The 72,089-nt window shown below is 35.1% G+C and overlaps 1 protein-coding gene across 4 annotated transcripts; it reads right to left on the minus strand.

The window, feature by feature from the left end:
- Nucleotides 1-26,100: 26,100 nt before the first annotated feature.
- GABRA6 (gamma-aminobutyric acid type A receptor subunit alpha6) lies at nucleotides 26,101-43,364 on the minus strand. 4 transcript variants are annotated; one of them, XR_006718476.1, is made up of 11 exons: nucleotides 42,887-43,364; nucleotides 42,574-42,692; nucleotides 41,905-41,972; nucleotides 39,737-39,957; nucleotides 39,570-39,652; nucleotides 39,125-39,268; nucleotides 38,562-38,714; nucleotides 36,558-36,817; nucleotides 30,117-30,178; nucleotides 28,121-28,156; nucleotides 27,424-27,540 (listed from the first exon to the last, which is right to left on the minus strand). XR_006718476.1 is itself a non-coding variant. In XM_045502715.1 (10 exons), the coding sequence occupies exons 1-10, from the start codon at nucleotides 42,922-42,924 to the stop codon at nucleotides 27,265-27,267; spliced, it is 1,398 nt and encodes a 465-aa protein (XP_045358671.1). In that variant the 5' UTR covers nucleotides 42,925-43,361; the 3' UTR covers nucleotides 26,101-27,264. The 4 variants fall into 4 exon arrangements, 3 of the variants coding, with proteins under 3 accessions (XP_045358671.1, XP_045358678.1, XP_045358687.1); XM_045502715.1 differs by lacking the exon at nucleotides 30,117-30,178 and having other exon boundaries at nucleotides 26,101-27,540; nucleotides 42,887-43,361; XM_045502722.1 differs by lacking the exons at nucleotides 28,121-28,156; nucleotides 30,117-30,178 and having other exon boundaries at nucleotides 26,101-27,540; nucleotides 42,887-43,350.
- Nucleotides 43,365-72,089: the final 28,725 nt, after the last annotated feature.

Raw genomic sequence — 72,089 nt, forward strand, 5'->3', positions numbered from 1 at the left:
CTGTGGAATTCTGAATAGGGAAAATGATTCAGTGATTAGGAAAATTTAGGGGACTATTTTTATTCATTTTTTAATTTTGCATTTTAAAGGATCCTCGTATTATTTGCAAATTTACCACAAGAAGTGTTTAGTATATAAGACTTTTCACAACACATCATTTTCTACGCTGAATTAGAAGTGCATACAATTGATCTATCATTAGAACTCTGTAGGATCTTGGGCAGTAAATTCCTTCCTTTCAAAAGGCTTCTGTTTGGCCATCTATAAAATAAGTGAGCTGATTTAGACAATAAATGGCAAACACCTGAGAAACATTGCAATTTCCACCTTCTACACTCATGGTAGGTACCACTAATCAACCATAGCACTGTTCCCTACTGAAGCCAAGGAAGGCTTCAGAATCATTCTTGCACAATGCTTCTGGCAACTGTGAACCAATTAAAGCTAGAACAGAAAAATGTATTTACCATGGTTTGTTTGGTTAGATCTCTTAGGCTTCTTATGCCACCAACAATCCCCAAATAGGATAATTCTGTGGAGTGTTTTTAGTTTTAGTTCTTAATGCAACTTTTATGTGAAGTATAGATGTATATTACAAAAGCAAACTCAGGTAAGCAAAATAATGAAAGAAAAATAAAAGAATAATCCCTCCAGATCACATACACAGAGATACCTCTTATTAATATCTTGAGAATTTTTATTTTTTAGTACTATCCCTAGCGCTAAATTTCTTTAAAAAATATTTTTAATGTGTATTTATTTTTGAGAGAGAGGGACAGAGCAAGCAGTTGAGAGGCAGAGAGAGAGGGAGACAGAGGATCCGAAGTGGGTTCTGTGCTGATAGCAGATGACCTGATATGGGACTCGAACTCACAAACTGTGTGAAATGTTTAACTGAAGTCAGATGCTTAACCAACTGAGCTATCCAGGTGCTCCTAATGCTAAATTTCTCAAAATGGCCCCCAGATGAACGTTTCTTTATTTTGAACACCTACAAATTAACATGATTCATTCAAAAAGCATTTTGATGATTTTTTTTTATGTGAGATCTCATCTTTACAGGCCAACTCTTGTCTTTTCTCTAGGAAACCAAATTCTCATGTGACCACTTAAGGTCTTTAAACTGGAGGCCAACTGGCTCCTTATGCAGAGAACCCTTATTTCATGGCCTTAAAAGCCTTCACATCCCAGTAGGTCCTGCCAGCCTGCTGGAACCAAACTGTTTTACTCATTCTTGGCTGGCACCTTCTTTTTTATTCTCCTTATAACAGAAAAGTAGTCTGTCTAAAATTTGTGAGGAATACAAGCCTGTGTGTTAGGTCAGAGGGAATGTAGTGAAAGGGAAGATAGAGGAGAAATAACATCTTATCAACATTGTGTTTAAGACATGAAGACACTAGTGGCTATTGTAGTTTTTTAAACATAATACTTTATAATATGCAAATTTCCAGGAAATAATGTATTCTATTACAATGTTTCCCTAGTAACCTTGTGATTTACGCACAGCTAAATTTCTAGACTTCTCATATTTCAGTATATATACACACCTTCAGTATATATATTATATACAATATACATATACTAGACAGTGTATATATATTTTCAGTGTATATATATACATACATGTATATTCAATAAAATATATAAACTTAATATATAACACTTAAATATATTTATTTATATATTTATATAAAATACAATTAAAATATATACTTACTATGTATACTTCAATACATATATTTATGTATATTATATATATACTTTACAGTATATATACACATATACTTAAAAACACTATTCAGTTTTCATATATTGAAAAATTCAATAATTATATAATTAAGAAATTTGAGCACTACACTGAGTCTTTCTCACATCCTAAAGGTATTCTCCAGCAATTCTCCTCTCTCCTACATTATTTTTCACCCTTTAGTGGATCATCTCCATCAGCATATAAAAAGATGTTATTATGCTCATTAAAAAAAATCATTAAACTCAATAATAGGAGTTTAATCAATAAATAAAAGAATTGGGCAAAAGACCTGAACAGACACTTCACCAGAGAAGATATACAAATGCTTAATTTAAGCACATGAAAAGATGCTTCACATCATATGTTATTTAGGAAATGCAAAAAAAATAAAAATGAGAAACCATGATTAATATCTATGAGAATGGCCAAAATCTAGAATATTGACAACACTCACAAATGTTGATGAGGATGTGGAGCAATGGGAACTCTCTTATTCATTAGTGGGTGGAATGCAAAATGGTGCAACCACTTTGGGAGACATTTTGGTGGTTTCTTAACAAAACTGAACATAATTTTACCATAAAATTCAGCTATTACACTCCTTGGTATTTATGTAAATAAGTTTGCAATGGACTGCGTGTTTGTGTCCCCACAAAATTGTATGTTGAAACCATAATGCCAATGTGATGGTATTTGGAAGTCTGGCCTTTGAGAAGTAATTGGATCTTGAAGGTGGAACTTTCATGAATGGGATTAGTGCCCTTATGAAAAGAGGCCAGAGAGCTAGCTAGCTTTCTTTCCATCAAGTGAAGATACAAGAAGTCAGCAGCCTGCCCTAAAAATTTTCTGTACTTCACCTATTCAACGTCCCTCCCTCCACCCTATGCCCTGGCAACAACTGATCTTTTAACTGTTTCCAGAGTTTTGCCTTCTCCAGAATGTCACACAGTTGGAATCATGTAGTATATAGGTTTTTCAGGTTGAATGCTTTCACTTAGTCATATGCATTTAAGTTTCCTCCATGTCTTTTTATAGCTTGATAGCTCATTTCCTTTTAGCCCTGAATAATATTCCATTGTCTGGATGTACCACATTATTCATTCACTACTGAAGGACATCTTGATTGCTTCCAAGTTTTGGCAATTATGAATAAAGCTGCTATAAACATCTGTGTGTAGATTTTTGTGTGAATATAAGTTTTCAACTACTTTGGGTAAATACCAAAAAGCACGATTGCTGGATCATATGGCAAGAGTGTGTTTAGTTTTATAATAAAACACCAAACTGTCTTCTAAAGTGGCTGTACCACTTTGCATTTCTAGGAGGAATGAATGACAATTTCTATTGTGTCACATCCTTGTCAGCATTTGGTGCTGTCAGTGTTCTGGATTTTGGTCATTCTAACAGGTATACAGTGGTACCTCATTTTTTCTTTTAATTTTCATTTCTCTGATGACACATAATACAGAACGTCTTTTTATAAGCTTATTTTCCATCTGCATGACTTATTTGGTGAGGTGTCTGTTAAAAAAGCATTTTTAAGTCAGGTTGTTTTCTTATTTTTGAGTTTTAAGAGGTCTTTGTATATTTTAGATGACAATCCTTTATCAGATCTGTCTTTTCTCCAGTCTGTGGCTTGTATTTTTATTCCCTTGCCAGTGTATTCACAGAGAAAAAAAATTAATTTTAATTCATGGCTTATCAACTCTTTCTTTCATGATTGAGTCTTTGGTATTGTATCTAAAGAATCATGGCCAAACTCTAGGTCATCTAGAATTTCTTTCCTTTTTTTATTTTTAATGTTTATTTATTTTTGAGAGAGAGTGAGAGAGCAGAGGAGAGGCAGAGAGAGGGAGACACAAAATCCGAAGTAGGCTCCAGTCTCTGAGCTGTCAGAACTAAGCCTAACGTGGGCCTCAAACTCAGAACCGCAAGATCATGACCTGAGCCAAGTTGGAGGCTTAACTGACTAGCAACCCAGGTGCCCAAGATTATTTTGCTTCTAGTAGCTGTATAGTTTGAATAGCTTCTAAGATATTTTGAAGGAGTTTTATATCTTTACAATCATATTATGTATTTTTGTACCCTATACTTAATATCTTCTCTTTACTTGATTGCATTGGCTGATGTTTCCAAGACAATATTGTGCAATAATGTTGACAGTGGGTCCTTTATTTTCTTTGTGTCTTTAGTAGAAATGCCCTTTGTGTTTTCACAGTGGTGATGCTGATTTAGTGTTTTTATTACATAAGGGCTAGTATCCAAACTCTATAAAGAACTCACCAAACTCCACACCCAAAAAACAAATAATCCAGTGAAGAAATGGGCAAAAGACATGAATAGACACTTTTCCAAAGAAGACATCCAGATGGCCAACAGACACATGAAACAATGCTCCACATCACTCATAATCAGGGAAATACAAATCAAACCACACTGAGATACTAACTCATGCCGGTCAGAGTAGCTAAAATGAACAAATCAGGAGACTATACATGCTGGCGAGGTTGTGGAGAAACAGGAACCTTCTTGCACTGTTGGTGGGAATGCAAACTGGTGCAGCCACTCTGGAAAACAGTGTGGAGGTTCCTCAAAAAATTAAAAATAGATCTATCCTATGACCTAGCAATAGCACTGCTAGGAATTTACCCACGGGATACAGGAGTACTGATACATAGGGGCACACGTACCCCAATGTTTATAGCAGCACTGTTAACAATAGCCAAATTATGGAAAGAGCCTAAATGTCCATCAACTGATGAATGAATAAAGAAGATGTGGTTTATACATACAATGGAATACTACTTGGCAATGAGAAAGAATGAAATCATGCCATTTGCAGCAATATGGATGGAACTGGAGGGTATTATGCTAAGTGAAAGAAGTCAGTCAGAGAAAGACAGATACCATATATTTTGACTCATATGCGGATCTTCAGAAGACCATGGGGGAGGAGAAGAGGAAAAAAGTTATAAACCGAGGGGGAGGGAGGCAAATCATAAGAGACTTTTAAATACAGAGGACAAACTGAGGGTTGATGGGGGGTGGAGGAGACGGGAAAGTGGGTGATGGGCATTGAGGAGGGCACTTGTTAGCCTGAGCACTGGTTGTTATATGGAAGCCAATTTGACAATAAATTATATTAAAAAATAGAGTTATATTTTAAATTTTCTCCTTGGCTTACGAATAGTTGAGTAGAAAGGAACTTTCTCTACTCACATATACTTTTTATGCTTTTTAACAAATTTTTTGCTAGATTATACTTTGATCGGTGAATAATTTCTATGAAATGTCTACTTTATAGCATCTACAAATGTTTATTTTGGGGCCTAACATGTGGTCAATTTTTTAAAAATTTTTTAATGTTTATTGTTGTGAGAGAGACAGAGCGTCTCTCTGGGGAGGGGAGAGAGAGAGGGAGACACAGAATCTGAAGCAGGCTCCAGGCTCCAAGCTGTCAGCACAGAGCCCAACGCGGGGCTCAAACTTAGGAGCCATGAGATCATGACCTGAGCCAAAGTCAGACGCTTAATATGGCTAGGCTCCCTTAATATGTGGTCAGTTTTTGTAAATGGTCCATATTTCCTTGAAAATATATTCTCTATTATCATATCTATTCTGTTCACCTAACAAGCTTATTATTTACTTTTTTTCACTTATTTTTGTGTCAATTTGAAATATAATGGACTGAAAGAAATGTTAGTCACACTACTATTTCAATTCCATAAATGTTTCCTTGCTTTTCCTATTGATTTTATACCCCGACTTTATAATAGGGACCTTCTATATGTAGTCTTCTATTATATTTTCAGAATAAAGATCCTGCATTCTCTTACTCCATTTATGTTAACGTATTTTGGAGGAGTCGGGAAGGAACTGCCCTCGTTTGTAGGTAAAAAATTGATTTTTTTGTACAAAGATGTTATTTGTACCATAATTATGCATAATGATATTGATCTCAGAACACGAATTGCCATTGATTTTTTAATATAGTATTAGGAATAATTTTGCCTTAAAAAGAGCCATCGTTTTTCAACCAAGCTCTTCTTTGTAAACACGAATAAAAAATTGTAAGATAGACATCACAGGTTAGAAGTTTAATCTGAAGTCCATGGAACAAGATGGATTAACCCAGAAAGGACTGATCTTTATACCCTCCTTACAGAAACTGATGTGGCAATTTAAAATAATTTTTGTGGGGCGCCTGGGTGGCTCAGTCGGTTAAGCATCCGACTTTGGCTCAGGTCATGATCTCACATTTCGTGAGTTCGAGCCCCGCATTGGGATCTTTGCTGACAGCTCAGAGCCTGGAGCCTGCTTCACATTCTGTGTCTCCCTCTCTCTCTGCCCCTTCCCTGCTCATGCTGTGTCTGTCTCTGTCTCAAAAATAAATAAACATTAAAAAAATAAAAAATAAAATAATTTTTGTGTCTTATTCCATAAATATTTTAATATTTTTTGATAGTCTGTATTAAAAATGTTAAAGGAAGAGAAACAACATTGTGGTAAGTACTTGATAATCTTTGCTCCTAATTCTTAAGATTCTTAAGATACAATATAAAGTTTTCTTTCCTAATTTATATACAAAACAACCCAGTAAGAGTCCATACAGTAGAACAAGTATTACTTATTCCACTGAAAAGAGCAAATAAGATCCTTTACAGATGAAGATGATGGTATTGAGGTTTTCTTACCAGTGCAAAACTTTATAACTATATTTATGATAAAATTTGACTTCCTGATAAAGTAAGTAGACTTGTTAATTTATGTTTTATAGTGCCTGCACATAATTTCTTATGTTAAAGATTTCACAAATAAATCCAGAATGCATAATGCAGCTCAGCAAGTGATAAAATGTATCAGGAACATTATTGTCTTAATCAAGGCATTATCGTCTTCTATGACAGTAAAACAGAACTGTATTTGCTGGACTGTGTTTGAACTCCAGCACTTGCCATAAGTATCATTCACATAGTCACACACACACACACCACACACACACACACACACACTCATTAGATAAGTGAATATATCAAAGAAAATAACACTTCAGTGATTATGAATGCTGGTAACTATAGCAGTGATATAGATCATGCAGATTTCTCTGCACTATCAGTGCAGAGCCTGACTCAGGGCTAGAACTCACCTACCGTGAGATCATAGCCTGAGCTGAAATCAAGAGCTGGACACTTAATCAACTGAGCCACCTAGGCGTCCAGGTAATCATATTTTTAAATTAATGAGTAAAAGGAAGAGCTATACAAAATTTCTCATGTAAAGTGTTGTATGAACAAAGAAAAATCTGAGACCAATTGACGAGGACCTATAGAAAGACAAATTTCAATTCAGTAAGTACAGTCTATCAAGGTATCAAAAAAGAATTGATAGTAAGTTCTATGTTGCAGAGTTGTTTATGTTCAAGCAATGACAAAATCATCACTGAACAAAGGATAAATAGATGACATTCAAGCATTGGCTCTTCAAGCTTCTGACATGCTACAAGGTGGTAATATGCACAAGCTTTGGACTGAGACCTATCCAGGCTTGGCTTCAGTTCTGACACCCTGCATATTCACTATGAACCCCTGGGAATGTCTCTGAGCATTACATTGCATTTTTACGTAAAATAAAGATAGTAATAATATACTCTGCCAAAGATCGATTAGAGGAGTAAATGAGATATTCTGTATGAAGTGCCTCACACATAAGCAAATGCATATATTTTTTAATAAAAATAATTATTAAAAAATATTAGGGGCACCTGGGTGACTCAGTCAGTTGGGCATCTTACTCTCGATTTCAGCTCAGGTCATGGTCTCATGGTCCAGAGATGGAGCCCCATGCTGACAATGTGTAGGTTACTTGGGATTTTCTCTCTCCTCTCTCTCTCTGCCCCCCCCCCACTCACATGCACGTGCTCTCTCACTCTCAAAATAAATAAATAAGCATTTAAAATAATAATAATAATAATAATAATAATAATAATACTGATTTCTGTTAATTTTTTCCAGAGTATATAACTTTGTCTCTTTCATTTTAAGTATTTCAGGTTTGTTTTCTCTACCTTAACACCCACCATATTTTCCCCAGAATCTTGCTAAGGTCAGAAGCTAAATCAATCCTCAGAGTCAGTATAGAATTATTACATTACTCTTCTGTCAGCCAAGGTCCTCTTTCAAAGTATTTAGGATAAGTTCTTGGTCTCAATGATGGCATGTCTATTACATTTTAAATGTTTAGAAATTTTATCTTCATAATAAAAGTGAGAATTTTATTTGAAGAAATTTTCCTTTAGCTCTTCTTAACCTCTGTGCTGTGAATCTACCAAAGGGCACTGCTATATTTTGATCACTATGTAACACATTTTGGTGTAAGTGGTAAAGACAGTTATAGAGCAGGATAAAGAGGGTCAAAATCTTAATACAAGTGAAAAGTTAGAGTTGTTATCTGAAGTTAATGCCAAAGACAAGATTGTATATGAAATGCAGTGTTTGAAAATCTGCTCCTGAAAAAAAATTTGGCTGCTGAGTATATAAGAAAATGACATGATGGGGGGCCCCTGGGTGGCTCAGTCAGTTGAGTGTCCCACTTCAGCTCAGGTCATGATCTCGCAGCTCGTGTGTTCAAGCCCCGCATCGGGATCTGTGCTGACAGCTCAGAGCCTGGAGCCTGCTTTGGATTCTGTGTCTTCATCTCTTTCTGTCCCTCCCCTGCTCATGCTCTCTCTCTAGACTCTCTCTCTCTCAAAAATAAATAAACATTTAAAAAATGGTATCATGGAAGAAAACAATTCTACTAATTGATAAAGTGACCAATACTAGAGGTTATAATCTTATATATGATATATTGTACAACAGGATGGTTGTGTAGTGATTCTTGGTGACACATTAACGTTATTTTGGTGGTTAATTTTATGTCAACTTGACTGGGCTAAGATTACTTAGATAGCTGGTAAAACATTATTTCTTGTGGTGTTTGTGAGGCTGTTTCCAGAAGAAATTAGTATTTGAATCAGTAGACTGAGTAAAGAATATTTACCTGCCAGTGCAGGTGGGTGTCATCCAATCCTTTGTGAAGCTTGAATAAAACAAAAAGGTAAGGAAGAATGAATTTGCTCTCCACCTGAGCTGGGACGTCCATACTTGCCTGCCCTTGGACGTCAGTACTCCTGATTTGGGGACTTTGAGACTCAGACCAGAACATATCCCATCAGTTCCCCTGGTTCTCAGGCCTTTGGGCTTGGACTGAATTACACCACTGGCTGTGCAGACAGCACATAGTGGGACTTACTGGCTTCCAAAATCATGAGAGTCAATTCTTGTAATAAATCTCTTATGTATACCTATGTGTCCTCTTCTGCCTTTCTGGTGAACGAACCCTAATACACAGGTGTATGCTAGCTCAGGTTGCCATAACAAAACACCACAAGCTGGGTGGCTTAAACAACAGAAATTTACCTCCTTACAGTTCCAGAGGCTAGAACACTCAGATCAATCAGCAAGATTGGTTTCTGTGAGAGCTCTCTTACTGGCTTATAGATGATCACTGTCTTTCTGTGTCCTCACATGGCCTTTCCTAGGTGTACATGCAGAGAGTGATCTTCCTCATTTTATGTCCATATTTTATGATCCATTAGGATTAGAGACCTACACTTATGACCTCATTTAACCTTAATTACCTCCCAAAGGCCCTGTTCCCAAATACAGTCACATTGAGAGTTAGAGTTCTAACACGTCAATTTGGGGAGACACAATTGAGTTCATAGCAATCCCTTCAGGTGTTCCCCCCAAAATATAGTGTTTAAAAGTGTGCCATCCACAGGCTCAAAATGTTTGAGAATTAGGAACTAAGTATCTCAGGATCCTTAACATGTTAATAATTACAATGCATTCTGTCACCTCTCCAATAATTCCATTAGATTTAATGCCTCAATTGTGTGTTTCAACAAATTCTGTGATCTTGTCAATTCATCTAGTAATTAACAGATTTGAGTATTTAGCCTAAAAAATACACTCCTGATTTTTATTCCATAGATCAACTTCTTCTAGTGTCCACTTTCCATAATTGTTGTAATGTACCTGGTAAAAACTTAATAAATACTTAACCACTTGTAGCTCAAAGTATCCTTACTGATGAGTGTAAGCTAGATGATTTAAAGCACAGTAGCTGTGCTGAAAATCTTTTATTGTCTAAATTCCTATCACTGTACCTTCAGGATGTTCTGATGACTGCATTTTAGTCATATGAATCCAACTTTTTTTCCAGCTGATGGAGGAAAAGAGAATGAGACAAGGAGACAGGGAGAGAAAAGAGAAGAGAGAGAGAGAGATGAAGGAGAAGGTAGGAGAGAGGGAGAGAGAGAGGGAGGGTAGAGGGAGAGAAATACAGAACAATTTAAATTTTTTTAATGTTTATTTATTATTGAGAGATAGAGAGAGACAGAGAATGAGCAGAGGAGGGGCAGAGAGAGGGAGAGACACAAAATTTGAAGCAGGCTCCAGGCTCTGAACTGTCAGCACAGAGCCCAATGTGGGGCTTGAATTCATAAACGGGGAGATCATGGCCTGAGCCTAAGCCAGACGCTTAACCGACTGAGCCACCCAGGTGCCCCTAATTTAAAAGACAAGGTGATTTCATTTTCTACTTTTCACCATGAGTATATGGGCTGGAGTGATCTTGAAATGATGGAAATGAATTTCCTATTTTCTCATTCATTTTCAACTACTCTGAGTATATCTGCAACATGTGATTCTAGTATTTCAGTTATATAATTTTCATCACATGACCCTTTAGTATGACCATAACTGGACATATTGTATATTTTATTTTCCATGGACATTTTAAAGAAATACAACCTACTTCTGATGGAATATAATACTTACCTTACATATTGGTTTTGAGAGCAAATCTCATATACTATGTTTCTATGTCATACATCCTAATTTCAGACAAGTTAAATATGTAACATTTTGTATCATCGATATAGGACAATTTTTAAAAAATGAAGTATCTGCACAGTGACAAAAGTATTATTATTAAGAATTGGTACTTCTCAGAAGAAAAGTAGCTAACTTATCTGTAGTCTCTTTTAGGGCAAAATAAATGTTGATTTTTAAAAATAACAGCTCTCTATAATTTAGTACTTCCCACATTATGTCTTGTAAAACATTCTTTTCAAATGTTTGTCTTTCCTTTGGCTTAAAGAGCCTTTGCAAAGGTACTATGTCTTACTAGAATTACAGCAAAATGATAAGCAATAGTTGCTGGGGTTGAAACAATGAGGTATATGCACAAGTGAAATTAGAAAGTCAAATCTTCCTGTATTCAATTACATTATTAAGATAGAGGCATTAACTGAGTTTCACAATTTTTTAAATTCAAGCATTACATATGCATGCTATATAGATCATATATCTGCAAGTATTGTCAAATAGTATTTTTGAAGATACCTGAACTGTTGGAACCGATCACTGTGATCTAATGGGTTTTTTTTGTTTGTTTGTTCTTGTGTTTTCCTTTTTCACTTAAATTAATCTTTGGCTGAGAAAGGCGGTTCTTAAGAGTTATGACTGTAGTCATGTTTATTCAAATAATGAAAAATAAGGTTATCAGCAGGAAAGAACAACTTTGGGCCCTGAATTGCAATTTTCTTACACCTTTACAGAGGAATTTAAAATTTTACATTGTGTCCACGTGGAGATATCTTGTGGTAGGAATAGATACTGCAATTTTTCTGTGGTACAAACATTTCCACACTGATCACACTCACTCAGGAAATGTGCAGAATCCAAATTACAATAAAACTATTTCAGCCAAGAGGGATTCAAAACCAAAACTGTTTAAACCATCATAGTGCTTAGAATATATCTCAACTGGGGACTTAGAATATATACCTTAATATCTTAGGAGATAAATATATTACATATGTCACCATTTGCTTTGGTAATAAGGAGGAAAAGAAGACGTGATTGAGAAAAGCAGAAGAAATGTGATGAAGATAAAATTACCCTTTCATATATAAATGAAATGCAGCTATTTCCAGCTTACCATCTTGGCTATTCTAAAACTTTCATTTTGATTTGTTTTCAAAGCTATCTAGAAAAATATGCTCATGTGTTATACTTACTGAATGGCATTACCTGCATATTAACAGTTGAGCTGCCTTTAAGAGATATACAATGATAGAAATCCTCAGTGTTCTTTCTTCACTACCCTAATGTATCCACTTGTAGATTTTTGTGAAAACAATGTTGAATCAATTATTAAGATTAACTTAAATATGAAATGCATTTTTTTTCCTTTAGCTCTTTTATGAGCAATTCTAGACCACTGTGAAAACTTCACCCCAGGAATGGCAGTATCTATTTGACTAAAGAGTAGCTTAAGTTATTATTTTGAAAAAGAAGACAGCAATTGCTTAGGCAACATTAGCAATACTGCATGATGAGAATAATTCTATAAAGCCCCTGTGTATGTAAGCCATAGCCACATAATACCTCCCAGGAAAAGAAAATATGAATGTTATATGCTTGTAGATAAATACAAAAGGAAGACTGGAGCATCATATCTATTAATAACCCAACAATTTTTTCCTCAAATGCCCTTGTTTTCAACTTTCCTTTAAATTACTTTAGCATTTCTCTCAGTACTTGCGGCAATTTTAAGATTTTCTCCAACTTCACAGCATATAAGCTGAAAAATATATAAATAAGTCAACAACATTATCAACTATTTTAGAGAGTTTTTATATATATATAATTTTCTACAGTGGCTCAAGAAACAGATCAAAAAAGCTTTGAGCAACAGCTTTAAGTCTGGATCATAGGGTCATAAGTGGAATTTGATATAAAATTATTGCCTCTCTGAAAGTTTACAGAAGATATAAAGAAACCATCTACATTATAAATTTAACTTTGAGGAAAGACTCCAAAAGAGTTTTAAAAATGCAAAAAATGTGGGAAAATAATGTGTCCTCTTGACCTTCCTCAAAGCATGAATAATTTTGTGGTATTTGTGAGCTAAGAAAAACATTTGTATGGAAATCTCTGAAGTCTTTGCCTTTCCAGCATGGTTCATGTTATTGGCACTGAAACAGAGATATGAGTAGAGATTTTCTTCCTATTCAGACACAACCAATTTCCAGGCCAGATCTTCATCTTGACCTTAAAAAACAATAACCCCTTCCATGTATGTCTAAAAGAAAGAGCTGTGGAATACTGCCTTACACTATTATAGTTTGCCTGAACCATATTATCATATTTTATGTATTTGATTTTTATGTGAATTTTGTCCAGATTTGGTATCAATTATCATGTCATGAGGTGGAATGCTATAAAATTAACTAAATGCTGAGACACACAGAGTTCAGTTCTATACCATGCACGGCAACTGACTCGCTATGGAAACCAAAAAACCATCTGCCTACTTGTGCCTTCTATTTTCTTATCCATAAAATGAAAATAATGGTACTTGATCGGGTGGATTTTACTGAGATTCCAAGAGACTCAGCTCAGAAAACACATTTCAAGTGCTTTGAAATGTATAAAACATGAAGATAGCAATAAAATATTATCAATAAAATGTTGAGAATAAGTGAAATTTCAAAGAATGAATAAGCTTACAAACAGAGATCTATATTATTTTGTTTCTATGGTTAAATTTAGAAAACTTTATCATTTTTTCTTACACTTTAACAATTGGTACATGCACCTTGAGATATATATCAAAAAGAAGTCCTTTACATCTTTTAAATATGTAAATTTTAACAATAAATTTTCTAATCCATGAACATGCATGTATTTCCATTTATTTTTCATTTATTTATTTATTCCATTATTTATTTTATTTTACATTTTATTTCTTCTTTAATTTCTTTTATCAATGTATTGTAATTTTTAGTATACAGGTCTTTCATTTTCTTGGCCAAGTCTATTCTTAAGTATTTTGTTCCTTTTGACACTACTGTTAATAGGATTTTCTTAATTTACTTTTCACATATTTTGTTGTTAGTGTACAGAATTGCAACTTAATTTTGTATGTTGATTTTGTATCTTTCAACTTTACAACCCAAATATCAATCAACAGATGAATGGATAAAGACAAAGTGATAGCCACAAGCACACACACACACACACACACACACACACACACTGTAATATTATTCAGCCTTCACAAAAGAAGGAAATCCTACCATTTGCAACAACACGGATGAACTTGGAAGACATTGTGCTAAGTAAAATAAATAAGTCAATCAAAGAAGGGCAAACTACATGATTTCACTTTTATGTGACATCTGAAATAGTCAAACTTGGCAGAAGCAGAACCTAGAATAGTGGTTTCCAGGGTACAGGAGGAGGGGGAAATAGGGAGTTGTTCAGTGGGCATAAAGCTGGAGTTATAAAAGATGAATCAGTTCCAGAGATCTGCTGTACAACATAATGCCTATAGTTAGCAATACAGTATTGTGTACTTAAAAACTGTTGAGGGTAGGTTTCATGTTAAGTGTTCTTATAACAACATGGAAGAAAAGAAGGGAGGGAGAGAGGGAGGGAGGAGAGAAGGAAAAAGAAAAGAGACACAGGAAATGTTTAGAGGTGATGGATATATTTATAATCTTGATTGTGGTTATGGATTCATGAATATATGTAGTTTTCAAACTCATAAAATTGTATATATTAAACGTGCACAATTTTTTGTATATATACCTCAAAATAGTTGCAAAAAGATTTTAAATAAAACTAGAGTACACACACAGACATACAGACATAGAAGCGCACTGATATACTAAAGGACATACAGTGAATATGTTGAACTATGCAAAATAAATAAATAACCCATATTACAAATTATTGATGTTGTATTCCAAAACCTCATTTAAATAATTTGAGAATTGAAATTGATTTTCAAACAGAAAGAAGAGGGGCACCTGGGTGACTCAGTCAGTTAAGCATCCGACTTTGGCTCAGGTCATGATCTCATAGCCTGTGAGTTTGAGCTCTGCATCGGGATCTATGCTGACAGTTCGGAGCCTGGAGCCTGCTTTGGATTCTGTGTCTCCCTCTCTTTCTGACCTTCTCCTGCTCATGATCTGTCTCTCAAAAATAAACACTAAAAAATTAACTTAAAAAATAAAACAGAAAGAAGAGTAAAATAAATTGAAAAATAACTTTTAAACAAAGCCTGCAACAAAGTTGTTTTATTATTCACCCATTTTCCTGTGGAGGTAAATAAGTTGAATTAGGTAAATAAGTTATAGACATGACTGCTTGAAAGAAATGTCCTGTATAACATTATTTAGGTATGTTTGCTCTGTTCATTAATTCAAAATGTTAATCTTTAAAATAATTCTTTTAAAACTATTTGAACTCCCTGAGGTTATCATCTGAGTAATTGACCCCATAGGTAAATAAATACTGAGTTGATGTAAAAGGGAAAACGGGCAGACACAGCTATAGTTTCACAAGAGTCTGGTACTTATGCTAAAACAAAGAAGGAAATAATTTTGGTACTAAACAAGTGGAGGAACATTTTCATCTATTGATTTATACTCTTAAAAACAGTTCATTTATTTTTCTAGAGGTGGCATCATAGTAAATGTGAAATATGGACTTTAGTTTCTTACATCATCTGGAGAAGAAATAATTGATGTCACTGATTTGTTGAGCTCCAGGCAGTTGATTAGCTACATTAATTATAACCTGAAGGCTTTTTACTTGTGCCATAAGTATAGTCTCTGCTTTCCTACCAAAGCTCAGAGTGGTTTTTACATTACTGTGTGTAAATTCATGATTAACAATCTCTTGTAATTCTCATTAGGGACATCATCCTGGTCAGGAGTGATCACCTGAGCAATCTGCATGCCGAAAATAAACACTTGGGTTAGCATAGAATCTCACCACTAATATAAATGACTTTGGTGTTGTGTTTTTTTTTTTTTTTTTCCAGATGCCAGGAACATTGTCTGTTTCAGGATCCATATCTCTTCTACATTGAAAGGAAGATATACTCTGACACTTCTCTGAGTGCCCAGACCCCAAAATGCCCAGAGACTGAAGAAAGAACCATTGAGCAGTAGAATAGAAAATGAAAGAATTCAAGTCGAGTGTACACCAAGCAATAGTGTTGTGTGGGTGAATCACTTTACTATTCTGGCTTTCTGTTTTCTCACATAAACTACATGTTAGATTAATTGCTCTCTCTGATTCCCTTCTGCCTTGTCATTCTATAATATGTGTCTGAAACTGTGTTGAATCCTTTTAGATGCGGCTGCCAAACAGTGGAAATTCGATTCTTCAAGGGTGGTTCTGAGGACTAAAGTTGCACAATGTTTTCAACTAAAATTTGCCTCTTTTTATCCTTTCTGTAACCTCTTAAAAGAGTGTGCCTCAAGCATTGAGTGACTTTTCTGTTCTCCTCAAAGAAACAATAAAATTGAAATTGAAGTCAAGAAAGTAAAAATTGGAGATAATTGTGGTGAAATCATGCTAATAATTTTGAGTACTCAGTTTTTTTTCCATAAATTATTCTCCATCATGATCCAATTAATCATCATAATATCTCCTTGAGGGAGTTAAGTAGCTAATATTACTAGATGAATAAAGATGCCCATTTTACTTTAAGAAGTATCTTCCCCAGCTTTATTTTTAACACTAATTACCTCCTTACCTAGAGTAGGATGAAGTATTCCAATAATACCACATATGTTCCTTTCATGTGGCCAAAAATAGATTATCTTACAGATTTATTTCATGAATTTGATGGTATTTCAAAAAAAGCAATTAGATACCACAGTGTAGTGAATTCTAAGTTCTTATTTTCTAAATAAGACTTTAATAACTAAATTGAATCCACAGGCTTCATGAACTTATCAGCTCTTCCATTAATTTGCTATGCATTCTTGCCCAAATTCTTTAACATATTTGTTCCTCACTATAAGAAGCTGATAATTTAATTGCTCTGTTAATATTTAAATTTCTTACATACATTGTACAAATTCAAAATAGTATTATTTTCATTATGTCCAATATCAATATTTATCCATTGAAATGAAAACTGCCAGGGGAAACAATGACCAGCTGATGCTCTAAAACTATTTAAAGTTTGTACAAATGTGTGTACAAGGTCACGATCCTATGTATGCCCGAAGTATGTACAAAGCATACATCTAACTAGGTCTTTCTTTTTATTTTTAAACTGAATAAGTGAATCATGGTTAAGGCAGAAATTAAATTAAGAATTTTCTCAAAGTATTTAGTATGTACTGAATTATTGAATTGGACATGATCTTAGAAATAATGTACTCCTATTCTTGTAATGTACTGATGCTGTGTAGTAAAGTGATTTAGGAGAAAGTATTTGGGGACAAACACTGGATTTTAACTACCACTAAGCAGCTCTGTAGACTTGGCCAAAACCTACCAGTTAATTTTTTGCAGTTTTGTAATTGAGTTATTAATTTCTAATTCATTGAACTTACTTAGTGTTGAGTAAGACAATGTATTCAAAACACTTCACATACTGAAAATAAATGGAGGGACAGAGGGTGAGAAGAGATGAAATGAGGTTTCTTTGTCCAGCGAACTACTAGGTGAATTCTTTATTTGGTCCTTTAGAATTCTCTTTGACTCAATTTTCTAATGTCCTCTGTTTTCAACTGGGCCATAGAAAAGGAATGTATAAGAATCAGCCTATGGATATTTCTACTTTGTCTTCATATCTCTTAGGTTCCATTGTAGCAGTTTCCACTGAAAAACAAAATGAACAAGTTTGGGGAGTGAGCCAATTTGGCAAAGATCACTCTTCTCTTCCTGTGTTACTTAATGCCCCTAGCAGAGCATGGCACTCACTCACCCATGTCTTCTTCATTACTGCCATATTGTGTTACAAATATCTCTATTAGCACTTCCTTCCCTAGATTCTAATTATCCGTTGATGTTTCTCTCTTTTTCACTAGACTGAGTTCCTTGAGGGCATGGGGTATACATTACTTGTGTTTTTTTTTTTTCTTTTTTAATTTCAACACAGCTCTGACACATGGTAAATGCCATTCAGTCTGAATGAATGAAGTTTATGTGTCAGATTAATAATGGGAAATGAATTAAGACAAAAAGAGAAAAGACAGAAAACAATCTACAGGTTTGAATTACAATTCTGTTTAGTCCTGCCTATGTGAGCCTTCTTTACAGCCTGATGGCCACACTTGATATGAATTAAATAATTGTGGGATAAATGAAGAATTGGCCACAATTACTTTAAAAATGATTATTCTATGGATATTTTAATTTTAAAATTGCAACGTTTATCCTAATTGCTATTCTCAGTATGCTATGGTTTATTGGTCTCTGCATATGTACCAGGCACTGTAGAGGGATCTCTATATCAAAATTTAAGCTCCATGGTTATAGTGAAGTAATTTTGGTATCCTTATTTTACAAATGAGTACATTGGAGCATGGAAGTGAAAATGATGAACTAAATTCATAGGTAATTGTATACACGTACTGGTGTTTCTCTTTCTCCAAATGACTTTATGATCATCTACTAATGAATGTCACAATTCATTCAATGTCTGATTGAAACGTATTTTTGCTAATGATAGTGAGAAAAGGGTTGGGCAGTTGCTAGAAAGATGAAAAGATATGAATAATGTGCATACTGGCTAATTGGCCCACTTGCATTGCCTATATAGGAATGGAGGGAGCATTCCACACTCTTCTAGTCTATCCTAAATATTGCTCTTCAGTGTCTAGGATAGACTCATAAACCAGGAAACAGAGGTGCCTGATTTGCTAAAGAACTAATTAAGAGGCTGCTGCTATAAACTTGCTAATATGCAAATGTCTTATATTGGCATATGCTTCTCAGTATTCTAAGCTCTTTCTCATAAACTAGCATATAATAGGCTAGGAGAGAAGCAATAAAGTGTTCTGGTTCACACACAAGACAGAACTGGATGCAAATTCTGACTCTGCTTTTCTTTGCTGACTGTGAGCAACTTCTATGACTTTCTTTGTAAAAGATGGGAGGAAAGATCTTAATAATACCTTCCTTAACAGATTTTATAAAAATAAACTTCTTAGAATATTATATGAATTTTCAGTTAAGCAAGGCTAGCAGTTTAGGTCCATTTGAGATGACAAAAACAGACAAACAACATTAACAACATTAAAATGACATTCAATGAAAAATGTATGGAGCATCTGTAAGATATCAGATACTGCACTAAACACTAGGTAAATAAAGAAAAATAGATTCCAAATAGCCTTCAGTTGTCTCAAATTATCAGTGGACTCCTAAGTCATAGTTCTGTAGTCAGCTAACAGTAATGAACGTTTTTTTCTACACTACTTTATATAAGATGATATTTTACTCATTTTATCTTCACAACAACCTCTTAAGATAAGAACTATTATTATCGCCAGCTTTTAGATGAGAAAACCAAGGTGGTGAGAATTTAAGTAACTTGCCTAAGATGGCATATTTAAAAAGGGTTTAGCTGTACCAGACACCCTCACAGTCTATGCTGTCTTCTGTGAGATATTGCCTCATGTGTGTTATTTCCACTCTTATAGAATGCTTACGGGAAAAAAAGGGGGGTAATAACTTCTGATCAAGATGTCACAGCAAATATTTGTGCATTCCTGCTCAATTCAAATACCCTGAAATAATATAGATTTTAAAAAATAGGCAATTAGTCATATTCAAAAAATAAAACTATATGTATCTGCAATCCCTCGGCGATAAGTTGGTATTCAAGTCATATGGTGGCACAGCAGTGGGAATCATGTTTAATCATTTGAATACTCTTGCAGAAACTGGGACTACCTGGTAAAACAGCAGAACCTACGGCTGCAGATAGCCAGATGCAGGGGCCATGCTCCTCATCAACGAGCTGTGATTGGTAGAGCACCACGTAACCAAGAGTTACACGTTCAACTTTGCAAACCAGAAATTTGCTGTTTGCCTGTGACCCAGGAATAAAGCAGAAGCACTATGCAGGTATAGGGAGTTTATCTGTACTACTTGAGGAGGTAATACAAAATTTTGCAGAAGACAAAAATGGATTGTGGATCTTGTTTCACCATGAGATATTGTGCAATTAACATCCCTTCTGTGAGATTGTTTCCTCATTTGTAAAATGTGCATAAACAGAATACACTTCATTGAATTGTTGTAAAGATTAAATCAAATAATATATCCAATACAGTAAAACCTTGGTTTGTGAGCATATTTCATTACAGAAACACGCTTGTAAGCCCAAGCACTTGTATATCAAAGTGACTTTCAAGAAACATTGGCTCAGTTGTGTTTATGTGACATTTAGCATCATTTACTACTCGTATTGCAAGACATTGCTAATTTATCAAGTTAAATGTATTAGAAATGTTTGCTAGTCTTGAGGAACACTCACAGGGCAAGTTACTCATAATCCAAGGTTTTACTATACTTATAAAAATGCTTCACTCATACATGTACTTACTCATACTAAGACCAAACCATTTTTACTTTAACTGTTCATAGTAGAAATGCTTTAAAATATTTTAACTCACTCTTAGGACATTTTAAATGGAGTCACTGAAAATTCATTATGCAATTATTGTAAAATAACAGAAATTTAGGTTGTTAAAGGATTTTGGAAAGCATCTAATCAAATCTCCCAATTATAAAGATGTAGAAATGGAGGCTCAGAGAAGTGAAGTGATTTGCTGATTGTTCACCTAACCTAGTGTAAGAATGCACTGATGACTTTAGTCCATTAAGGCTTCACTCCTTTATTCTTATAGAGGAGGGCTGTGTGCCCCAGATGCACGGTGAGCCCACAATTTTGAAACTGGTTTTTATATTCTTCTGCCTCACTGCTTTCTATCTGCTGTCATTTCTACTTTTGGTCTGCCTGATTCTAAAGCCCTTCCTGTTTCTCCACAGTTTACTTGTCTCTTCCACTTTGGGGTAAGAAACAAATTAGAGTGAACTAGGTTTACTATATGAGTGAACAGGCTTTGAGTGAAGGTAGTGATTCTACTGTGAGTAAAATACTTGCCTTTCAATACATATATTTTGGTTTATTTACTTTGAGTATTGCCTAGTTGTGGATGGTGGTGGGAGTTGAAGAGAATTCTGGGCTAAGCATCAGGTTATCAATTTTATGAAAAATTAAAATCCTTAGAAAAGCAAAATACAGATAAAAGCAAGGCATTGTTACATTAACATATGGATAAATATAAAAGTCAGGTAAATGAATTAACTAGCTACCACCACTAACAAAAAATAACCCAAGGATAGTAAATAAATTATGAGATTTTAATGTGTTCAATTAGAACTAATATGTGAAAGTTAAACAGAGAAGGTTGTCTGCCAATTCATTTTGTAGTAATTGAGAAACAAGCAAATTAATTTAAGAAATGCAGGAAAAGTCTATTTGCACATTATCTTTATGACTGTACATAAAGCATCTAGTCTGGAAGAATTCCCATTCAAAGGGACATTAAATTAGCATAGTGCCGGTCTATAGGTCTCCCCCAATAGTTACCCACATGCTTGTGAACACCCATAGTCAGAGAGATGAATGTTCTTTCTAGCTCAGGTTCTGGAGAATTTAAGACAATAATTGCTTTCAATGTTTCTGGGGCAGAAAGCATTAGACGGCCAAAATCTGGGTTAAGGACCTTTGTAAACCATAGAACTCTTTGAAAATGTACCCTTTGTGTTACTAACACCTCATATAACTCAGACTTTTCTACAGCAATTTGTAGTTTTGTTTTGGTTTGGTTTTGGTGTGATAGTACACATTTTATTTTTTCATCGGCAAATATTTGTTATAAGCAACTTTATGATTACAGATTTCATAGACCTGATATGGAATATTGATAATTTTAATCTTATCAATTGTGTATCAATGCTTAATACTAGCATATAATGAGATGACGTGATGAAGGTGATGATAATGGTGATGATGATGATGTTATTAACACTCACTTATTATGGTGCCTTATATATACCCGACACTGTTCTAAGCAATTTCCATATATAAATTCATTTGATGATAACATATGGAAATAAGTTTTTACCAGTAAGTGCTTTCTGACAACAAGTCCTTCTGCTCCTTATGGCTCTACCACCAGCTCATTATGGTTCCTGAAATCCAACCATGAAGTAGTGTTTTAGAGAGCTTAAACCGGACATCAGAATAGTTTAGGTTCCAGTCTGTGTTCATGTTTAAACTATTGTCTCTCGGTTGCAAATTTATCCTTCTTGTTTTGTAACACCGGTACTGAACTGCACAGCTTTATTTCTCCCTTTAAGATATTTCCTACTCAGTTCTGGGAATAGGAAGCCCTCTAGGGAGATGAGAAGAAAGGAGAGAAAAGGAAGAAGGGCTTCCTCATTCCATCTTAGTCTGTTTTTCTATGGCCCTCCCCTCTGGCAGGAGTACTTAGTTCTGCCTCTAGGTGCTTATGCATTCCCAGATCTAGCCTCGTGGTGACCCAGGCATTGACCTCTTTTAAAAGTTTGGGCCCAGGCTCTTTGGAATCTTTCCAAGATGATATTCTTAGCCCTTCTTCTTTTTTCCCATAGTTTTAAGGATAACAGCTATTTCTCTATCTGAACTGCACTTGATACCAGGAGACTCTGAGGTTTATTTGATCATGTCCATGTCCTTTAACGAAGCATCGATCTCCTTTCCAATAGGAGATGACATAGTAGTAATTAATAATATGAAGTCACATCACAATTAATTAAAAATGTCACTCTTGTTGATGATGTAATGAAGTAATCCTGAGAATCAAGTGCTTTCAATACTTAATTTTTATGGTAGTTATGATGACTACAAGAACTATGGGTGGTTGGTCTGCTTCTGACTGCATTGGAGAATCAACAGGCAGAAAAGTATAAGCTCAGGGTTTTTCCTTCTCAGTTGAAGTTATAGAGAACAAAAGACCTTCTATGGCAGTCTCAAAAGAATTTCTTATTTCTAGTAGCCATAGGGCTGGCTTCTCCTAAAAAGTCGATGCAGATTTTAATTGTGCTGATTATAGAACTATAATGTAAATCAAAATCTTACACTGGCCATGTATCTCATGAGAGAGTCAGGATATTAATTGGGAAGGAAAGTGAAGCTAAAACTTGGATGGTGACAGCTGAGTGGACTTGAGCAGGGCTGAGAATCTTAAACTTTAAGGCTTCTTAAGACTTTCTTATAATGGAAACAATCCACCTTCCTGGATGTGAGAAGACACTCCTGCTCTTGAATTCAGATCCTTCAGTGATTCTGTCAGATAAAAAACTGCAAATCAACCAGTTGACAGGCCGACTAAAAAAAAAAAGTAGTAGAGGAAGGGTGTTATTGTGTCAACTACAATCATGTAACTAATTACAGATATGGGAATTATAGAAGGTATGAATATTTCCATTCCTTGCTCGCTATTACTTTCTTAAATATATATAGCTCTAGATATCTCTAAAGATCACATGGGCATTTAAACTAATTGATATTTGTATATATTAAATAGTTTCTTTTGACCTCCTTTCTCCTATCCCTTTAGTGTTCTACATAAAGGTGTTTTCATCATAGAAAGGCTTACAATGGACTCTTTGGGAAACAGATTATTCAAGTGTGACTGTGATTATATTAGATTAAATGTCATCACTCAGAAATGGATACTGTAACTGCTGCCCAGAAATGGATATGATGGCTGTGTGGATCTTGTATATCTCCTTTTTGGACAAATGTTGAGAGTATTTTGTTTGCATCAAGGATAATTGCATCTTCTGGTTGGGAGTCAGCATACGTATACAGAAGTGAATGTGTGATATCAATTAACTGACAGGGTGAAGTATGTCTGTTATTAAGCATTTTTCTGTCATCTCCAAATCCAACCTTCTATACCCTATTTTACGATGCTGGGCCGGGAACTCTTTAATTTCCATTTCTTTTCTGCCCCTGACATGTTATTCTAGTAGAAGGTGCTGGAGGAAGATTAGAAAGCAGGTGGAAAGAGAAAGGAACATTCTCCTTTCTATCAATGTGTTTTGCCTTTTAATGTTACCCTTCACCTTGCAAAACAGTTGATTAGAGTCTTCAGTGCTTTGCATTTCCAAAGCCAGTCTCCCGAAGGTATCAGTTGCAGTCAAGCAGCACCTCCTCCTTGCGAGACTGATCCTAAATGTGCAAGTGTTTTTTGGCACGTGACTGAGATCCCAGCAGCACATGGGCAGACCACAGAGGTCTGAGACCCAGCCCCGAACTGCCCTTCTCCAATTACCTGTGATTCCAGCATCGGGCAGGTGGCACCCTGTCCTTGTCTGACTCCCAGCTCTGGGGTTTCCTTCTCTGAGCTGCTGAGCTACTTTCACCATCCAGGTGGTGTCTTCTCTTCACATAATGGAGTCCAGCTCTAGAAGGCCTCTTGCCTAACTTTCTAGGCTCTGTGAATAGTACCATCTTTCTTTTGGTGTCTGCTCCTATAGTTACTATCTCTATGTTGCTCATTCATCAGTTTCTTCTGTATTAAATTCTCTTTATTGAAATACCTAATCTGGTTTCTGTTTTATACAGTTCTAATTTGTGTTGACTGGGATAACTCATGTCCCCATTCAGACTCAATTCCTTACCTGTTTAACTGGTGGGTGGTTATAGAAGGGATTGTACAAATAATATCTAAGGTGATGTTTCCCAATTTTTTTTTCTGGGGAATACTAGTCTTAACACTGTCTCCCTGCAAAATAATACCTATGGCTGAGGGGATTTGGGAAATGTTAAATACTGTAGCAATCTGTGAGAGAATCATAATGCACATAAACATAATAAAGGCTCTGAGAAGTCCAACAGAAAAGAAACTTATTTTACTCTGATTCAGCACATCTTCCCAAATTACTTGATTAGAAAAACTGCTTTATTTTCATTTGACATCTATCACCACTCCATGACATACACTGAGAAATAGTATTCTCTAAAATCCTTAGCAATTCAGAAGTTTTATAATTTTATGGATTTTTAAGATCATTTTATTGGGGTGAAATCTGCCTCTAACATCTAATGAGTTTAATTGGTCTTACTTATCTGTTTCAGTTCTAAGCATAAACGTTGACTGAAAGTAATGTCCTTTGCAGTGAAATGTAGAATGATTGCTGAGGACGCGGCAGGAAGGATGTCAGAACACCAGAAAATTACTACAGGAAATGAAAGACGAGATGAGAGCATTCTGGAGGGGATTAAAGAACAGAGTTACACTGGGTTTGATGAGGATATGTATGGTTATGGCTATGTGAACAAGCTATGGATTCGCACTATGTGGGCGTGGCTCTCAGTTATACCATCTGAGTGCCACTGGCTTTTGAAGAAAATTAGTTATCTTCTCTGTACCTTGGTTTCTTATTTGAAATGGAAGTCCGGGGTGCCTGGGTGGCTCACTAGGTTAAATGTCCAACTCTTGATTTCAAGTCAGGTTGTGATCTCAAGATTGTGAGGTTGAGCCCTGCATCAGGCTCTGCACTGGGTGTGGAGCTTGCTTAAGATTCTTCCTTTACCTCTCCCTCTGCTCCCCACCCCCCAACTCTCTCACTCTCAAAAATAAATAAATAAATAAATAAATAAATAAATAAATAAATGGAAGATAATAGTGGTACGTACTTTACTGATTTGTGAGGAAGGTTAAATGTAACATAGAGTATAAGATGATTAACCTCTGCCTAGCATTTATTGTACTTTCTAAAACAGAAACAGGCCCTATATAATTAGACTAATTTAATTTACATAGAAAAGAATAAGAATGACACAAGTATAAATTGTTCAAAATGGAAGGACCTCAAAAGGGCATCTGATCCATCCCTCTTATCCTATAGCTGAGAATAGAAGGAAGTCTCCCAGAGACCAAGAGATTTGGTCACGGAGCTAGTTAATGGAGATGTTGGTTGGACTTCTCTGTCTCCCCCCCTTAGTAGAGAGCTATTTCAATTAACTTGTCATTTGTTAGGCTGTAGAATTTTCCCATTTTTCTGTATTAACTCAAGAGTAGTAATCTCAAAATGTTTTTTTCTGCATTCATAGCTCAGGGTGATATCAATGATATTTAAGCCCCAACAACAGCAATGAAGAGTTTATCAGTTTGGACAAACCACATCACATGCTTTTTCCTACTCCTAGTTCCTGTTTCTCTAAGAGTATCATTCAATATGGGAGAAACATGGCTGGACTTAGAATCAGGGAGAAGTAGGATAGCATAAAAAGAGAAATAGTCTCAATTAATTTTTTTCAGCTTTATTGAGGTATAATTGACAAAATCACAAGGTATTTAAAGTGTACAATGTGATGATTTGATATATGAATACATTACGAAATGATTCTCCTCACTGAGTTAGTCAATTAATGTATCTATCACCTCACATATTTCCCTTTTTTTTTTTTTTTGCTGAGAACATTCAAGTTCTACTCTCTTACCAAATTTTAATTATGTAATATAGTGCTGTACTCTAGTTGTCATATTATACACTGGATGCTCAGACCTTATTCATCTTACAACCGAAAGCATGTTGAGTGAAGCAGGAAAGACTTGAAAAATCGTCTCTGTGAATACAAACTTAACTCTGTTTAGAGTGAGATGACTGAGACTGCCTGTCCCATACCTTCTACCTTTCAGAATCACTGGGGACTCTAACATTGGGTAGAGGTAACCACTTCATTTCTTCATATTTAAGAGAAAGCTCTTTTTCCCTATCTTTATTAACCAGATCCAGGGAACCATGTTTATTTTTGCGTTATTTAGTGGCATACTTAAAAAGATAGAAGATCTGAGATATAACCACAGTCAAAATATAACAAAGTTTCCTTATAGTCTCATTTTTTTCTACAATCTCATGGAATTATGATGAGCATATTATTTTTAAAGGAGCTCCTAATGAGATAAAACACCACTGTATTGCAGCTTAATTAAAGCAATATACATATGCATACTTTATGTATTTATTGAGGTAAAATAGCACAGCAAGGTTAAAAACAAATGGCTAAGTTCAGGCTTAACTGTTAATTGTTAATACAGGCTTAACAATGTCACTGGAAACCATTTTACTAGCACAAAGGCCTTCAACATGCTGGTATTAACCTATTGATAAATATTTAGACTATTTATATTGTGTACTCTTTGACAACTAAGCCAAAATAAACATATTTTAAGGCAACCTTTGGAAGTATTAGCATTTCTTATTTTATCTTTGTGGTTAATGCTCTTCACAGTGACAATTAAAATATTGAACATTGAAAGACAAAGATTGGCAAATTCATCTTCAGGGCATCTTATTCTCATACAAATTCTTCCTCTAACATATAGAAAAGTCAGTTTTCAACAACCTTCAACTTCCAGTTTTGAGGGGTAACATTATTGCTTTTTGGCCCAAATATGCTTACTCAAAGCTATGTGTTACAGTTTTCAATGTTCAGAAAAGCATCCATACAATTCTTAATGCTATTTTTAAAAATTAGAAAATGAGAACTTATAGAGTAGAAGTTATCCTGGCTGCAAGCTATTCAACACTGCTGCTCACTTCCATTGTGTCTTTGGAAAGATAAACTACCCAGTATACAAGGTTAAATCCTGCAAATGCAACAGGGAACAGAATCCGAGAATACTGGTCTATTTTACTGGTGCCTCCAAAGGCTGCAGATAGTGGTGGGGGTGTGACAGGTGTTGACTGTAAGATAGGAGCCCTAGTGAGGACTTTGCTGGCCTCAGGGGATGGAACTATTGGCAAGGTCAGAGAGGAGATTCTTTTCTTCAGATGATACTTGGAATCAGGATGCTGTAGGGAAAAGACATAAAATTCAGCCTAGGTAAAAGACTAGAGATTACTTAGTTATTCACTTTTTCATCACTGACAGATATTTATTGACTACTTACTATGTAAGATAAAATATTAGCAAATTGTTAATAGTATTTGATAGTGCTGCTTTTCCAAGAAAGTGTTAAGTTTAAAAAAATGTTTTGTTTGTATCTAACATCCTATAATTTAATCCATCAGAAATTGATGCCAAGCATATTCCACACCCCAGAAACTGTGTTGAGCATTAGGCTATTAGGAAGAGATGAACCGTGTTACAAAGGCTTATCTAGCCACTTGCAATTGCTGGTGATGCATAAGCCTATAGGGCAATGAGTGTGGGCAACGAGAGGGGAATTCACTTTGGAATATATGGACAATTAGTTAATATAAGAAAATATAGTGGTGCGCCTGGGTGGCTCAGTTGGTTAAGCATCCAACTTAGGCTGAGGTCATGATCTCATGGCTTGTGGGTTCGAGCCCCACATTGGGCTCTGTGCTGACAGCTCAGAGTCTTAAGCCTGCTTTGGATTCTGTATCTCCCTCTCTCTCTGCCCCTTACCTGATTGCACTCTTGTCTCTTAAAAATAAACAAACACTAAAAAAAGAAGAAAATATAGCAGTTCAGTTAGTTGATATCATTCTTCTAGCCTACATCTTTATCATCACACATTCATAAATTTGAACCAGCTGAGATAACAACAAAAAATATTAAGGTGCTTGTATATGTGAAAAGCCAGTGGCAAAGTATCAATACCTTTAAATTGCATGGGATGACTGTTCATTCCTTGAAATACAATTGCCTCTTAAGCCCAGAAGTTTTATATTGAGAGCTTTCTTCTTCCCATTCAGAACTTCTCCACTGGTCTCCCTCCATTCTAAGTCACCATAAAATGATTCATTGACTGACCTCAGAATTGTTATATGTTTTTTTTATCATTTGAAATCATGAGACAACTAATTTTTGTCTTGAAAGAGATATTTAGCATATTAATTGTTAGGTGAGAAATCTAAGTCCAGAGGGTGGAGGTGAAAATGCCTCGTCCATAGTTGCACAGCTATGGTGACTAGTAATAAACTTCGCTGGTCAATCTCAATGCTTGTTTCATCATCCCCACATTTTCTTGTTTTTACTCTGAAGGATTTGGTCTAGTTCAGAGACTCTAATTCTGTTTGCTTTAGCCTCTTTTCATACTGTTAGAGACTAGGGAATCTTCCTTTTATTTGTATCTTTTCCTGTCTACATCCTGTAATAGTCACTCTCCTTGTGGCCAGGTTGTCGTTGCTGGGTCTGCCTTCGAACACTTGCTGTACATTATCTCTGCTCTTGTAAAACTGCCTTGTTTTCTCCCTGGCAGCAAAATCACCACTTTGATGCCTGGCAGGGTATGTTACTCACATGGGCAGACTCCTGTGGCTTTAGCCAGCAACCCCGCGGCAACAGGATGAGGCAGCTGCCTCCCCTGTGCTGGTTGAGCCACAGGACCAGAGTGACCTGCCGATGTGGTGACATTTGGAGTGTGAGAAACAACAATTCCAAGAACCTCTTCTCTCTACCTTCCTCTCCTGAATTTTGCTGTTTGATTTGTCATGGAATTTACTGAGTATCTAAATAATAATAGACATCATTGACAGTTCAAGCCCAGTGTGCTTTTAGAGACCATGGGAAAATCTCTCTCTTCACCAAAAACAAAAATGAATCTCTATAGTCAAGTTTTATTTCTCACGCCCATGGTGAATTTCAGGGAAAGTGTATCTTTATTTGTTAGGTATTGGCGCAGAATTGAGCTAAGTATTCTGGACAGAATTAAATAAATCATAGGTCTTGGGAGTAGAAGATAATTTAAAATAGTAGAGGTTTCAGTCTGCTGACCTTAGGAAAGAAGTGACACTTTCTACTAAAAAACATGTGACAAATAAGGACTACTGTGCTCAGGGTCACCAGTCAGTATGAGGATAGGACCAGAGTAGTGGTATTTTGGTCTCAGTGTATGCTGCCTGTCTTAGGAAATAAACACAGTAACTTCTTTCAAGAGCTTTCTATTGTGTATCTCAGATTCTAATTGGAATTTTCAGCCATTGAGTATGTTATTGAAATATTCTCCACATAAAAGAGCAAAATGTATTACTGTTGCATTTTCCAAAAAGAGTTATCCTCCTCCCAGATCCATGGAACACTAAAAAATTTTACTCTAGTAAAATTTCTAAGGATCGTGATGGAGTAGAAAGAGGGCAAGCCTTTAAAGCAGATTCTCTTTTTAAACTCACCTTGATTTTTAATGGCATGCATTGCCTGTGTTCATTTCTTTTTTAAGGAGAAACAGGGTAGACATAAAAAAAATTCATTGAGACAAAAAAGTGATTATAAAACATAATCTTCCATAAAAATATAAAGCATTGTGTTATCTTCCCCTCTTTAGAGCTGTGGGGCAAAAAGGTATTTGTCAATCTTTTGGCATTGTCACACATCACTTAATAAGAATTACCAAATGACTTTTGTCCAGCGTTAAGCAACATCAACTCAAGACCAAACACCATGAAAAAATTAATGACATTACCTTGGAATTAAAGATTTGCCATTTCCTCATCTACTTCTCCAAACAATCTCTATGGAGGCTTGTTGAAGAGTTAAGACGGGAGAGTCAAAGAGCCCTGGATTGCAATTCCACATATACTACTTACCTACTAAATGAAGTTTCCATCTTTAAAGTTAGGAATTAAGTTTTTTCTTTTTGTTAAGAATTTGAGGAAGAAAATGTAAGATATATTTATCTAATAGATTTATAGATAGATGGATAGATATTTTATATATATATATATATATATATATATATATATATATGAGAGAATACTTTTTTGCCTTAAAGTTATTATCATGTTCTTACATTCTTCCTTCTAAACATTATTGTGCCTTATCTCCTTTCCTGACGTGAAATCCACTTATTGGTAGAGGGCATATATTCTTCATTTAAAAAAAAATTCTTTTAATGTTTATTTATTTTTGAGAGAGAGAGAGAGACAGATTGCAAACAGGGAAGGGGCAGAGAGAGAGGGAGACACAGAATCTGAAGCAGGCTCCAGGCTCTGAGCTGTCAGCACAGAGCACATGTGGGGCTTGAACTCATGAGCCACGATATCATGATCTGAGCCTAAGTGAGATGCTTAACTGAAGAACCACCCAGGCACCTCACAGGGCATATTATTCTTAAGTATGAGTGTCCCATAGTGCCTAGCCAGTGCATAGAACAGAATATATTCTTAATAAGCATATGCTGATTCAACAAATGAATGAAAATCTAAAAATTTCCAGAATTTCTTAGTCAGGCAAAGAGGAGAAAACAAAAAGTTTTATGATTGTTTTACATTATATTTTAGTATGTTGTTTCATATTATACTGTAAGTACCATATCTAAATGCTTACCAGTAACAAGCACTGCACAGCATTTTGCATGCATTATTTTGCTTATTCCTAGAAAAAATCTATAAGGTAATAGTATTATTTTCATTTTAAAGATGAACAAATGAAGGCTTAAGCAGGAAGTTCACACAATAACTGGCAGTGCCTGTGATGCTACCAATCACACTCTTAATCATTTTTGTGGTTTCTTCCCATCAGCTTTAAGGTTCAGGGCATGGCTTCCCAACCATTGAATTATTGACTTTTTGTGTAGCATACTTCTTTGTTGTGTTCTGTACATCATGAGACGTTGAGCAGCATCCCTGCACTCTACTCACAAGATACCTGCAGCAACCCACTCCCCAATGTTGTGACAGCCAAAAATATCTCCAGATATTGCCAAATATTCTCTGGGGAGAAAAGTCTTACCGCTGAGTATCACTGATTTAGAGTCACAGCTATCTCACTGCCCAGCAGTGATTGGGGGGTATTTCTAGCAGGCAGTAAATACGATATGCTCAAGGAAATGCAAGAGGCCTGGCTAACCCACATGCTGGACAATCAGTTCCTGCATAATTGGGAATTGGCAATACAGAAAACTGGACTACGATTTAGAAGAATCACACTGAATTTCTGTAATGAAAAGAAAGCCAATTTTACAAGCCATTCAAGATACAGGTTTGCATCAGACCCCGCCTGCTCTATTGTAAGCCCAGCAGCTTCAGCTGATGGTAAAATAGGTTTTTGTCAGAGTCCAGATGAGGGCTCAGCTTGGGGCTGTCACTGTTTTGAGTGGAACACCTGTGGTTTTGAATTTTTCCAGCGCTCCCCTGCTGCTGAATGCCATCCTGCTCTGGGTATTTATAGAGTACTGCTTTGTTTTAAGTAATGCCACATTGCAAAGGTACTTTGAGTCAAAGTGGACTTTATGACAATCAGTTATTTGATGTAAGGATAAGACATTTGGAAAGTGGTTAAGGCAATTTTGATATGACGTTCAGTGAATCTAATATGTTATAGAGGAGGGGGCAATGGGTTACCTCACAAGAGAGAGATTCTAACCAGGGCTGCATTACTCAAGGAACAAACAAAGCATCTGTTTTTAGAACCAGCAAACAGGGCAACAAATATAAGAGAGAATATTTTTGAGGGTGAGAGAGAGAGAGAGAGAGATGACACGTGCCAGAGGAGCAGAGGGAGACAGAGGGAAAGAATCTTAAGCAGGCTCCACACTCAGCACAGAGCCTGATGCGGGGATCAACCCCAAGAACTGTGAGATCATGACCTGCTCCGAAATCAAGAGTCAGATGCTTAACCGACTGAGCTACCCGGGCACTCCAAGAGAAAACATTTTTGAAAACATTTAGTACTTGATATTAAAAAAAACACTATTATATTAATTATTATGAAAGAAATAAAAATTCCATCAAATTTTCTTGCATCTACGTAATAGCTGGTAGAATTGGGACAGAGACGATTCCAGAATTTCTATAAAGAAGCAGCTTATTGGCAGCAATCTGGTGGGTTAGTGGTGTGGGGCACATGTCTACAAACCATATTGGAATGCTTAGAGGGTAGAGAAGGAAATACTGGATGGGGATTTGATAGAGGGTATGGGGAAAGAACTAACCACCTACATCCCTCATCTAATCCACACTACCCTCTCTATAATTTATGCAATAGCACAACCATGGTGAAGGGACTCAGAGTCTCTCATTAACTTACTTTAACCCTTAGTTCTACAGAGTAATGATAGTATTCAAAGAAATCTTGGCAATATTTGGAATGCAGGAGGCAAATCTTTCATTATATACTTTGTATCTCTTTACATAGGTGGAGGGAAACATAATAATGGCTGAGCAGATTATCCCAACCTTGAAAGGGATTATAAAAAGGGCATAATATGTCTTATTTTCCTCTCTATGCCCAAGTTTCTAGCAATTGACTTAGTGTTTCTACAACAGGACCAGGTTCATCCTTCTATCTCAGCTTAGGCATCACTTCTTTCAGAATCATGACTCCTCCAGTCGAGTTAGGTATTCTCACATGGCTCTTCCTTAGCCACTATACGTCTCTAACCTAAACTTTTATCACAATGTTTTGTCATGGCTTATTGGTTTGTCTTTCTTCCTGTTGAACAAGAAGCTTGAGAGGGAAGAGGCCCTATTGATGTCAATCACTAAATGTATCCCCGGCATTCTACAAAGGATATGGAACATAAAAACATTTAACAAGTACTTATGGTATTAATAGTTCAATGAATACATAGGTATTCAATAAATGGGTTCCAGATGAAAAGAAAAAAAAAATAAATGAATAAACCGCATAATCAGTATAAATATAATTATTGTCCTGGCTAATGAAATTTTGGGCAATTTTGTTTGTAGATAATTTACCAAGAATATCACACCTCCTGTGAAGAAGAAAAGCCACATTGGATGTGTCAATAGGTGGGGGAATTCATTCTTAGGAACATAGGAATGAGGGCTTAGACCTTCAAAATAACAAGGAAACTAGAAAAAAATCCAAAAATTGATTGAGGTCCAAACTTGGTCTTACACACAAAATAAATATACCCTAGTCACATAATAATTAATGAAACATGAAGATAAGAATAACTCTCTAATTCCAAGAGAGCATGCCAGATAAAAATAATAAGGAAGATACCATAAAAGCAAGAAAGAAGCTGTGGACAGTTTCTTCTCAAAATCTAAGAAGAAAGAAAGAAAGAAAGAAAGAAAGAAAGAAAGAAAGAAAGAAAGAAAACAAAGAAGGAAGGAAGAAATGAAGAAAGAAAAGAAGAAGGAAAGAAAACCCAGTATCTACTTCCAAATGCCTTAAAACCAGGAGGATCATTTGTCTACAGAACACTGCTGAGGATTTAGTTTTAGATGTCTCTTTGGGTTTGAGTACTACATTTAAAACTCCTGAATTTCTTTGCCATTATTATATTACATTTCAAGGTCAAAATCAAAGTGATAAACTTTCTCCCATATTCATTCTAAGTAGTTTCTTGTGAAAAGCAATGAGGACATTAAAATATAAACTTAGAATCACATGAAATATCTAAGCACGTAATTTTACTTCAACCTCACCACATTGGTTTGCTATTTTAATGTTCAAATTACTCAAGTAATGTTATTTTGATTACAACTGAATAGCCATTTTTAAATGTCATGGTATTTGAAAGAAAAAATGACCTGGCAATCATAATATACCATTGTGTTGTATAAACTGCAAATGTGTAATTTATGTTTGTTCCTCTGCATTATATAAGGCAAATTGCCAAGGTTTGACATGAATAAATAAAATGTAAATGTTCTATGTAATCATCTATATTTATTTTTGATACCTACAAGGTTTGCATTGTTAGGTTTGCTTATTTTGGTTTTTATTTTTATTTTTATGCTTTGACCAGCCTTTTAGAAACAAAATGCAGCTTTCCATTGCCTTAAAATATTTTAAGTGAAACCAGGTTAAGAAATAAATTTTTTCATAAGAAAAAAGTCAACTTGCAGTCAACTTTGAGATGATTTAAAATGCATTTTTTATCTAGCTTCCCAAAGGACCTGCTCATTATAGGTTACTATTTTAGAATCATAGAAGATAGCTTATATGAAAACCTGAGATCTTAAGTTCCATCTTATTAATAAATTATACCTTTAAAATAATAGACATAGGGAATGCTAACTCTATACTTTCTCCAAGGATTTGAAGTCATTTTCCTCTCAGTGATCCATATTCCAAAAGAATTGAATAAGGAAGTTGGTCTTTCTTTTTATCTCAATATCAGATCAAAGAACATATTTAAAATCATTTGAGTTATTTTTTATCTTGTCTTTCATGAATTTCTCTTTTGATTTTAATTGCATTTCTCAAAGAAAACTGTTAAACTGAATTCTGATAAATACCAATTCTTCTTTCTCTATAGACACATGTTAAGATAATGTATGGTCATTGGGACATATATTGATTACATGTCTATATATATACAGTTTATAACATAATCACTTATTTTTACAAACAAAATAATTCTCAAAAATATTTTCTGAAAAAAATATTTTCAAGTGTTTTGGACTGAGTCTTCAGAGTAGCATCTTTTTTGCTATAAAATTGATATTTTTGTGGCCTTTCAAAACATTTATATAAAGAAAACAACATTAGGTCATGGGAAGAATTTTGGGAATGGCCTAGCATTCTGAAAATATTTTATATTGCAGTATGCATGCCTTTATATTTCAACCTTTGAGAAATTATTGGGGAGGGGATGGCCTCTGCCTCTGGTGGATATCAGGACTTATGGAATCAATTTCTAGTTTTCCTACCAACTAGTAACTAACATTTCCCCCCCTCTGAGACACTGTTTTTGATTTGTAAGCAGAGGTAGTTAGTCTGGATCACTGGTAAAAAGAATGGTAAACTTTTTTTAATGAGAGCTAATTTAAGAAAAAAAATCTTTAAATTATATCTTATTTTATCTTATCCTTGGAGAAAATAGATTCCAAGAAATATACCAAGAAACTTGTTTCTTAGTATATCAAACCAGATGTTTCAATAGGAAAGTATCATCTTTTTACCCAAATACATGCCTGAGTATTTGAGAAGTACAACACACATAGTAATTTTTATCATTAAAGTTAACCAAGGATTACCTAGACTTCACGTGGTTCCGTGATTTGGAAATGTTCACAAGAATTGGTTATAAAGACATTTTTAGTTCAAAGTGTTTGCAGTACTTGATGTTACAGAGCAAAATTTTCTTGTTTTAAGAACTACTATTTGGAATTTGCATTGACATAAAAACTTGCATTTGTCAATAAGTTCTAAAATCCATTAAAAAAAGTGTGTGCAGTTGAAATGTTGTGAGAATTTACTCAGATGTGAAATTGAAATTTGGGGACACATTCATGACCCTTGAATTATTAATGCTATCATTTATTTCTTTTTCAAAAAACCTTTGAGGACCAGAGCTTAGCAACAGAAAATCTAAACTGAATTTTATAGGTATTTATCACTTATTATTAAGTCTTTGAATAAGAACAGGTTGGGATATATGCATTTAATATACAAATATGAACATGAGAATGTTTTCACGTAAATCAAAAACTTTGCTTATGACTCAGCATTCACAGAACCTATTATTCACATCTTGCCTTCATGAAATAAAGCAGCAAATAGACAATTTCTAACAAAAAATTGTCTATTCTATAGGAGTCCCTGTTTATTTCCCTAAGACTCTGAAGCTTCATTAGGAACTTTTTCTTTTTCACTTTATTCTCCCTAGTTGGTAGAAGTAAACCTGTTCAAAGGAAACATCTAAAGGCTGAGAAGAATTTTCTCATCTCCTCTGAGAGCACGGAATCTGCTAGTACCAGTGAGGATGATAAAAGAAGAATGCCAAAAGTTTAGAGCAAAGATAAATGAAGGATTGCTGCTTCAGGTTTCTTTTCTTCTATGAAGTTGGAAAAGAAGTTGGCCTTAGAACCAGAATTATGTAACTTGTGCTCAACTAATAGTATTTTTGGACTACTAAGTTGTTTGTGATCACCATTTGGCTGCCTTTTCCTAACTGGTAGGTAACATTAGAAAAGTAAACAATTACCAAAACAATCTCAGCTTCCAAGGGTTCAGTCGCTTTTGATATTGTCACTGGGGGTGAGGCTGCAATCTGTGCCCTCCTTTTGGCCTTCTGTGTCTGAAGATTGGTAAAATAGTTGACAGCCGCAAATTCAATAAGAGCAGAGAAGACGAAAGCAAAGCAAACAGCTATGAACCAGTCCATGGCAGTTGCATACGACACTTTTGGCAAGGAGTGCCGGGCACTGATGCTTAATGTGGTCATGGTTAAAACAGTGGTGATCCCTAAAATGAAAAAGAATGAGAAATGCGGTATTAGCATTTAGAATCTGATAATAACATCAAATGACAATGTGTCAGTGGATTAAACGTTCTGCAAATGTAATTTTTGTTATTATTGTTTTTTTTTTAATGTTTATTTATTTTTGAGAGAGAGCACAGACAGGGGAGGGGCAGAGAGAGAGAGAAGGAAACACAGAATCTGAACCAGGCTACAGGCTCTGAGCTGTCAGCACTGAGCCCAACGTGGGGCTCAAACCCACAAACAGTGAGACGCTTAACTGACTGAGCCAAAGTTGGACGCTTAACTGACTGAGCCACCCAGACGCCCATGTTATTTTTGTTTTTTAATTGTTGACAATTACTGTCATAAGTATTAAAATTTTTGTATCCTTCAGTACCCAGTGCAGTGGCATGTACACTGGAGTTGATCAAAAAATATTTTTTAATTTGATTTACTTTAACTATTGTAAAGCTTAACTCGCAAATAATTCTAGTTGTTTACTTCTTAAGAAAACTCACAGCAAGTAATTATCATGTAAGTACTAAAACCTTGAACTCCTGGTCTATTTGAATAGATGATAATATCTATTATCATATTTAAGAAATCTATCTGGTATGAATAGTAAACATAAATTAAGTCCCTCATTTTTTAAAATTTCTAGCTTGATTTTAAGATAAAATATTTACTCATGAGAAAATAATTTCATCACTGAGTTGTCAACAGTTTCATGTCTTGTATTATACTTGGGGAATTTATGTAATTTCAAGATGGTCAACATCATTGTATAGATATTCTTTTATAATTTGCAGAAGGAGGTCTATTTTAAAATATACTAAATTAAAAAGTCAAAATTCATGTGAGATTTCAGTTCAACTCAGGTCTTACCTATGAACTTCTAAATTATAATCATGAAAACTCAGAAAAAAATTGGATTTTGTTATTGATGATATTTTCGGTTACAGATCTTTCTCTTATTACATTTTGTTCCATCAAAACTAATAGTGATTCTATATATCATAAATGGAGCTCATTATTTATGTTGAACCATGGGAAATTGGTTATATTTAACTATTTTAAGATCTTGAAAAATGGCAACGTTTTACAATTCAATCTAATAAAAGCAAGATTTAATTTATATATTAGATATAATTTATATATCAGGGTTCAATATCTTAGCCTTTGTTTTCATGGGTTTACATGTCAGTTGTTACTTTTCTGCTTTTCCTTAGTTATGAAATAGCAAATTAAGATTTTATTTTATTTTTTTTAATGCTCATTTATTTATTTTTTAGAGCAAGAGGGTGAGAGAGCACAGGGGAGGAGGGGAGAGAGGGTCAGCTGTCAGCACTGAGCCCCACACAGGGCTCGAACTCATGAACCAGGAGATCGTGACCTGATTCCAAATCAAGAGTTGGGTGCTTAATTGACTGAGCCACCCAAGCATCCTGAGATTTTAAAAAAGAAAAAAACAAAAAAAACTAAAACTAAACAAAAAAGCCTCCTTAATAGGGCACATGAAAGTCACAGGAATCCAGCCAGAATTCTTGCTAAGACAAATTTTTTGTAGATTCACCACACAGCTTAGGATAATATAAGGGTCATTTTATGTAATACATATGCCTGAATAAGATAGGAGTCTATTTCCTTTGTGGATTGAAAAAGTGCACTAGTGTGAATATTCCCCTAAAATACACAAGCAATAATTGCTTGAGGATGGGTGAAGTATAGCCAAAGAATGAAGCATACCAAAGACAGTTCTGGCCGGGACAGACTCCTTATTAATCCAGAAAGACACTTGAGAAAGAATGACTGTCATAATGCAAGGAGTGTATATCTGTATCATGAAGTAGCCCATCTTCCTTTGCAAGTGGAAATAAACTGTCATTATTACGTATTCACCTGTTGGAAGACACATATATCAGAATTATTGCTCTTGACAGTATGCAAAAAGAATGCAGCTGGAAATAAATCTTGCAGATCTTTAAATTAACATGGGCTGGAAGAAAACAAGCAAAGGCATATTTCAATGTATGACAAAGATACTTAATCAGTGAATGATAGATACATCAGCTCACTGTTTTCGGTGGTGTTCTTTGTGTCATATACATAGAAAACTACTCATCCCAAGGTTACACAAATCCTTATACGCACATGGTTGCAAAATCAATTTTAAAGAAAGCTACTCATCACTTCAAAACAGCAAGCGTAGCTGAGGATGGCTAATGCAGAGAAGAAAGAAATATATACTTTGAAAATGTGCATTGGGGTCACCTTGCTGGGTTGCATTCATGAGTTGGTCTAATTCTTACCTGTGTTAGATTTAATTGTCTCACTAGATACTGTTTGTCCAATCAGATCATACTGGAGGAGGCTTGAAGATTCTTCTGGGACTTCGACTGAGTAAAGTGGTCCTTTTTTCCATGTATATATGATTTCACTTTTGGGGTAAGCATCTGAATTTTTTAAACAAACAGCAGTGAATATGACTAGTTGTGTTTTTCCTTTTTAAAGCAAATCTTGTCCATATAAAAAGGAAAATACAAACATAAATTTTCTTTAATGGTATTCTTTACTCTGTGTGACTAAAACCTCTATTTATAAGATTGACAGACATGATTAAGTGAGTATATTCCTGGAATCTCACTGAGAGTATCATAGTAACATTTCTCTTTTGCTTCCCAGTCTCTGACTATAATCAAATAATTGTATATTTTGAATGCATTATTTGGCTTTCAGAAGTCTTTTGTAACTTACAACTCCCAAACTTGAGTGGACAAGCATGCCCATCCATAGGAAAGTTAACCAGCCTCATAGGACAGTCAGCATTGATGGTAAGCCTAGGGACATTGAAATAAATGGTTCCGAGTTAGTATGATGGACAAATCATTTGGGTAGAGGAAGCTGAATTGGGAAAACCTCACCTCATAGTGTATAAAATAGTTCCATTCTGCATTATTCTGAAGAGTTTATTAGGGGTTGTCATATTGTGAGCAATTGATTTTTTGCCATTCCTGAAAAAAGTGTCAGGTGTCCAGATTTTACTGACCATTAAGTTATTCAAACTCAAAATCTCAGTTGGCCCCCCAAACTTCAACCTCTCATCAGTCCAAGTCTGGCGGAAGAAAACGTCCATTGTATATTCCTAAGAAAAAAAATAAGATATTCATGCAAACTGGGGAGATAGTTTATTAAGAATAGTTGATTCACTAGCTTATATACCCAATTCTAAAATTTAAGAAATAAAACAACTTTTTTAATGACAATAGCCTATCAGAAAAACTATGATTTCAGTAAATTATTATTTTTCTCAAACGCAAAGTTTGCAACATTATTATAAAAGATAGTATTGTGTCGTGCAAACCTCCCTCCTTCACCTTTACCCTCTTCCACATTCTTCCTCCTTTCTATTAGTCATCCACCTCTCCATCTATTGGCCTATCAATTTTGTCTTCATTAGCTTAGAAGAAAAATATGAAAAGATTTACAGTCTAGGTTTTGTGTTGGCCATCCCACCATCAGTTAGTCTAACCATTCCCCTCAATGTCTTGTCCATCTTCAAAGGTGTCTCCAAGAACCCTGGTACCATGAAATCAACTTCCAAGGATAGACAAACTTTGCTTGATAAGTGTACTCTGGCTGCACATCATAATTATTTTATATTGTTCTCAGAGAACATAAAAGCAAATGTTACCACAATTACTCAGAGGATCATTTAAGTATGCATAATTAGAACTTTGAGTTTTAATTTGTGGCTTTTATGAAATAACATTAGAAATCTTAAGAATTATGGTGAGGGCATTGCAAAAGTCAATAATATATAACAGCTTGTAAGTATATCAAAATATTGCCAATAATTGCTTTGACTACTTTATAAGTTCCTTTATGAGACCTATTGTTACAAGTGGTGATTAGATTTTTCAAAGTATAATTTGACACATAATATATCCATATAATAATGGTCTAGGGTATAACCAATCTCCACTGTATAAATATACTTTAAAAATGAGACACATACATAAAATGAAGTTCCAAGTGTTCCCCAGACTTCAATAATATAATATAATATGGTTGTGATTATTTATTCTGGAGGTGAGTCAGTAGTCAATGAAAAATATGATAGTAAAATAATTGAGGATTCAGGATAATTCTGACTCCCCCTTCTTTCAAGACCTAATACATTTATCTCTTAAATAAAGTCCTCCTCCTTCTCCTTCACTTCCCTGTTTTCTTTCTTACTTTTGTCCCTCCCTCTCCCTTTCCCTTCCTCTTGTACTGCTTCCTTTTTCTTTTCTTCCCTTCTTGCTTTTTTCTTTTCTTGACAACTCAAAAAAGCAGAAGATAAAAAGTCTCCAGTAACTACTTATCCATAGTTACATTTTCCTAATTAAATGAGGCAACTATATATTTATTTTTACTTCAATTTTAGTATTTATATTTTACTTTTAGGGGGAGATAGTACCTGAGAACTATGAAAAAATACCATGATACACTTTGTTCTAGAAGACTAGTTCAGATTTTCATTGCCACTTACTATAAATACTCTCTTACGAATCCTACAGCCATCTGTACCTGGAACAGAGTTCCCAGAACACCTACTGGTCCATTCGTAACACAAAAGGTACAACATACTAGCCTTTCCAAATGATGCTCTCTACTGTTTAGTAAAATATACTGAGAAGGATGTGCCACAGAAAATAGCTATATTTTAAGTTTCATAGATATTCTCAATATACTCTTATATGGCGTATCATCTTTGTTGGTTTTTCTTTTTGCTACTCTAAAAATTTACCAGGACTTCATAAAGATGGGGAAAATCTTATCTTTGTAGAAAAAAATCAGTGCATGATATGTGGCCAGAAGAGAGGACTTTAAAAAGTCCCTTAGGTTAAAGCATTCAAGCAAAGTAGTGAAATGTGAGGGAGATTAAGCCAGGAATCTGCTCTAATGGCCATGCCCTCCAAGCATGAGCACACATATTGTATTAGGACTCTGGAACCAAGCTTGGTAACAATGCCCAATACTGTTAGTTCTGGGACTCTGCCCTCCCTTCACCAAATAAAACTACCCTACTCACTCAGAAGTCACTCACCATCTCCACATCTGACACGGGCCCAAAACTGGTCACATAAATGTCTGTTTTGACTTCAGTGACAGCACCTGAAATTAGCCCAGAAGAATGGGGGCAATTACCACCAGTGATGTTAAGGAGACTGAAATTAATGACCTTATCACAAAGTCCCTTCTCATGGTCAGAATCTGCAACCTATCCTAAAGCAATCTCAGTAGCAGGAACCCTTGGGTTTTTCAACTCTGAAAACTCATACCAGCTGTGTTATTTTGAAATTTTTCTCGTCATTTTGGGGGAATTTAAGGAATGCAAGAGAACTAAGTTAATACTCTAATAATAAAAACTATAACAATAACACATCTTGATAGTTTTAATGGGACAAATGTTAAGAAAAGTGCTTTACATGGAGAATCTCACTCTACACTCACGTAACTCTTTGAAGCAAGCACTGTTCATACACCCACACTACAGCTGAGGAAGCTGAGGCTTAGAGGGTTCAAATAATGTTCATAAAAGGTCACGAACAGAGGAAGGGGCAGAGACCCGATGGGAACACATGGCCTTTCCCAGTACCCCTGCACCTTACCATTCTGCCATCCTTCTGAAGCCTCTGAAGCCATCCTTCCTAGAACAGCAGGAAGGGAGAAGGAGAGAACACATGTTTGGTCTAGTAGGGATACTGTCTCTCACCTCCAAATCCCGGCCTCAGACGATTGTCATAGCCTTCAAGCAAGTTGTCTAGGATCCGACTGATGTTTTCTGAGTAGAAGTTGCCTTCATCTTCAAGTTTCCCTAGGGTATTTTCTACCCTGTGAGTAGACAGTCAATGATCCTCATTCCCAGCCTCAGAGAAAATAGGCTGTCCAATCCACCCTCATATACTCCACCACAAATACATGCCATACCACCCAGGTTTCTTCCATGATTTGGTACAGAAGTCACCCAGTGGGTGTGCGCTTTCACTTTTCTTAGCGCCGAAGGGAAAAAACAAAATCTTACTCACCATAGAATAATGTACAGCCAGGGCAGAGGCGACGCCATCCTGCAGAGCACTGCAATGCCCCAGTTCACCCTCCTCCTGGCTTCTCCTCCCTCCTAACAAGCACCCCTTTGCCAATCAACTAGAGTAATATTCCAGACCCCTCATATCTCTTTTCCCTGTTTGCGTCCAGCCAGTAATCCGTAGATGAAGAGGTTACCAGAAAAACTTTGAAGGTCTCCCTTGCTCTCTTATTCTCGTTTTTGCCTTTTCATGTAGAACAAGGTGGCTTATGGTCTTAGACTACATCCTGATGGACATTCAGCCTCTTCTGGTAGACTCAGTTAGGAAACAAGAGTCTGAAAGGACACTGTATGGTCGGAGAGCAGTGACAATAATTGAATAAGGCATTAGGGGAGATTAGAAGGAAGAAATCCACTGCTAGTTTTGGCATGGAATTAGCAGGTCCCTGTGAGAAAATCTGGAAAGCTGTGGCATCTTGCTGATTGAGATTATGTTCCAATGGCTCAGCATTTATTATTTCTGTGGTTCACAGAAGGATTCCTACACAGCTCTTACTGCTTATAAAATTTAACAATATTGAGATCCTTTTGGGTTATCTTTCTGATTTCATCAGCTTTATGGCATCAGATGCACCTTTCCTCCACATTTAAAATTACCCGTCATTATTCATTGAAAAGCACTTACAATACACTAGAACAACTCCTGGTCATCTGGCTGTTGGTTTAATTTTTTTTTCTGTTTTTTTGTTTGTTTGTTTGTTTGTTTGTTTGGTTTGGTTTCTTTGTTTGTTTGTGTTTATGTATTTTGCTTATCCTTCCTGTCAAAGATATGTCATCTCAAGCTAAGATATAAATAGGTCCTACCACTATCTTTAAAAACCCGGCCAATTTCATGAATGCTGCCTATAAGAGACAATGTCTGGAAATAGCTGATTAAGGTTCCCAATGTACAAACACTGTAAGAATAAAGTATCCATGGACATGGTTAATGCTGATGTTGTGGGCACTATTTTAATAGGCTTGCCACAGGTGAACAGAGAAATGTTTGAACTGAAAAAATAGCATTCTTTACCTAGTCTGGTAGATGGAAATTGGAGGAAAGGAAGTCGCTTTAAACGTTAAAATTTTAAGCATTGTGAATCCCCCTCTCATATATGTGTATATATACACTGTGTATATATGTATATACATATATATATATATTTTTTTAAATAGTAATTCAGGAACACAAGAAATAGAAACAAGTGTCTCACATCACCATCTTCCTGCCAGATCTAGACGGCATTCACCCACTTCGCAGTCTGTAGCTTCAGAATCTAAATTCTACAAAGGTGACCGTTCCTATTGCAGACACATAGCACAGTCTTAAGAGTCATTTCTAAAGACATGACATAAATTATTTATGGAACATTTCAATAAATTAGCTGTGACTAAGAAGAAACAATAGAAAAAAGGAAAGACTGCAAGATTTCTGTGAAGTAGTTTTTTTTAAGATTACTGAATCTCACAGTTGTGTGGAATTTTCTGGTTATTCATCAACCCCCCCTTCCCCGACACCCTCCAGTATTCCTGGCAAGTGGTATCCAGCATCTGTTTTCTCACATTGTCTTACTTGTGCTGAGCTGAAACCTGTCCCTAGTCCTAGCTCTCACATTTGAAACCATACACAATGATTTGCTAGGGAAAGACCACATGGCAGCCATTTAAACAAAGCTATGTATCATGTCCTCTCAAATTTAAGCTCCTAAACACTCCTAAAAGCTTCTCTTTTTCATTACAGGACCTGGTTTCCATACCTCTTCTTCTTTTCACTCTAAACTTCTCCAGATGATGACTACAACACATTTTCTTTTTTTTTTAATATAATTTATTGTCAGTTGACTTATATACAATCCCCAGTGCTCATCCCAACAAGTGCCCTCCTCAATGTCCATCACCCATTTTCCCCTCTCCCCCACCCCCATCAACCCTCAGTCTGTCCTCTGTATTTAAGAGTCTCTTATGCTTTGCCTCCCTCCCTCTCTGTTTGTAACTATTTTTCCCCCTTCCCTTCCACCATGGTCTTCTGTTAAGTTTCTCAAGATAAGTTTTCTCAAGATATGAGTGAAAACATACGATATCTGTCTTTCTCTGACTGACTTATTTCATTTAGCATAATACCCTCCAGTTCCACCCACATTGCTATAAATGGAATGACTTCATTTAATTTCACTATACTCAGGGATGAATAAAGAAAATTATTGCACAGAAAAAGCAAACTTAGTACCAGACACTAAATAGTACTTTCTATGATACAAAAGAAGCATTAGTATAGAAGGGGCTTGAACCAAAGGATTCTGGTATTTATGTAACTACTTCCCATCTAGTAAGGACATTTTTCCCTGTTTGCTTAGAAACTGTTATGGAGAGCAAGTCAGTCTAAAAATAATGAATGCAATTTAAGACTGTATTAGTGAAAATTAACATAATATTAATAATAAATACCAAATATTTAGCATTTACCATATTCCTAGAATTATGTTAAGAGCTCCATATACTTCAACTCATTCACTACTAACACAAAAATCTGAGTTGTCTATAATTGAGTCCATTTTGTAAATCAGCAAGTATGTAACTTGCCTAATTTCACAGCTAAAAAATGGCAGGATCAGAATTCAAAACTAGGTATAAGCTAAGGCCATGGGGTAGAAGCCAGTGAAAAATAAGTTTCCATTCTATTAAAGAAATAGTTTCTAATTGTGGTATTTATCCAAAGAAGGAAGGAGTACCATAGGAGAAAATGAGTTTCCTGTTAACAAAATGTTCAAGTATAGCATGAAACACCATGGACAGGTTTCATGAATGTATGTTTCAGGAGGAAATTACATAATCCCTAAGAACATTCAGTAGGAGATTGAGGCTAATTGGGGGCATCCTAAAGAAGAGCTTTTTGACAGAGACCTTGAGTGAATATTTGTGGGGTTTTTTTATGTCTATTTTTTTTATTATTTTTTAGAGCATGGGAGCAGGGGAAGGGCAGATAGAGAGAGGGAGACAGAGAATGTGAAGAGGCTCTACATTGCTAGTGCAAAGCCCAACATGGGGCTCGAACCCACAAACGTAGAATCATGGCTAAGCAGAAGTCAGACGTTCAACTGGCTGAGCCACCCAGGCACTCCTCAAGTGAATATTTGGATTCAAAGATTCTGCTATGGAGTTATTCTGGAGTGATATGAGAAGGAGGATTTAAAGAGCTTCCTCCTAGTGGTAAAATGGGTCTGGGAGGTACTGGAGGACAAAACTACTAAAGGAAGAAGAAAAAGTGGTAGATTATATAATAATAGTTAATATTTATTGAATGCTTATTATGTCAATTGTGTACATTGTCATTATCTCTAATCTGTGCAACTGCCTTACAAGCAGCTATTTTCATTTTTATTTTACAAAAGGATAAAATGAGGCATACAACAGGTATGTAACTACCTTAATGTCCCAGAGCTAGTTATTACTGCTGATTCCAAAGTATACACTATTATACACTATGGTTTATGTATGACAACTCTGACTCCATTTTCTAAAGTTGGTCCTCTTAAACTCTCTGGACCAACAATATTTTTTTATATTGTTAAGGGATACCCAACCTCTCAGTGGACACTGTAGAAAATTCCCATGCAATATTGTTTGGGAATCCAGTGCAATAAGGACAAAATTGCTCTGGGAAACAAATGGCAATAAAGGGACGGTCCTCTGGTCACCAGCTTAAAATTGTTTTGGCTTGGTTAGCAATAGAACATTGAATACATTATATGGCAGAAAAGTATAGGCAGGCAATATCAATTTCAAATCTGAAAACACAAATATGGAGGGACTAAAAGTCATGTCAGGGCATCTGGGTGGCTCAGTTGGTTAAGTACCCGGCTTCCACTCAGGTCATGATCTCAAGGCTTATGAGTTCAAGCCCCGTGTCAGGCTCTGGGCTGACAGCTCAGAGCCTGGAGCCTGCTTCAGATTCTGTGTCTCCGTCTCTCTCTGCCCTTCCCCCTCTCAGGCTCTGTTTGTCTCTCTCTCAAATAAGTAAGTAAAGAAAATAACAGGTTATTGAATTCATGATTTATACCTGTTCAACCAGTATCCGTCCAATTTAATGTTTGTTTATTTATTAAGTGCTTGTTTTATGCTGAGGATATAGAAATTAAAAAAAAAATAATGTTCACCTTCAGGAAGCTCACATTCTAGATGTTAATATCAATGTAATAGAACTGAATGGTAAACATATATATTATTAACCATGTGCTATGGTAACAGTAAAAAGGCATCTGTAGGGGATGGTGGTCAGTGATTATTTCATGAAAGACACAACATTTGGACTGAGCTTGAGAAGTTGAATAAACTTTTAGCAGATTGAAAAAGGCCATTCCAGGGCACCTGGTGGCTTAGTTGGTTAAGTATATGACTCTTGATTTCAACTCAGGTCATGATCTCATGGTTTGTGAGATTGAGCCTCACATCAGGCTCTGCACTGACAGTGTGGAGCCTGCATGGAATTCTCTCTCCCTCCCTCTCTCTGTTCCTCCCCCCACCTTGCGCTCACTCACTCTCTGTCTCTCTCAAAATAAATAAATAAACTTTAAAAAAAAAACAAGAAAAGGCCATTCTAGGCTGCATGATGAACTCAGAGGTGTGGCCATTCATGTTGTTTATAAACAGCAAATAACTCTGAGAAACTGGAAAATAGGAAACAAAGAATGTCATGGATAAAAAGAATGGAAGATAAACATAGTCCAATAGAGGGAGATTTTCATGCTCCTCACTGGATGATTTGAGAAAGGCATGGCCATGTGTAGAAGACTATGATGGCATTGTTTAAGTAATTCGTAACAGCACTTTTTCTCTGAGAATTGCCCTGCTATTTTATAGGGGTAGGGACTTATTTCTCATGTTTGTCTTGCTTGATCTCATATCAACCCACCATTGATTATACAGAAGACTGGGATACCACTTTGATATCAGGTAACTTGGGTTCATTAGCAGGCAAGTTACTTAGGAAAATTAGTTATTATCTCTAGGTATCATCTTCACCATTAAATGGAATTACAGGGGCTTGGTGAAGATGAAATTTAAAAATGCATTAAGGCGTTTTCACAGGAAATTGTCCATAGTAAATAAAAAACAAAAATACCATCAACATCACTACCAATATCACCCATAATTATCATTGTCATTGTCATTTTTGGCCATTTTTTTTTCTCTAGCATTTAAAAATGAGATGAAAAAATTACAGATTGGTCTGTGTCATTTGCTAAGGTTGCCAGTGTTAGAGGAAGGCATGTTTGGCCAAATTCATGCAACATCAAAGAAATATCTGTGAAGAGAGAGGAAAAAACAAAAATGCATCAGCCTTACAGAAAGCAGCAGAAACAAATCACTTCAACCCCAAATCTGCAAGAGCGGCTGCCCAGATTTTTGATGGCCTCTCTGATTCCATTCCTGCATAATCTAGGTATCATTTCTTCCCTCGAGTTCCTTCTGAAAGCACTGTATCCTTATTATTAATTATTTTTAATTTTTATTTATTTATCTTTGCTCCAGATAAGTGGATTACTGTCACTAGCTCCTAAAGGGTCTTTTAACTCAGAGACTACATCCCAAACTCGAAAACAAAATTTCAGATGATGATACATTATGACAGCTGGATGGACTGACTGCATACCTAGAGCAAACCTAGACAAAGTGGAATTATGAGTGTACTTCCTGTGCCTTCTGGAAAGGAAGGTGCTAATTGGCAAATACATAATGATCTTGCTGCCTAATGAATCTCTCACACCTCCACAGAGTAGAATAAGCATTTCAGTAAACTGCATGAACTCTTTCAGGCCACTAGGGGACTACTGAGCATCATCTTCTGGCAATGCTACCCATGCCCCAGAATCTGTTTGCCTATTTATCAGGTGCTTGGAGTATAGGAAAAAGAGGACAGAATTTTGGGTTCAAGCCCAGTGATGAGCTCTGGGGAAATGTTATAGAAGAACAAAGCAGAATGGAAGTCTATTAACATGGATTCTGTTGGACTTGGATAAGATGTAAATTCCAAACCTACTGCCTGTAAAGGGATATTCTCAAAGCAGGTTATAAAAATAAACATTTGAAAGTGCCATGGAAAGGTCAGAGGCTTCCATGGGAATAATTTTGTCCTTCATGTTGTTATATTAAATGACTTTATGTTACTTCTTAGAATAAAATAGAAGAGGCTTGCCATTTATATGGGAGTGATTTAATCTGAGGGGGAAAAAAAGTGATGGGGTGGGTGGGAAGGCTCTTCCAAAAAGAGGCTACGAGGTATTTGATGCATAATGTGGAGCTAATGACTCAACAGTGACTGAACAATGTTACACACGCATGCTGCTGGTAAATGTTCTCTAACAAACCCTGACCATCAAAGACACAAATTATCTTAAAATAGACTTTTAACAGGCTTTGGCGAGAACAGGCTAGAAGTAGAGTATCTGATATGTCAGAATTAAAAGAGCTATATAGCACTATGAACTTGCAGTGAGCATATTGTCGTTGTTGGTGCCCATTTTACTATCATGGCACTGTATCAGTAAGGAATGTGTTAGATGTAAAAACAGAAAACTCAACTTGCAGTGTTGTAAACAAAATGGATTCTTTTTCCTACAGAAAAGGAGAAAATGATGGACCTAGGCAGCTCCTGGCTTTGGCAGCTAAGTAATGCAGAGCTGACAAGGCTGCATTTCATGGTTGTAATATGGCTACCTCAGTTTCAGTCATCATATCTGCATTCAACAGAAGAATAAAGAATAGGGTCACGGGGCCCTGTCTGGTTCCAGAGGGAGTTGAGAAAGTTACAATATAGTCTTTGATTTCTGATTTAGGAAATGAATAAATACAAATAGATGTTCAGATTAATCCACAAAAATCTTTTCATACTTACTATAGAAATCTAGGAAATTGAGTTGATTGCATAGCAAGTAATATTCTTTTTTAGTTTTGTCATCCTTTATAATGTAGGTGGCCAAACAAGATGAGGATTAGGAATGAATGTTAAATGGGCCATCTGTCACAAGCAGGGAACTGCCTCTAGGTAGATTAATTACAATGAGATACCCCATATTTTGGTATAAAGGCTCAGGGAGTGGACTGCAGGCTACATTTCTGTTGCCACTGGCACACTCAGCTTTTGGGCCAGGCACAATCTGCACAAATACGTGGAGAACCCTGGCAAGAGGCATATGAGAATTTTGCAAAATTTTTTTCTCAATAAATTCTTTCTCAATATTTTAAAGATATTCTTCTGAATTCCGTTGTCATCTAATGCAAATAATACAGCTACTATCCAACGGTTAATAAAATAAGAGACCTGATAGTTAAAGCACTTAGACCATCAAAGGCTTAAATGGTTGAAGCACATTAGTTTAGCTCCTACCAGAATTATCCTTCCTGGGTTCCATTTCCAAGTTATAAACTGATATCTATATATCTATATCTATATCTATCTATCTATCTATCTATCTATAGTTTGTTTTTTTTTTTTAATTTTCCTACAGCAAAGAATCAAAAGACATTGTACCTATTACATCAATTAGTAGCCATTATATTAAGTCCCACTTGGGAAATTTCTTACAAAATTAAGTAATAGGAAAAACTTTGTCTTGAAAAGAAACTAAAATAATATTTTTCTTTCTACAAACTATATAACTGAGCATGTTTCTCCTTTTGACCTTGATGCCTGGATACTTGGAGTCAAAACTGAATTATAGCTGACTTTTTTTGTGTTAATCTTCTCTTAACCTTGTACCTGTTTTTCTATTTCTATTCTACACTTTGCATTTGCTTTTTTCTGAAAGGTTCCTCAAAACTTCTGGGGAAAAAGATAGAATATAAATAAATACTAGTCAGTGAAATAGCTATTGGTGATTTTCTGGGCCACTCATTCATTTGGAACAATTATATCATATTTTCTATTGATTACCTGGTATAGTGTTTGAACTGAAACCCAGGATTAAATAAAACACCAAATGGAGAAGACATTAAGCCTGAGAGGACAGTTGGAATCAGAAGATTCAGCAAAATCAGACACTGAACTAGAGATAATATATTTTACTGAAAAGAGGCAGTTACTTTGAAGTTCCTGACAATTTATACTTTGAAACTACATTAGCAAAATGTCACATATCTTCTCGTTTTAAAGGTAAGAAGGAAATACTGTTTTATTTATATGGTAAAAAAAAAAGTACTCTTTTTTTTTTAGGTCTTTCTTCTTTAGGTTCACAGTAAAATTAAGAGGAAAGTACTAAGATTTCCCAAATACCCCTACTCCCACACTTGCACTGTCTCATCTCTTATCAACATCTCCTACCACAGTGCTACATTTGTTACAATTAATGAGCCTACACTGGCACATCATTATCACCCAAAGTCCATAGATTACATTTTTTTTTGTTCACTCTTGTACATTCTATGCGTTAGACGAATGTAGAATGACATGTGTCCAAACGTCTAGTATCTTACAGAGTAGTTTCACTGCACTAAAAATCCTCTGTGCTCTACCTATTCAACCTTTCCCTTGCCCAACCCGTGGAAACCACTGATGTTTTTACTGTCTACATAACTTTGCCTTCTCCAGAATGTCCTATAGCTGTAATTATATTGCATGTACATTTATATTGCATGTACATTTTCAGATTGGCTTATTTCACTTAGCAATATGCATGTAAGTGTCCTCCACACCTTTTTATGGCTTAACACTTCATTTTTCTAAACACGGAAAAATAGTCCATTGTCTGGATATACCACGGTATATTTGTCCATTCACCTACTGAAGGACATTTTGGTTGCTTCCAAATTTTGGTAATTGTGAAGAAAGCTGCAGTAAACAACTATGTGCAGGTTTGTATGTCAATGTAAGATTTCAACTCTTTTGGGGAAATACTAAGGAGCACATTTGCTGGATCATATAAGAGAAGGTTTAGTTTGTAAGAAATCACCAAACTGTTTTCCAAAGTGTCTGTACCATTTTGAATTCCTACAAGGAGTGAATGAGAGGTTCTCGGGTACCGTGTCCTCACTAGCACTTGGTGTCATCAGTGTTCTGGATCTTGGCCATTCTTATAAGCATGTAGTAGTGTCACATAATTGTTTTAATTTTATTTCCCTAATGATATATGATATGGAGCATCTTTTCATAGGCTTATTTTCCATCTGTATAATAATTATTATACTTGGTGAGGTGTCTGAAAAAGTCTTTTGTCCACTTTTTAATCAAGTTATTTGTTTTCTTATTTTTGAATTTTAAAAAATCTTTGCGTATTTTGGATAAGTCACTTTCCAGATATGTCTTTGGCAAGTATTTTCTCCCAGTCTGTGGCTTCTTGTCTTCTTATTCTCTTGACATTGTCTTTTGCAGGCAGAAATTTTTAATTTTAATGAAGTCCAGCTAATCAACTATTTCTTTTATGGAGTGTGTCTTTAGTATTCTATCTAAGAAGGTATCACCATACCCAACATCATTCAGGTTTTCTCTTACACTATCTTCTAGTTTGGTGTTTAACATTTAGGTCTATATCCATTTTGAGTTAATTTTTGTGAATGATGCAAGGCCTTGGTCTAGATTAACTTTCTTGCATGTGGGAGTCTAGTTGTCTAGTTGTCTTAGCACCATTTGTTGACAAGACTGTTTTGCTGCATTACATTGCCTTTGCTCTTTTGTCACATATAAGTTGATTATATTTATGGGGGTCTATTGTCATCTCTATATTCTCTTGCACTTATCTGTCTATTCTTTCACGAATGCTACACTGTTTTGATGAGTAGCTTTATAGTAAGTTTATGAAGTTGGATAACATAAGCCCTCCAACTTTGTTCTTCTTCAATATTGTATGAAGTATTCTCCATCTTTTGCCCCTCCATATAAACTTTAGAATCAATTGTGAATATCCATAAAATAATTTGGTGTGGTTTTTATTGGGATTGCATTGATGAATTGATGAACCTGTAAATTGAGTTAGAAATGACTGACATCGAGGGGCACCTGGGTGGCTCAGTCATTAGGTGTCTGTCTTTTGGTTTCAGCTCAGGTCATGATCTTACAGTTCTTGGGTTCCAGCCCCATGTTGGGCTCTGGGCTGACAGTGCTTAGCCTGCTTGAGATTCTCTCTCTCTCTCTTTCTCTCTCTCCCTGCTGCTCCCCATTTGCACTGTCTCTGTTTCTCTCAAAATAAATACATACACTTAAAAAAAGAAATAACTGACATGTTGACAATAGTTATTTTATTTTGAAGAGTGTTTTAAAGTACGGAAATGTATAGAGAACAGTTACCATCATTCTGTTACCTAGCACGAGAATTACAAACATTTATTTTTCTTTAGGTAAAATGTTTTGGACAGAAAACTCCAGATCAAGGTGAAGTTCTATTTGTTTCCTTTCAAATTTTTTTCTACTCCCTTGAGAAAGTCAGATAACGTCTTGAATATGCTACGTACTTTAAAGCACATGTTTTTGTAATTTTACTATGTATGCAGATGTAGAGAATTTAATGTTTTTAATTTATAAAAATGTTGTTACACTCTATCAATATTTCTTTCACTGTATTGCTTTCTAGACATGCTGTACATATCATAATACAATTTTATATTCCCCACTGGATAAACAGTTGGTTTGGTTTTTTAAAATAAATTTTATTTAATTGTTTTAAAGTGTATTTGAGAGACACAGAGACAGCGTGAGTGGGGGAAGGGCAGAGAGAGACAGGGTGAGAGACAGAATCCCAAGCAAGCTCCCCGCTGCCGGTGCCCCGGCCCAGACCCCACAATATTGTGAGATCATGACCTGAGCGGAAACCAGGAGTCGGATGCTCAACCAACTGAGCCACCCAAGCACCTGGGTTTGGTTATTTTTTAGATTATAAATAATGTTATAATGCATATCCTTTCATATATCCCTTATTCATGTAGGGTTTTATAGTTGTGCATTTTAACCTTTTATTAGATTTGCAAAACTGGTTTCCAAAGTTGTTTTACCAACACATCATCAGGACTATTACATGAAAATTCTTGTCTCCTATATACCAAATCTTGATATTTTCAGATTTTGTTTTGCTAATCTGATATGACAAAATATATCATTGTTTTAATTTGCCTAAATTTACAATTAAGATTCAGGTTTGTTTTTTTTTTAAGTTTAATGGCCCTTTGGATTTCTTCATATTTGAATTGCCTATGTGTAGTCCTTACCCATTTTATTACTTCATTGTTCATCTTTTTCATAGTAATTTATGTTATAATTTAAATACATATATATAAATAATATGGGTTTGAACTCTGAAGGTCCACTTATACAGTTATTTTACAGCACAGTACTGTAAATGTATTTTCTTTTCCTTATGATTTTCTTAATTACATTTTCTCTTCTCTATATTATTTTATTTTTAAAATACAGTATAGAATGCATATACAAAAATGTGTTAATTGACTATGTTATTGGTAAGTCTTCTAGTCAACAGTAGGCTATTATTACAGTGTATACGTTTATGTATATATTACTTTGCCCTTTTATGTTCAAATAGGCTCTCAGTCTATTACTTTGTTTACAATATATTGTCATATATTTTTTAATTTAATATTGTAAACTTTATTTTGTTTTTCCTTAATAACATGTGATCTAGGGTGCTACCTAATAAATCATGTCCTCCCATGAGTGAAAGTATCTAATACATTTTCTTCTGATAGTTTTAAAGTATTTTTTCCATTTAAGTCCTTAATTATCTGAAATATGTTTTTGTGAATGGGGAGTATTAAGGATCTATTTTCTTGTCCTAATTTTAATGCAATTGTTCTAATGCAAGTGTGGAATAGTCTGTATTTTACTCTCAATTCTGTTCTATTGACTTATTTGCTTATATGAACACCATTGTTTTTCACCGTTTGCCTTAAATACCATGTATAATGAATGTTATGCTGTGCCTCTTCTAGTAAATCTCCTGTTAATAATGAAGGACTTATGTCTCTACCTGCTGGGAATGCTGTAAGCCCTTTTCCAAATTTCTTTAGCTGAAGAGTCTTTGTAATAAGCATGAATCTTTTTCGGGGTAGGCAATCTTCAATAACATGGATACAAATATTTAGACACCTTCCCAGAACTTGAAAAAAATGTATACAGCCATCTCAGGTTCAAAGCTCCCATGGGTTTGTCCAGGGCTAATTTTTTTTTTCATTTTTAAAAAGTTTATTTATTTGGAGAGAGAGAAAGAGAGACTGTGCAAGTGGTGGAGGCATAAACAAAGAAGGAGAGAGAGAATCCCAAGCAGGTTCTGCAGTGTCAGCACAGAGCCCAATGCAGGTTGGATCTCACAAACCCTGAGATCATGACCTGAGCTTGCCAATAGTAAGTTTCTTAACTGACTGAGTCACCCAAGTTCCTCACAGGGCCATTCCTGAAATTGCAAATTCTCTAGTACAATCCCTTCCTTTCCATAGGTGGTAATCCCAAAAGCACTAAGAAACTGCCTGCATGCCATCCCTCTGTTTTATAATCTTCAGTTCAGGGAATGAAGCCTGTGACTCAATGCAGATTTCATTGGAAACTTTCCAGTTCCTGGCCTTTTGCACAAACTTCTCTCTCTATATATATATGTATGTGTGTGTGTGTGTGTGTATGTGTATACACATATATATATGGTATACAATATGTATATACAGTACACACACAATATACATATATATTATATGCAAATTTCTCTCTCTATATATTGTATAATATAATATATATATACAACACACACACATATATATGTATATATATATATTATACAATACAAACACACATATACACACACGCATATATATGTTTTCATATCTTATATTTCTAAGTGGTAAGCTACTTGTTCTTGAAAATATTTGTGAATATACCACAACAAGGAATTAGACCATATATGCAATTTTTTAAATATCACCAGAGTGTTATGAAAGAATCAATTATGGAAATACATACACTAAGCATTTTTTTCAACATTTCAACAAGCCTCTAGATCTAGTATGTACTAGACTTTACATGTGATTCCAGAGATTCAGACAAAGAGGCTGAGTACTGTCATCATGAAGCTCATTGCCTACCTTTTGGTTTCTCTTTTAACCACTATGTCAATATTTCTTTTGATTTTCATGTGTTTGAAATGCTGTGGTTAAAATATTCTTTTTCTGTGTGTGTTTAGTAATTTGTTTAGCAAACAGTCAGTGGTAGTTATATGCCAAATACTGAAGTGGTTTTTAAGGGGGAAACAAAGAAAGCAAGACACCTGATCTGTCCTAAGGTAGAACGTGACAAGTGTGAAATGACCATGTGGCAAATAGGCTATCAACGGGATATGTGGAGGTGCAGAAAGCAGTGGACATTTATGTGAGGGAGACTTGAAGGCTCAATTTTATTCCACTGGAAAATGGATTCTCTGTTTTTGTTTCAATCATCTATTGTAGACCACTCTTATTCCATATTTGCTTGGAAAACATTTTGAAATCTTAATTTGTCTCTTCTTTCCTCCCCTTCATTTTACTTTAATTTTCCCCTCTTTAGGCAGTTGGCAAATTTTGTCCTTTTTTCCTTCAGGCGAGTTTGTGGCCTGGCAGAAAGCAATGAATACACTTTTACCTCCTAAATTTTGTGTCCAGAAAGCCCTATAGTGGTAAGCATATACAAGGTGGTTTGAAAAAGCGTGAAAAAAGAAACATTTCATTCAGATTCCAAGATTAACCCAGGCTAGGGGAGTAGAGAAACATGGACGTATACATAGATCTGGGAAAAATAGGATTGCGATACCGTGCTTCCCAGCTACAACATCTGAAAGGCAAGGAACCAGCATAGAAATAATAGCATGGTACATCAGTCAAATGGGATTACAAGCAGAAGTTTGCCCCCCAGGAATAACTCAGAAACCATGGAGAACCACTAGATGTCACAGGGCCACATAGGCAGGGACAATGATAATTCACTGTCAACTCTGAGCTGATGTTTGAGAACAGACGCCCTGTCCTCAGTCCATGTCTTGGCACTGAATAACATATAGCTGTAGCATCAGGAAGGAAGAAGTTTCATTTTTTGCATACCAGAATTTTCCAACAGATATTTATGTTATGTCTACAACAAATGTATATTGTGGTCTTCTGTTTATTATTTGCCTTTTATTCAAATACTGCTTCTTTTGTTGTTTTATAATCCTTCTTTAGGACTTTGTATGAGGTCAAGATAAGAAAAGGATTTACAGAGAAAATGGGAGCTGGTGCAGATATAAGCAATAAACTAGTTTTCTTCTCAAAAACCATTTTTTTTTTTGGCCTCAGTCTTTAGCTGCAAAATGATGTTTCATATGCAGTGGTGGTGGTGGAATTACTAATCATTCACAGACTTGATGCCTAACTTTTATTCATTAGCTGCTCTTTTTCTCAGAGATTTCTGAATGTATAATCCAAGGAATGGATCTTTTATGATGAATATCACTTGCTAATCCTCTTTACCTTGCAACTCATATTCCAGGTTGCAACTTAAAATGTCAATTTCACCACCAAATCTACCCTTTCCCAATTTCCTCCCCCAAATAACTGGTTTTGATTCTTCAATTATGTATTCTTATAGCACGTAGCACTTCTATTATGCACTTACCATAATAGTAGTTACATATTTTTTACATAATTCTTTGACTAAGGATCTCCTTTCTTCCACTTAGAATGCAAACTTTTGTTTAAAGAGTTACTTCTATAGCACCTAGTACAATGTTTGACACATAATAAGTATTTAATAAATATTGCTTGAGCGAACATGGGAATGAGTAAACTTCAGTTTATCACTTCCATTCTTCTCTACTACTTATATATAAGTATATATATAATATAAATGTGTGAATATGAATATACACATACATATATTCATAAAAGATTACATTTTTATAATTGTCATTTTACAGTGCATAGAAAGAAACTGATGTAGTAACATTTCATATGAGAATAGAAGAGATTGAAAAACTGCAAGTTGAATGAAGGATTTTTTTGGATTCCTTTCTACAGTCTCTGCAGTTAGATCAAGCTTGCTTAATATTCCATTAACACATGTTCAGGGAGATCTATGTGACCAGATAAGAACCATGGTGTGATGAGCAACTCCAGGTTGCTACTCGGTTATATTTCTTTCCTGGAGTGCTCATGTATTTGCACATCTGAGGGAGATTTATAGAGCTCCTAGATTTTGTGCAAAAAAAAATTATTGAGAAAAAAATTAATTATGTACCTCTAACACTTGCAGTGTGCTGGGTAGCAGAATCTGAATATAGAAAGCATTGTCAATAGAAGCATGAATATGGCAAAAGAAAAATGCAGTTCCCAAAGTGTCCAAAATAACCCATTATATACTACTTGTAATTCATCACATCACATCAATCAGTTACATTTGAAGGTCTTGGGTTAAACACAAGTCCCTTAAGATTTGTAAAATATGAAAGATGATTTCACTTTAGCCTCCAGTACCCGACTGCTTAAGACAGGTGCCTTCATTTTAGCTGCAATTAAACACACACACGCGCACACACACACACACACATATACATATATATAGGTATATACCATATCTATATGTGTATATATATACGTATACACATATACATATGTACATATGTATATACATATATATATATACACATACACGTATATATATAGGTATATACGTGTATGTGTATATACGTGTATGTGTATATATGTATATATGTATATGTGTATATATGTATATATGTATATATATATATATTACTCACAAGTGTGTGTGTATATATATACACACACACACATATATATATATGTATATATATATATATATATATATAAAACTGTAGAAAATATGTATATATATATATATATTCTAGAAGTGAAGCCCAGTAACAGGCAATTCATTTCTTTGTAATGTGCTCTGGATCAGAAACTCCATAAACACATTACTGAATATGTTGTCTTAAATGTAAAATAAACATTAAAGCCAACTCTGGCCATTTCTGTTTTACTTCTATTTCTGATGCACAAGACTAGGAAACAACTTTTAAAAGACACTCATCTTGCCTTCAAGCTTTGTTATATTTTGTTTAAATCTTACTTTTATTTATTGCATATATCAGTGAAATAGGGCATAATTTGAGTATTTAATTGAAAATATAAGTAATGCTGTACAAATGTTTACGTGGTTGCAAATAATGTTATTCAACCATTTAAGTAAGTACCAATGTGTGGGTGATTAGAATATAAGAGTGCATAGATATTATTGAGAAAATCACCTATTTTATCAGTACTTTATTTTTATTTACCTCTATAATAGAAAGATAGATATAAATGTATACCTATTTCTAATGTTCTTCACTTGGGATTATTTATAAGAAAATCACAATAGCTGTTACAATATTGCATTGTGAGAACTGTGCTTATTTTATTTAGTGTGGATTTTTGTTTTTAGATAAGTGTGTAGGTGTTTAGGTGTCAGCCATATGACATCCCTGTGTACTCTGAAAATTACCCGGAAAGCTACAGGCAATGTTACATCAAAGTTGGAAAAGAATAAAATCTCAAGCATTCTTATTAAATTATTGTCTTACTTGGTTGGTGCCACTGAATATTCACTGCTAGATAGATCAGAAACTCAATAGAAGAAATGACGATATTCTTAGAATTTGCATGAAGGCAGAAAGAGGGGAGTAGGAGAATAGGAAATGATATAGATCTACACTGGGGCAAAAAAGACCTACCTATACTTTGTTACTCCTTTGTGTTAGTAAGGATTCTATAGACAATTAGAACCAACAGCATATAAAGAGATTTATTATAAGGAATTTGTTCACATTGTTATGGAGGCTGAGTATTCCAACAATCAGCAGTCACAAGCTGGAGACTCAGGAGAGCTGGTGATGTAAGTTGCAGTCTGAGAACCAAGAGAGTCAATGATGTTACATGTCAGTCCAAGTGCAAGAATAAAACCTACTTCTCAGCTCAAAAACTCTCAGGCAGAGAGCAAATTCCACATTTCTCTGCCTTTTTGTTCTATTCAGATCCTTAATAAATCTGATGCCACCCATATTGGGAGGGAAATCTGCTTTATTCAATCTACTGATGCAAATGCTGACCTCATACAGAAACACCTTCACAGACATATCTAGAGGTAATGTTTAACCAAATATCTGAGCATCCCATGGCCTACTCAAGTTGATATACAAAATTAATTATCACACCTATTTTTATTCCGAATATCTTTCATTGTAAGCATGCCTGGGTTCAAAATTGCTTCACTACTCTCAAGTTATAAATGCTCTGTGCCTTGACTTTCCCTCATCTGTGTCAGAGATAACTGACAGATAACCCTGTTGTAAGGTTTAAGTGAAATAATACATTTAAATTGCAAGGTACAATGCAGGCCTTATCGGTAAGCACTCAATGAGTGTTATTTGTTATTAGCATTATTAACATGAATAGAAATAATAAAAGTTTGAGTGCATCTAAAATCTACTATCTTGGTTTTCAAGCGAGCCAGCATGTACAAGTCTATCACTGGCCTACAGGGCAGAGAGTCAGAAATATTAGACCAACAGCATGACTGGCTGCCATGGAAAGCCAGTCACGTGAAGGTCAAATAACAGTTGCATAGAAAAGTGACAGGAAACATAAAGTCAGCTACTCTCCTTTGAGTCTCTTGGCCTTATTCACTGGTAAAGATGCATAGCTTCCACCTGGTCCAAAACTTCTGTCATAATGATGAGATATTTTGCTGTTCATGTAACTGGCTCATCCTGGATCTATTTTACTTCAACAGTATTCTCATTGAGACTCCTTCAGCCATCTATTTTCAGGGACACATCTCGGAAACTTTAAGACCTAGAAAAGCCTTACCTCAGAAATATATAGCAGTATTTACCCTCTGAACACCAGCCCCATCAGTCCAAATTTTTACTCATATCATTCTCACCCATTCTGCTCCTTATTCTCATGGAGAGTTCCAATCTGTTGGTCTGTCTGATTTCCTCAACCTATACACCTCTTCTTGGTATCTCTTCCCGACTCTAATGGAACCACAAGCTTGATTGTCTTAATGGTTTCTCACCAGTAGTACCAACTGGCAAGCAAACTTATCTAACAATGTATCTGTCAGGAAAACAACTCTATTCTGAATGCAAAACATTTCAGATTACTGCTTACTTTCGGAAAAAAAATTTAAAACATTATGTTTATAAACATGCTAAATCCATTGTTTCCAAAATTACCATGATTCTCTGTGCATGCATCATTCATTTGACTTATTCTTGGTTGGTCTGAGCCCTCCTATTCTATAATGCCTATTCTAAGGCTTCATCTCTGAGCCAGCTAGATCCATCGTCTCTCTGTACTCAAATGATTCTATAGGAAGTATTTGGTAAGTATTCAGGAGATTTTATTGAACACATGATGCCCTCCATGACTGAAAAAAGCAGACATTCGAGGGGATTGCATAAATTTCAATATCCATCTTCCTTTCTAATGAAATCTGCCAAAGAACATCCTTAAAGTATTATTAAGAACATGTTACTGTGTATAGATTTTAAATTACATAACTCAAAAAATAAAATAAGAGTATGGACCACCAGGGGCTCCTGGGTGGCTCAGTCGGTTAAGTGTCCAACTTCCACTCAGGTCATGATCTCATGGCTTGTGAGTTCGAGCCTCACGTCTGGCTTTGTGCTGACAGCTCAGAGCCTGGAGCCTGCTTCAAATTCTGTACCCCCCCCCCTCCCCTGCTCATGCTCTGTCTCTCTCTGTGTCTCAAAAATAAATAAACATTAAAAATTTTTAAAAAAGAGTAAGGACCACCAATTATTATTTTTAATTCATGACAGCTCTTGTGATTTTTAAAAATATATTCTGTATGAAATCACTTCAATTATTTTTCCTACCTTGGTGCTCCTATTTTGCTGGAATTTATGCAGATGTTTAATTTACCTATTGGGTAATACAAAACTTAACACCAGAAAGACTTGCATGTAAAAAAGGAAGGGAGTGTGATGAAAAATATTGAGAAATTTTGCAACTTTAATTCTTTGTATTGGGAAATACTTTCCCATTCTTTAATATTGTAAGAAATTCATGAATTGATCTCCTTGCTCCTCATGCTATGACTCAAAGATGTAAATTTATATAGTTATTATATCAGAGGGAGAAATGGGCACTGTGGACTTTTTATACCTTTCCCATCTTAACTCATGTTTACAAAAGGCTGTAAATGTGTCCAAAAAATGAACCCTGTGTGTTGAATAGAAATATTTTAACTCATTTGGCTGCAAAACTATAAAAGAAAGTGATTTTTTTAGATGTGTGTCCATTGAAAGCCATCCACATCAAAAAGATTCATTAAAGATTGGGTCAATGGTAACAGATTTTAAATTTTACTGATCAGTTCATTTTCAATTTCACTTTAATCTTAGACCTCCACATTTTTTCAATAACAGACTTAATGATATATCATTCAATTCAGGTAGTATAAAATTCACCTTTAAAGTATTACAATTCAACAGTTTTTGGTTTAGTCACAAGGTTGTGTAATCACCACTGCTATCTAATTCCAGAAAGCTTTTCACACTGGAAAGAAACTCCGTACTCATTAGCATTCAGTCTATTTTCCCCTCTCCCCAAGCCCCTGCTAACTACTAGTTTACTTTTTATTTCAATGAATTTGCCTATTCTGAACATATCATAGAGATGGAACTATACAAAATGTGGGCAATTGAACTAACTTATTTCACTTAACAAAACGTTTTCAAGGTTCATCCATATTGTAGCATGTGTGAGTACTTAATTCTTCTTTCTATTTAGACTAGTTTTACATTCACAGAAAAATTGTGGGAGAAAATAGTAAAGTATGATCCCATACACACTGCATCCAGCTTCCCTTACATTAGTATGGTACATTTGGTACAATTAATGAACCAATATTGATATATTATTATTAACTAAAATCTATACTTTCTATTTCCCTAGTTTTTATCTAATGACATTTTTCTGCTTCACAGTCTAACCCAGGATATTACATTACATTTAGTCACCATGACTTTTAGGCACCTCTTGCCTGTGACTGTTGCTCAGAATTTCCTTGTTCTCAATTACTTGCACTATTTTGAAGAGTATTTTTCAAACATTTTGCAGAATGTCCCTGTATTATGATATGTCTAATGTTTTACTTATGATTAGTTTGGGGATATGGGTTTGGGCGACTAAGACCCTAAAGATAAAGTGCCATTGTCATCTCGCATCAGGGGTACTTAATATCAGCAGGATTCATTATTGTTGATGTCAACTTTGAAAATGTGGCTGAAATAGTGTTTGTCATATTCTTCTACTATAAAGTTATTCTTTCCCCTGCCTTTCCATGCTGTACTCTTTGGAAGGTAGTCACTATGTGCAGGCCACATTTAAGATAAAAGGAATTATGACCCATCTGCTTGAAAGCAAAGTATCTACATAAATTGTTTATAATTTTTCTGCATAAGAGAATTCCTTTTCCCCCATTTATTTACTTCTTCAAACTTTATTTATACCAAAACTTTACTCAGTTTATTTCTTTTTTTAAAGTTTATGTATTTATTTATTTTGACAGAGATAGAGACAGAGAGAGCATAAGTGCACAAGCACATGAGTGGGTGAGAGGCAGAGAGAGAGGGAAGCAGAGAATCCCAAGTAGGCTCCATGCTGACAGCACAGAGCACTGATGTGGGGCTTGATCCCACAAACCATGAGATCATGGCCTGAACTGAGATCAAGAGTCAGATGCTCAACCAACTAAGCCACCCAGGTGCCCCTATTAATTTTCTTTCTGAATAATATCCCATTTTATGAGTATACCACATTTCGTGTATTCATTAAATAATTGTACATTTGTTTTATTTCTGTTTTTTTGAAGTTATTATAAGTAATGTGCTATGAGCGCATTTATATAAATTTTTGTGTGGATGTGCATTTCAATTCCCTTGGGTACATATCCAGGAGTGAAATTGCTGTGTTGTACAGCAAATCAATATTTAACATATTGAGGAACTGCTAAAGTCTTTTCCTAAGTGTCTTTACCATTTTAAAACCCCTGCCACCAAAAATATATGAGGGTTCCAATCTCCCCACATCCTTGCCAATATTTATTATTTTCTGTATGTTTTATTTCAGCCATCCCAGTGGGTATGAAGTATCAATTGACTTTGGCTTGATCCTCATTTCAGTAATGATTAATGATTTTGAGAATCTTGTCATATACTTATTGGCCATTTATATATCTTCTTTGGAAAATGTTTATTCAAATCTTTTCACTAATTTTTGCTTGAGTTGTTTGTTTTTTTATTATAGAGGGTAAGAGTTCTTTATTTATTCTGGATACAAGTCCCTTATCAGAACATGATTTTGAATTATTTTCCTCATTCTATGGGTTGCTTTTTCACTTTCTTAAGGTGTCTTTTGAGGTACACTTTAAAAAATTTTGATGAAATCCAATTTACCTACTTTTGGAATGTTACCTAAGTTTTGGTGTCATATCTTAAAAAAACAAAAAATAAACAAAAAAGCCTGCTTAATCCAAGGATGTGAAAATTTTTTTCTGATCATTTCTCCTAAGACTTTTATAGATTTCATTCTTATATTTAGGTCTACAATCAATTTTGAGTTATTTTTTATAAATTGTATAAGGTAGTTATCCTTTGCATTTGGATGTCCAGTTGTCCTAGGAACATTTGCTGAGAAGACAATTATTTTCCAATTAAATGATCTTGGAACACTTTTCAAATTTAACTGACCATAAATGCAACATCTTATTTATGGACTCTCAATTGTATTCCATTGATTTATATGCCTAGCCTTCAACTAGTCCCACACTGTCTTGATTACTTTGTAGTAAGAGATGAAATTGGGAAGGATGAGTATTACAATTTTGTTCTTTTTTAAACATTGTTTAAGCTCATCTGTGTCCCTTGAATTTCCACATGAATTTTATAATTACTTTGTCAACCTATGCAAAATAGCCAGCAGGGATTTTGATAGAGATTGCATAAAATTTGAAGACAAGTTTAGGGAGTATTGCCATCTTTGGGAGACTTAGTGTTGTACTTGAAATACTTTTCCATTTATTTAAGTTTTCTTTTGTTCCTTAAAACAGTATTTTGTAGTTTTAAGTATATAAACGTTTTACTTTTTTGCTAAATTTATTCCGAAGTATTTTATTCTTTTGATGTTATTGTAAATGAAATTGTTTTCTTTTTTTTTTTTTAACATTTATTTATTTTTGAGACAGAGAGAGACAGAGTATGAACGGGGGAGGGTCAGAGAGAGAGAGGAAGACACAGAATCTGAAGCAGGCTCCAGGCTCTGGGCTGTCAGCACAGAGCCCAACGCAGGGCTCAAACTCACAGACTGCGAGATCATGACCTGAGCCGAGGTCGGATGCTTAACCGACTGAGCCACGCAGGTGCCCCTGAAATTGTTTTCTTAACTACAATTATATATGTTTCATTTTATTGCTAGTTTATACAAATACAATAGATTTTTGAGCATTACTTTTGTATTTTGATACCTTACTGAACTTGTTTATTTGTCCCAAAATCCTTTACATGAAATCCTGCAGGATTTTCCACATAAAAATCATTAGCATCTTTGGATAGACATAGTATAACTTATTCTTTTCCAATATCAACACCTAACTTTGTGCCTTCATGAATAGTTGGAGGAGGAAGTTCATCTTCTGTGGTGAAGAATGGATATCTTACTAGATAGACATGGTCTCTGAGACTGAAACTGAGTCCTACTTAATGTAAAAGAAATTAATTGAGTAGAAAAAGGGTCAAGTGACGGAGAAAATGAAGGCTATGAAGAAAATGATGAAGATCATTAATCAAGGAAGTAGGGTATAGATGAGATCTTCTTAGCCAAACTGAGAGATCTTGTTCCAGGGGTGAGTTAAGTGATAAGTGAAACTGATAATCTTGGATTGACAATACAAACATAACACAGAATAAAGGCAGAAACAAATTTTCCATGTAAGAATAACTGGCAATATACCTGGTATCTACCAGGCATACACAAATGTAGAACCTGCGTGAAAGGTTCCCAGGCATATTTGTGGGTTGTGTAATATCTGTGAATCCTTTTTACATACATATACCTGTCTTAAATTCATCTACCATGGGATAGGGGCAGCTGGGACAAAGTAGCTGGAGTTCATTACGAAGGAAAACCTTATTTTTGGTGAGGAATTCGTTCATTCTTTGCTCTCAGCAAGAATTTCAAAAAAATGTTGGTTTCACCTCTCAGTCCATGTTCTCACTACTTTTGAAGAAAAACTTACCCCTCAGATCCTCCATTTTCTCTAGTGACTTCAGCTTTAGAGGAGCAAGATCTAGCTCCCCATAACTTTTTTGTACTTTGAAATATTTTACTCAGTTATATTAATTAAATTAAGAAGACAACACAAGCACCATTTCTTCCAGGATGCCATCTGGATCAGATAGCCCTTATCTTAAATCTAAGTAAAGTAAGATAGAAATAGAAAAATTGAACAAATATATATTCAGTCTTGTGTTGCTGGAGAGACTGAATTTGGAATTGACCTTCAACAAAGGTAGAGAGGATTCCTCGGATTCTATAGTCAACTGCCAGGGCCTTAGACTCAAAATTCCTGGGCTTTCAGTTGAGACCCTAATTTACTACATCTTAGATGCATGGGATATTCCCTAGGATTAAGAGTGAACCAGAGAAAAAACATTCTTTTTTTTTTTTTTTTTTAAATTTTTTTTTTCAACGTTTATTTATTTTTGGGACAGAGAGAGACAGAGCATGAATGGGGGAGGGGCAGAGAGAGAGGGAGACACAGAATTGGAAACAGGCTCCAGGCTCTGAGCCATCAGCCCAGAGCCTAACGCGGGGCTCGAACTCCCGGACCGCGAGATCGTGACCTGGCTGAAGTCGGACGCTTAACCGACTGCGCCACCCAGGCGCCCGGAGAAAAAACATTCTTAACAGAACCTTAAAACCCAATTTTGTCTGTAGTGGCTTGGCACAGAAAAAATATATATATATGTGTGTATGCATAAATACATATATATACACATGTGTATATGTATATATACATACATGTGCATATGTATATACACACACATATATGTATACTTACATATATGTGTGTGTGTATATACATACATATTAAATTAACTTTGAAAGAAGATAACAGCAGCCAGAGCCATTTTATTTTTTTCATATTTAATACAGAGCATTCATTCTTTTTAAAAATTTTTTAACATTTATTCATTTTTGAGAGACAGAGAGTGTGAGTGGGGCAGGAGCAGAGAGGGAGACACAGAATCTGAAGCAGGCTCCAGGCTCTGAGCTGTCAGCACAGAGCCCAACACTGGGCTCGAACTCATGAGCCATGAGATCATGATCTGAACTGAAGTTGGATGCTTAACCGACTGAGCCACCCAAGCGCCCCTAGAGCATTCATTCTTACCTTACCAGTTATGCCCAAAAATGAGCAAATAAACTCCAAGAAAAATAAATAATAGAAATAGACCTACATTGGTTCAAATATTGTAGGTATCAGAAAGAAACATTAAAACTGTGATTAATATTTTCAGTAAAATATGCACATAATTGGAAATTTTCAGCAGAGAACTTTTTAAAAGATGAATCATTGCCAAGAGCTGAAGATTACAACTGTAATTCAGAACTGAGCATATAGTTTTTTTTTTATTTTTTTTAAGTGTTTATTTATTTCTGAGACAGAGAGAGACAGAGCATGAGTGGGGGAGGGACAGAGAGAGAGAGAAGGAGACACAGAATCTGAAGAAGGCTCCAGGCTCTGAGCTGTCAGCACAGAGTCCGACGTGGGGCTTGAACTCACAAACTGCGAGATCATGACCTGAGCCGAAGTCGGCAGCTCAACTGACTGAGCCACCCAGGCACCCCTGCATATAGTTTTAAGAGAAAATTTGATGTGGCAGAAGAAAGCATACATGAACTGGAAAATAAATTAGTAGAAAAATACCCAGATATAAAAATAAAGAATTTTAATTGGAACACCTGGGTGGCTCAGTCAGTTAAATGTCTGATGCTTGATTTCAACTCAAGTCATGATCCCAGGGTCATGGGATTGAGCCCAGTATTGGACTCTGTGCTGAGTCTGGAGCTTACTTGATATTCTCTCTCTCTGCCCATCACCCTCACTCATGCTCTCTCTTTCTCTCTCTCTCTCCCTCAAATTTTAGAAAAAAAAAAACTCTAAAAATAAAGAATTTTAAGATACAGAATATAAAATATGTGTATATACATATATATACACACATATTATATATATATATATATATATATATATATATACAGTGAAATTTTTTAACATGAATATTTAGAGGCTTAGGATAAGAGGAGAAAAAGAATAGAGAAGAAGCAATATTGAAAGAAATAACAGTTGTGATTCTTGCAAAATTGATGAACACATGAATCTATAGATTTATGAAAACTTATGATCCCCAAACAAATTAAATGCAGAAACAACAAGACAAAACAAAGTATATCCTGGCACATAATAGAGAAATTATTAAAAGCCAAAGGTAAAAGAAAAATCATCAAAATTTTCCAGAGTTCTTTTATCACTTTCTGAGTTTTTCTAATTGTTATTTATATTATTCCTTCACATCCTTCATTGTTGCTAAGTATCTGTTAGCTCATTTTAAAGTGGTGACTTGTGGTTTTGATCTGGTTTCATGCACATAGATTTCTGCAAGGAAGTTATTTTGCTCTTTATGATTTTTTTTTTGTCTTGTAATAATTTTGTGCTAGATCTTATCTTGATACTTTTCTGTTATTCTTTATGTGAAATTAGCATTCCTAAACGTTTAGAATGAAGTGGAATTTAGAAAAGCGGTTCTAACTTCACAGAGTTTCCTCTTCTGTTATTTTTATGTAAGGTTCAAAAACAAGGAAGCTTGCTTTCTGGGATTATTTTGGTTACTCTTTCACAAACTTTGGTGTGTATGTTCTCTTTCCTGTCTCTTTCTTGTGCCTATCCTGCTCAATTTTTTATTCTACTCTTAATAGTTTCTCATCATGGGTTGTATTCTGGAAGGGAACCTCTGGTGGTCAGTTTGAGAAATCATAAGGACAAGACTATTTTAAGGGCTGGAATTCCTTGCACTCACTCATTAGTAAGGAGAATACAGCCCCCACCCATTTCTGTTGCTGTCTGAAAACAATCCCATTACTTTACAATGGATATCAGTTAGCTCTTGGGAATTATCTTCTTTTTAGGTCCTTAGATGACATGCTATTCCTTTATCCTTATTTCTACAGCACAAGGCCAATACCATTCAGGTACTGGGATTTTTAATGGTTTTCCTGTACCCACATAGCATTTTAGTGTTCATGGAAAGAGTCTGTCAGCAAGGTTTGTTGTAAATATTGACTATGGTTTTTTTTAAATGTTTATTTATTTCTGTGCGTGTGAGAGAGAGACAGAGACAGAGAGGGAAAGAGAGACACAGCACTAGTGGGGGAGGGGCAGAGAGAGAGGGAAGCAAGAATCCGAAGCAGGCTCTAGGCTCTGAGCTGTTAGCACAGAGCCCAATGCAGGGCTCAAACCCATGAGCTGTGAGATCATGATCTGAGCAGAAGCCAGATGCTTAACTGACTGAGCCACACAGGTAGCCTTTGGTTTTGTTATATAGTTGCTCTACCTGCTTCTATTTGTGAATTTGGAATGCTACCACCACCTGTTTCTCAAATCGTCAACCTCATTTATGAGACAAGTTTTAATATCATAATCTGACAAAGATATTATAAATTAGTAAGATAGTAAGATAAACTTCTCATGACTATAAGTGCAAAAAGTTGAAACAAAATATCAGCAAACAATTCCAGCAATATGTAAAAAGGATAATACATCATAGGAAATAGGAATTTAGTTCAGTCATGCAAAGTTATCCAAACTTAAAAAAAATTGACGTCCATCACCACATTAACAAAATTAAGTAAGAAAATCACAATATCATCTAAAAAAATCTTAAAATAATCATTACCCATTTAATAATTAAAAGAAAAACCCTGTCAGCTAAGTAGGAATAAAACTTCCTTAATCTATAAAATTTTCACAAAAAATATTATATTTAGATGTAAAATATTGAAAATGTTCTCCTGAGATAAAAAAAAATAAGACAGTTATGCCCACTATCACCAACTCTATTCAATGGTATATTAGAAACTCAAAGCTAGTAAATAGGCCCCACTCTACTCCCAAAATGTAAAGATGTAAGGATTGGAAAGTAAGAAATAAAATTGTCATTGTTCATACACCATGAATGTGTATACTAAAAAATCTAAAAAGATCACTATTAAACTATAATTAATGATCTAAAGTGGGTTGTTGAATACAAGTTAAATATAGAAAATAAACTATATATCTATATCTATATCTTAATACTGCAGTGATATGAAAATAGTGAAATTTTACAAAGCAACATATCTATCAAAGTATCAAAATCAAATGCCTAGGAATAAACCCCAAAATTATGGGAAAGATCTTTACACAGAAATTTAGCAAAATATCTGTGTGCAAATAAAAGGAGATCTAAACAAATGAAGGATTATATTAAGTTTAGGGATTTTAAACTTTCTTTTTTTTTTCTTTAAGTTTATTTATGTGAAAGAGAGAGCACCCACTGAGGGAGGGGCAGAGAGAGGGAAGGAGAGAGAATCCCAAGCAAGCTCCACACTGTCAGTGCAGAGCCTGATGCGGGACTCAAACTCACAAACCATGAGATCATGACCTGAGCTGAAACCAAGAGTCAGATGTCCAACTGACTGAGCCACCCAGGTGCCCCTAAGTTTAGGGATTTTAAAACTTAATATGATAAAGATATCAAATCTCTCTAACTTGATCTATAAATTTATGCCATGCTACTTAAAATCCAAGCATTTTCCTTTATGTAAGTTAACAAGTTAATTTAAATATTTATATGAAAATGCAAGCAAAAAAGCCAAAAGAATCTTGAAGAAGAGCCAAGCTAGAGGATTTATATTATCATATATCAAAACTTATTTCAATTTACAAGATGTGCAGTGACATAAGGCTATACAAATATACTACTAGAAGACAATACTAAACTCAGATTAATAGACCTATCATATATGTGGACATCTGATTTATCTGTCATGAAGGCACCACTACAGTGCTGAAAAGATGGTCTTTCTGATAAATAATGCTAAATAAATTGAAAATTAATTTAAAAAGAAACTTGGCCTGCACTTCAATAAATTCCAGATGGATTGTACATCTACATGAAAAAGGTAGATCAGTAAAATTTCTTAAAGATAACATAGGCTAACTGAGCATATTTCTTGACAAGGGCAAGCTAGATTACAGGAAAAGGAAGTAAATGAGATCAGACATTAATCATCACTCCAAGGTCTTCCTCCATCCATGACCTGTAAATCCTATAAATAAATTACTGCTCTGTAAACTATTCCTGGAGAGTTATTGTACCTCCTCAGTCCAGTCACATTATAGACCAGGATGTAATGAAGAAATATTTTAAGTAGAATATATTCTTATCACAATGCTGTATTAATAGGTCTTGGTATTTTTGGCCTGTAGCTTCTAGGAGTCAGAGACCATGTCTACCATCTCAAAAATATACTAATAAAGTATATTTCATTCTTCATTCATTTCTCAAGTCATCACACGTTAATTATTAGGTGCATCCTATTAGTGAATGCTAGGTTAAGATAATGAGGAAGTGTACTTTTTGTTCTCTTTAATTGACTTACAATCTACTTAGGAAAATACATATAATTTTAAACTGTTTAAGTGCCCTTTTGCTACTTCATATCTTAATACCATAGTTAAAAAATATAAATTCACTTCCAGACAATTAATATTTATTAAGTATCTACATTGTGCTTAGCACTCTGCAATGTCATATATGCCAGAGATATGAAAAAAATATGATCATGGTTCTTGCTCTCAAGAATTTTATAAAGCAATTGAATGAAGGCTATAAAGACTTTCTACTCTGTGATTTCAATAAATTTTTACTGTAATCACGACTCTATCTCCTTGAAATAAAACATAAATCATAAATAAAGAGGTACTGCTTCCCATACAGCTCTGTATATTTCATGGTAGAAAATTGATAAGTCAAATAATT

This window comes from Leopardus geoffroyi, chromosome A1 (assembly GCF_018350155.1).
Source record: "Leopardus geoffroyi isolate Oge1 chromosome A1, O.geoffroyi_Oge1_pat1.0, whole genome shotgun sequence".
Classification (NCBI taxonomy): domain Eukaryota; kingdom Metazoa; phylum Chordata; class Mammalia; order Carnivora; family Felidae; genus Leopardus; species Leopardus geoffroyi.

Bases quoted from the DNA above. Each gene is read 5' to 3' on its own strand.
- GABRA6 (XM_045502715.1), bottom strand. From the start codon at position 42,924: ATGGCGTCGCCTCTGCCCTGGCTGTACATTATTCTATG. The intron at 39,958-41,904 runs GTGAGTGACTTC...TTTTTTTCTTAG, and splicing joins CCGTGTCAGATGTGGAGATG to GAATATACAATGGACGTTTT. The intron at 39,269-39,569 runs GTAAGTTACAAA...TAAAAAATTCAG, and splicing joins TCCACTCAAGTTTGGGAGTT to ATGCTTACCCCAAAAGTGAA.